Genomic DNA, 60,948 nt, shown 5'->3' on the forward strand with positions numbered 1-60,948 from the left:
TATTAGTGCTCATATTAATGCAGCTGTTATATTTGACTTATTATGAAGGTCTTTGTATCATTCTGAAAAGCGTCATGAAGCTGAAAGCAACAATATTAAAACTTCAAATATGAATCTTCATGTATAATTTACAGTCAGCTGTGTGCGTCTCCATCATGCCACGACTTGAATCTAACTGTAAATCCTAGAGCCGTGAAGCCCACCTGACCGCGTGTTCCCACTGCGCTCGGTTGCAGCACGGAGTCTCTGCAGGCTAATTGAAGTCAACCACGGGGCACCGCTAATGATCAGCCTACAGCGACCCTTGACGGTCTGTCATCTTTCTGTCTGCAGCCCTGCGTGGTATTTAGAGAGATCATGAAGGTGGAGAGAGAATGAGAGAAAGGCAAGAAGTAAAAAAAAAAAAAAAAAAAAAAAAGATGTGGAGGAGGCGAGAAGGCCATGTGGTAGAGGTGGTGGTGGTGGTTGGGGCTGTGGGTGTTAGACAAATGACCCAGGTGATGAAATGACCACCACGCTGTGCAGGAAGTAGCCACATCTGGCTCTGTGCACTTCCGCTCAGTGGCCATTATCCCTCCCCCGTCCTCCCCGCGGCTCCAAATTCACTAACACAGAATCAATACGAGCAGGTGGAGAGGGAGGTGGGGAGACGGGAACTGTGGATGAGGTGAGAGGAGGAAGAGGAGGGAGGGTTACAGAGGTGGGGAGAGAGGTGGTGGGGGGGTGTGAAGAAGGACAGGAAAAGGAGGAAAGATAGCAGAGGAGAGGAAAGAAAAAGGACAAGTAAAAAGGGGAGAGGAGAGAAAATAGAGAGAGAAAGGAAAAGAAAACAAAGACAAAAGTGAGGAAAAGGGAAGAGAAGGGGGGAGGAGAGGACAATAGAGGAAGGTAAGAAAAAGGAGAAGGGAGAAAAGGCACAAGGGGGACAAGAAAAAGCAGTAAAGGTATAAAGAAAGGAGAGAAGAGCAGTGGATGTTTGTAAGAAGGAAAGAGGAAAGGAAAAAAGGGGAAAAGGCAGGTAAAGGAAAGGAAAGAAGAGGAGGAGACAGGTGAAGTAAAAGAAAATAGGAAAAAGGAAGAAGAGTAAAAGAAAACAGAGAAAATGGATGGAAATAGCAAGGAAAAGAAGAAGGGAAATTAAAGGAAAAGAGGGAAATGGAAGAACAAAACAAAAGGATGAAAGGAGAGAAAATGAAGAAAAAGGAAAAGAAAGGCCAGAGGAAGAGAGGAAAGGAATGAAAAAAGAAGAGGGAGGAGGAGGAGAGAAGAGCAGAGGATGTTCTCTATTGATTCTTGTGGAAGTTCCTGTAATTAAATCTAGAAACCATCAAGGCTACAAAACATCCAAGACAGGTGGTTTCTAATGTTTTCTCCCAGTCAGTGTAGATTGTGCTGTTTTACTGCGGCGGCACACGGCTCCTTGTGTTCCCACAACTGTTCTCTCAGGCTTGTTTTCTGCCACGTCTGCCCTCGTGGCATTTGGGTTTTACGAGTCCCGGCCGCCAGCAGTCAACATCACCGGTTAGATACAACCTAAAAAAAAAAAACCAGCATCGAGGCTCAGCCAGTCGGACATGATGTCCTGTATTAACGCAAGAGTCCATCCTGAGCTTGACGAGGGCAGAGCCTTCGATTGGACTGGATTTTGTCCCTTTAATTTGTTTCATTCAGACAATGAAATGTGAAACCTCAAGTACAGTTGGATCTTTCTGCCATAGTCCCCACATGCTGCAATTTGGAAATGAACAAAAAAAAAAAAAAGACATAGACAAATCATTTTTTTCTGAAATAAGAAATCCTCACAGTCATCGGAGCTTTTGCAAATTATTTACTGGAAAAAAAAAAAAACTAAACGATAAAAGATTTTTTATCTGGTAACAAAATTAAATGTTTTACCCAACAAAAATAATTCTTTGTATCCTTGTTGCTATTTCGGGTTATTCAAATTCAATCTAAATTCAAATGTTCATCATTTCCTAAAAAAACAAAAAACAAAAAAACAAAAAAAAAAAAAAAACCCACATGGATTGAAAAGAGAGGGGGTGTGATTGATTACATGTTGAGACAGGAGAGTGAGCTGTGAAGCCGGCTGTATCAGCTTTGATATATAACACACAGGATGTACGCACAGTAACACCTGTGGAATATAATGGGGCAGAACCTCTATGAAGCTTATAAAGCTCAATTCTACTTCGTGTTGCTGAGAAGTTGATATACAATGACGCTGATTTCAACTGCAATATATTTCAAAGTGTACCTGTTATTGTGTCCACTTCCTGCTCACAGTGTTATTTCATTTCAAAGCCCAACGCAAAGCCTCCGCATCATCTCCACATTAAGAGCTTTGTCCACATGAAGTGGAAGCATGAATTAAAATAAACTCACATGGCACTAGGGAAACTCTTTGCATGCCATTAACATGAAATCTGATTTGAATTCATCATCATGAACGAGCAGTTAATGATTTGATTAGCGTACGATATATGTAGAGGGAAATTATTCATATTAGATATGATGGGATATGATATAAAAGGACCCCCCACCCCCCCATCTTCTGTATAAGAATTACATTTCACTAACTGGCCTTGACAACCTAATTGAACATCAGTCTAATATAGACCATTACCAGAAGAGATATGAAGTCTGCTGTCTTTGAACACTCATCAGCTTCATTGTGAACACTACTGCCTTCTCCCAGTTATTTCTCTCTTTGGCTCTGAATGAAAGGACCTTCATCCCCAAGTGAAGAGCATAACTTAGCTTGCTCTAATGACACAGAACTATTCAGCAGGCTGCCCATAATTGTTGGACCAGGGCTGGGAGAATAATAGTCCCAAACTCTCACCCTCCGAGCTTTTCTTCTGCACAACTCTGAGAACATGCAGTGACCTAAGACCTCCGGAAAGACAGAGAGACGGAGATAACTAGAGCCAGTAAGTTATGAGAGCTATGGGGAGCCCATTATTTCTTAATATGCTTTTTTAATGTGAAAATTAGAAGCAGACTGGACGTGGAGCTAATTCTCAATGTGTCATTCTGTGGTTTTGTGTGTGTGTGTGTGTGAGCGTGAGAGTGTGTGAGTGTGTGTGTGGGTTCATGGGTTTAACCAGGCAGCATGTCCTTGCGAGGCAATCTTCAATGTTCCTCGGCTAATACCTGTAACTCAGTGGCTGATACTGGACGTTAATGAGTACTGAGAAGGGCACACCTCGTCAGGCAGAGAGAGAGAGAGAGAGAGAGGGAGGGGTGGAGAGAGAGAAGATAAAGAGAAAGAAAGGAGAGCGGTGCTGGTCTAATGAACTCATAGCTCGCTGTACGCTGTCACTCTCCTGCTCAGCGCTGTGACGTGGACAATGCAGCCACATTGTTGGCCCGGCATTGTGCCTGCTAGCCCAGGCAGCCAGCACCCCATAGAGAATCAATGGCTCCTGTAACTTAAACTTGGTGGCGGTGCGGGCCAGCGAAGGCAGATGTCATTCTGAGCATTGTTGGCGTTGACAGCAGCCTTTGACGAGGGCATTGTAAAGAGAGAAACTCAGCAGAATGGCAGAAAACTACAGACACGACGTGGTGCAATGTGGAGGCTGTGAAAGTTCACCACAAGATGATAGAAACCTACATACCTATCAACAGCTACAGCAGCTAGAAGACCTGTTAAGTTAGGGACTATACAATTATTATGAGTTGAAGGGGGAATCGTGTTTTCTTCTTGCTCTTGACTGGATTTTATTTCAGGCTTCCCTTGATAAAGTGACATAAATAGCTACATCAGGGTTATGTGACTCAGATATCGTGCTGCTTATATAGACATATAACTCACTACATACATAAGTTAAAGTGTCATATGATCTATTTGATATTTAGGCTTGTAATTTGGGGTAAAGATATTACAGTCTCTTAGTATTTTTAGAACTACCGCCTGTGCTAGCTTGTTATTCAGAAATAGAGTGAAAATATTTTCAAAATGTTTAATGATTGTTTCTGATAAGATATTGTGGTTTTAATTGGGGTACAGGGTTAAATAAGTTAACAAGACTAAGAACAACTATTCTTAGACGTTCTTCCGGTCTGAAAACGGCTATTTTCATAAAAGTAAAAGGGAAAGTTGTGCTGCGCTGTGTTAGCATTGTGATATACAAAAAGTAGCTAAGTTTAAAAAGTATAAAGAAGTAGTTACGTTTTGTTTAATGCACATCTGGTAGAGAGGTGCCGAGTAAAGATAAAGCTGAACTGCTGCATGACGTTAGCACTGAGTTCATTATACAACAGTCATGGACCTTCTTCAGGCACCAACTTCACAGACAGAAAAAAATAAGCCTATAGGTCGTTTGTGCAGCAGGTTATTATAACCCATAGTTACGTTTTGTTGCTAAGCGACATCTAGCAGCCGTAGTAATAACGATAGGTCAACAAAACACAGGAATATGACACAAGAGAGCAGTTTATATTGTAACCATGACGACAAAGAGCGTCCAGTGTTGAAGAAGTACTTGTTTTAACCCAAATCACGATCTTTTCCTAAACCTAACCAAGTAGTTTTTGTGCCTCCACCTAAGCAAGCCATGACCGTTATGACAGTAACCATGGCAAAGAAGGTAGGTATGTGCGTGTTTATTTTTGTAACCATGACAACCAAGGTCCGGTCGCCATAGGCGTGCTATCTCAGGAGACAATGCTATGGGTCGTATCAGAGGGTTGAAAAAAAACAAAAAAACAACCACTATGGTTGTTCAGGTTGGAGGAGTTATTACTTCACAATATATAATTTTGTTGTTATTATATAATATACTATATAATAACACTTACTTCACAATATGAAACAACAGCAGATATGTAGATAGATTTATACCAGAACCACAGGCTGCGACAACCAATCAAATCTCAAACACCTGGGCAGATGTTCTTATTCCCAACAAACCCCATGAAAAGATCAACAGTGTGTTATTCTTTCCCACTGTATTTTTCAACTTCCCCACCGTGTCCGTAGTGCTAACTCCCTAGCACGTTTTTCCTAGTGAAAACGAACGGTTGAGTTTTAATGTTAATGTTATGCTTAAATAAAGCATAGTAATTCCATAAAAAACAGCTGGGATTTTAGCAAATGCTGCTCAAACTGGAGTAAATACTGAGTGTTTTTGGGGAATATTTTCAGCTGCAGAGTGATACACATTTGATGTTGCAGTGAGCATTTACAGCAAGATGACTCAGAGTAAACTCCTGTGGCCATGTTCATCGTAATGAAGGAGGAACACGTCACCCAGAGCAACAGTGTGTCTCATTATGTTTTAACCATTTTTGGGACAACAATAGAAGAAAAGTATATCAGGCTTTGGTTATATACACAAAATACTGTATAACCAACTACCAGCTACTTGTCAGTTTTGGTCTTTTCATACGATTTGTTGACTGTAAAAAAAAAAAAAAAAAAAAAATGCCACTTGCTGAAACCCCATAATGCAAAGACGTGCTATGCACACTCTTTGGCTGACAAATGATCTCTGGAAGTGCCAAAGCCGTAGCTGGTTTGCACCTAGGATGTGAAAATCAATTAAAGAAGCAACTCAAGGATTTACCACTTTTTTTGGGGTGTTGAGGAAACAGTATTGTTCTTGCAGAAAGCTGTAATTTTACAGTAATCACATGCTTTTAAGCTTGTGAAACACCAGCTTGTGGTGATGTGTTTTTTATACTAAACCTCTCACAATCCTCTATAGTGTATTTTAATATGCAAGCCAAAGAAATCCATTTGTCCTGTTGTGTGATTTCAGACATCAATCATCCTTGTCATAGGTAAAACAGAAATGTGTTACTTAATTCCTGGGGGGTAAAAAAAAAAAAAAAATCGCGCTTCTCTGAGATATGGAGTTTTCCTCTAGCTGTAGCAATATACAGATTTTAAATTATACATTTAACAGCCCCAGGTCCTGCTCCTTAATGGGCTTTAGACTGAGATTTGATTGGGAGCTGTAGAGCCTCAACCCCAACAAGGACCTGAAAGGCTCCCAGAGAGCAGGGATATGAATAGAAAAGTATTGAAGCTGGTATTGAGGTCCTAAAGTGTGTGTGTGTGTGTGTGTGTGTGTGTGTGTGTGTGTGTGTGTGTGTGTGTGTGTGTGTGTGTGTGTGTGTGTGTGTGTGTTCTATTCAGGTCTTAAGAGCTCTTATCCCCGAGCAGTAAAACATGGAGCGCAACAATCCGCGACCCTGCCGGTCATTTCATCTACTTCCAAATGTCACAGTGTCACAGACCTTTGTTGAGATCAGCAAGCAGAGCACCGGTGTGTGTGTGTGTGTGTGTGTGTGTGTGTGTGTGTGTGTGTGTGTGTGTGTGTGTACTGTAGAATACACATGAATGACCTGACAGACAAGTTTAAAAAAAAGAGAGCAAAAAAAAGAAAAGGAAAAGAGCACAAAAACACTCAGAATTGATAACTTCATTGCTCTGCTGTGCCTCAGCTTTGCGGCTTCTCTGTCACATTAAAACCATCAGCCCGGGGAAGATGGCCACCATTAAACAAGAAGTCACACATCTTTACCATCTTGGCCGTAATTAAAGACCAGGAATTCACCGAGGCTTGAAACAGCTCAAAGCAGATGAAACAAATGATGGAGAAACATTATAAAGTCCACTTCCTCAATACATTTCGGAAAAATAAGTAATATTTTTTTGTTTCTTCTTCTCCTCCAGGACAGTAATGAGGTGGGAAAGCCATGTTGGTCAGTATGTGGCATGGGACCGTTTACGTGGCATTAAATATTAATAGAAATAGAAGAACGGCGGAGAGGTCAGCGAGGCTGGAGCCAGCGATATTAACAGGAAATAGGATGAAGCAGAGACGCTGTAGGCGGGCTACAGCTAAACAAGCCATTATCATTCATTTACAGGATATTTGTCATTCACAACACAACCTGCACCCACAAATAGTGTTGTGATGTTTGGCTTGAATAACAGACAGCTGCTGAAAACAGACATGAAAACAGTTATCTCACCACTTTATTCTCACTCATTTGCACTTTGTTTTCCCCTCTCCCTTTCTCTCTCCAATCCTCTCATTTCATCTTTTATTTCCTTTCCTCTTCTGCTCTCTTTCCCCCTTTTTTCGTCATCTTCGCTTGTTTCCTTTCCTTACTTTTTAATTTTCTCTTCATTTTACTCTTCTCCTCTTCTCTCCTTATCTTTCATTTTCATTTTCCATCCATTTGATCGTTTTTTCTTTTGTTTCCTTTCCTTCACTCATCTTTTCTTCTCTTTTTCTGCTCTATCATTTCCTTTCCTTTCCACTTCTCTTCTGTCCACTTTTCCTGTATTTTCCTCTCCTTTTCTAGATTATTCCATTCCCTTCTCCTTCTTTCCTTTCCTTTCCCTGCAAAGATCCAACTTTATTGGCAGAGCTTTACAGAACCAATTCCAGGAGATTAAACTTGTGTCCTTTTACTCTTCTGTTATTAAAACAGCAGCTCCGTCACAACTGCTCAGCTTTCTGTGTGTGTGTTTGATATCTCTCTCCACACTCTAGCTCACACATCGAACTGTGTGTGTGTGTGTGTGTGTGTGTGTGTGTGTGTGTGTGTGTGTGTGTGTGTGTGTGTGTGCCCCCAGCTCCCAGGCAGCAGGGTCGCTCTCCTAAATTAATTCATCAAGGTTGCTTCATCCTCTCCCTTAGCATGTTGTTTCCTTGCTCTCCTGCTCGCATCAACAATATCCCTCGATGTTTACATCATGTGTGATGAATGAATAACGCAGTTGTGATTCACGTTGCGCAGTGAAATAAAGTGCAAACACATGTCGGCTGGTCATTATACAGTGTTGAGTGAGTTGCAGCGTTGTTTGTATAATGTGTTTATCTGATTAGCCTGAAGGTATGAAATACCATCCCCTCTTTAGATATACGATCATTGTTGTTTACTGTGAATATCTTATTACATCTTGACTAATTAATTTCACACTATTATTAATAATCCACCCTTTCCACAGGTAGTTTCGCCTCCTGACTTAGTCCTGTTGATTCCTGCACTAAGGAGAAATAAAATAAAATCTTTTTTAATCAAGAAAACCCTCAGTTATGATGTTGCACCTCATCTGATTTACAGAGCTGCTGTGGATAATCAGGGTCCAGTATGTGACTCACCGTCCTGTCAGAACACAGACTTCACATCCATTGTTTCGTAAAATTAAAAATACTAAACCATGACAACAACCCTTACATTACTCTCTCCACTACAGTGTGACACATCGTGGAAGACTAGTGATTTTGTTGTTGTAAACTCACGTTCTTGACAACAAGTCACAGTCTACCTCAGTGAGTCACGCCCGCACTTCCTTCCTCTCCTCCACTTTTCAGCCGTTTCCTTTTTGTATTCTCCTGCTCCTTTGACTTCCAGCGTCCATACTGTGGCTGCAGCATACGTTTATCATCAGCTCCCCTCAACCTAAATATGGTCACAAACAAAACTCAAACTGCCCGTGTCTTTGTGCGTTGTCTCAGATCACGCTGTTTTAATATGTACATTCATGTATTTTGTTGAGGCCTGTATGAGAAACTGAAGGAAATATTACAGTTGTAATCTTTAAGATTTCAATTCTGGTTAATTTGGCAGCACCGCAGCTACACTTGTACCAGTGCATATTTCTTCCTCTAAATTTGAACACCATTTGACTCTGGGAATTTCAGATTGTGCCACTGACAATACAAACTACTAGAAGGATAACTAATCAGTGCAAACTAATTTAATGGCTGTAACAGTAAATTTCAGCCATAAATGCTAATAAAAAAACCTCCCTCCCATTATGTCAGTGCTTATGTAAAGGTAAGTTGTCTCATTTTCCTTCCTGCTTATTGATTTATGTCTTTGTTTCTGTATTTTATTGTGTAAAGAGAACCTATGTGGAAAACTGCACTACTTTGCTCATGTACGAACAGTTTCTTGTGCACATGTGGATATGGCAGAAGTGTGAGGCAACACTTGCAAAACATCTGCCAAAACCAATGGAAAAAAAAAGAAAAAGAAAAGGAATATCGTCTCTTTCTTTGCTGTCACTCTTGCACATGACTTGTACTGTATACATTTTCAACTGTACCTGAAATAAAATGAGAGCCTGAAGCCCGTTCGTGTGAGCTGATTAATGTTCTGCGCTCTGTATATTCCACCCCATTGTACAACTCAGCCAGACTCCAACTGTGGCAATCAATTCAATCAGCAGCGCTTATGAACCCATTACAATCTAGCTGAGAGCAGACGGGGGCTGCATCCTTCAACTGGCCTCAGAGTAATTACTATTTAGTCAAGCCAAAAAGGATGGAAGGATGGATGGATGGATGGATAGATAGATAGATGATAGATAGATGGGTGGGTGGGTAGACTAATAAAACATGTCCGTAATGACTCGCATGTGACTATGAATATGCATTAGAGCGATTGGGCAGAAAGAGTGGGTGTTGCGTTATTTACACCCCACCTCCCCCTCCCTGAGAACGCGGTATCGGGTTGCCATGCCGACTAACGTTTACCATAGCAACCGCACTGAACCTTCCATCCCAATTCTGAAGGCCAGAGGTCTCACAGCACTGTGTGGATGTCTACAGGCCTCGAAGGCATAATATATGATGTTAGAAATTCATTGGCCGCAACGCTGACGGAGTCGGCCCACCACTCTCACCTCGTGCATAATTACAGGCTCAGCTTTCCATCTGCACAAGGAAGGGGATTCAAAAACGCTCCAAGTGAAATTTACAAGCATGTGTTTGAACCACTAACCTCTAGACGACCCAGCGTGCATTTCTGTGTCACTCGACTGGGAGCTGTAGTGCTGCTGTTGTGAGAGTGCACGGTCATGATGGTCAGGGGCTTTATAATCAGTGATGACGCATTTGTCCTTCAAGGTTTGTTTTTAACTAACTCTACATCCAGCGTTCGCCTTTTCATTTGCCCTTAAGTGGCTTCGAGGTCCGAACAATCTCATTCACACGGTCATGATCATATATATTCTGTACCAGCTTGTTCCAACACAGTATGTAGATGTTTTGCACCATTTTGTACAAATTTCTACAAAAGTGTACTGAGACAAATTTTGCATTTCTATTCTTTTCCATTCTGTTTTATTTTGTTACAAGGACACAGCTCCCTTTACACCATCTAGTACATGCACCCACTCCTCTTTAACCCGCCTTGACCTTATATAGCCTTAAGTCTAGTGAAAAACACATGAAATTACTGTACTGAGTTCTTGCACATTTGGAAGCCTCTGTGGTCCCTGAATTTGTGTTTTTATATTCAAGATATGATCTTGCATCTCAGAAAAAAGCCCAAGACTTGATGTTGATAAATGAGACCTTGTATCCATTTTAATGTGAAGCTCGTTGAGCTTCCTCGACATGAAAGGTGTTATATAAATAACGTTGCCTTATAGCACATGTGGGAAATGCAGATATCTTTTGACATCAAATGCCACAAAATAGTAAAAAAAAATATATATGACAAAATAGTAATGTTTTCATTTATAACTATCAATGCCAGTGCAAAATGAAGCACACTTACTCAATCAAATATTTTAAGATCTATCCAATTGAGGGCATCGTGTTGGCCCTCTTGGTTCAGAAGAGACAGACTGGCTTGTGTTATAATAAACATGGAATAAGTTGTCAAAGATCAGTGGAGTAACACATCAGTTCTGTTTCAGGGTATAGCAAGCCCAGAATCAGATCTGTGATGTCAATAAGCAACAGTTTCCTTGGAGAGCAGCCACAGCGCTCCTATGAGTAATAGCCTTTTAATTCAAAGCTGAAATACTGTTTAACAGGGTTGCCATTTCTTAAAAAGAGCCATTTTTATGGTGCAATTAAAAAACAGCTATATGGTTTAAGCTGTATGGATATATATTTCGGACCTATTATATATTTTAGATCTATGCAGTTCCCAACAGCTTGCTTAATCTGCCCTCATTATGATGAACATGTGGTTGGAATAGAATAGAAAACGGAGTAAAGATTTTGATATGGCTTAACAGCTCTGAGCTCTGAGCCAATTACATCACATACTTGACAGACAACGTACTGTAGCTGTAAATAAACTGACACCAGATTGGCATCATGTCTCCAACAAGTCCTCCAAATTAACACAGGAACTTGAACACTGGAAACAAATAGCTTTTCTGTCTTCTCTGTTAAAGTCTTGGCAAGGTAAGTTTATTTATATAACACCATTCAGACACAAGGCAATTCAAAGTGTTATACATGAAATATTAAACCTTAGGATGACATTAAAATTGCAATTAAAAACAAAATTGAATAAATAATAAACCTTTAAATAAGACATATTAAGATTGAATAAAATCAGATAAGAAACTTTCTTTTTAAGACAAAAACGTTTCGTCTGAGTGTGCACTACGAAATCTCGTTTCCCGATGTACACAAATGCACCACAGGTTTTGATTACACTAGGGTCAGACTCTCTCTGCTACCCCAGAACGTTTTCTCTACAGGTGCAATCACACTGTGGGTTTTTATCTGCGCTGGGCACAAACCGAAGATGCCCCAGAAATAACCACCCTCTTTGGTGGTGCTGTGGGGGGTAACACACACACCACAGTCTTTTCTTCCAAATTAATCAACCAACCACTGACATCAATACTTATAACAGCATTTTAAAGGAAGTGCTGCAGTGACAAAAGACATTAAAACAAGTACTTAAAGATTAAAATGATGTGAGCTGAGGCAGTTTTTAAGATTAAAAATGTTATAAATGTAATTAATTTCAAATAGTAATGTTTTAAGCCCTGATTTGAATGAGGTGCTAGTTTCAGCAGATCTCAGGTATTCAGGGAGTAATCCTGTCCCAGATGACCTGATGTTTTGTTGACCCATCCATCAACCCCAACCTCCTCCCTACGTGGACATTGCTGCTCTATATTAACATCACCCGACTTCCTCCTTTGCTCCTATCTTAACTAGGTCTACTCCAGCTGCAAGAGGGCTTTGCCACTTGAACGTGAACATACAGTATTGTTTTGGGGAACTTCCTGAAAACAACTGAAGTCGTCATTATTCTTGGCAGGACAGGCTCATTCGACAGCATGTGTTTTCCCACTCCTGTTTTTACTGTTCTATTGGCCTGACTTCTGCATTCTTATTGATACATGCCACCCTTTTTAAAAATCTTTTTCTAAAGATGCTTCGTTACAGCTCTGGCCAGACCACCAAATACTATAATTAATCAGGTATGCAGATACAGAATTTCCAGAGATAAACTCAAGTGAGTCATGACTGATGAAAAAATAAATTCACTGTGTTTGCAGTGATTCTCTAGTTATATCAGAAGTGTGATTAACTCTTATTGCTTGATTTTCTCTAACCTCACCCACTGCAAATTTTCTACACAAGACTTCTTAATTTGCCTTCAATCTCTGCAAGATCCCTGCTGACTAGACTAAATGACAGATTAGTCTTTATAAGAAGCAAAACTCAACTTTTGCCAAAGATGGTAATTATAGTCTTCAACCAAAGATTGATATCAAAACTGTGTTATCCCATGTGGATATATTTTTTCTTTTTTCTTTATCATTTTGGCATTTGTAGTTTTGGTAATTCATAAAAAAAAAGAAAATCGATTCAATACAGAGTCATTTTGCATATGAACGTTAGTTCATGTTTGAGAAGAGATAAAATTAAGAATGTTTATTAGCACATTTTGTGTGTGTATCGTTTTATCTGCGGGATATAATTACAACTTGGGAAAATGTGTAGATGAAAGTCTCTAAATGATCGTCACTATCACTAGATTTCGCACTAGACCTCTCAGACCAAAACAAATGCTTCGTCGGCCGCACTTCCGGCCTCCCTCCGACCGCAACCACCCCTTCCCTCCCTTCTTGTTGTCAGTCAGCAAGGTGTCACGAAGTTCAGTAAACGCGGCCAAAAAACACACAACAAGAAGCACAACTGAATAAAGTTACCCTGTGTACAGGAGAGCCAACAAAAACAATCTAGCCACAACCGTTAGCCCACGCTAGCTTTGCCGTGAAATGCTCCACAGCAATACCGGCAGCCGTTAGCTAGCCATAGCAACATTTGCCGAACACATTCATAATATTGCTAACATCAAGCTAGCAAATAGTTGTGATGCCAACTGTAGCTAGTCACTAATGAGACAGACATGTAACATCATGTAGCCATCAAGTTACTTACCTATGGAGAAGAAAAGTCAGTTCCGAGTCAAGCCGGACCCTTCAGCAGCTCGTTGGGTTCTTCATCTCGGTAAAGCCAGAGCAGAATTGACCCCACAGGCTGACCGGGAAATTCGGCCTTGGACTTAAACGCAAGGATGGGCCGCATAGTGACACTGAATGAGCCGGTAAAAAACTTTAAACTTTATGGGTGTTCTGACGATCCACCAGCGTCATAACCAGCGCCGGTGCTCTGGTCTTATCTCTTTCTTTGTCAGTGGCCTATTTAGATGAAAACATGGTTTCTTCAATGGCTTCTTCCTACACATGAAGGCTGCATGCCACTGTGCCATCTCACCTGTGGGCGGTCCCTGCATGTTTATAAATGTGGGGACACCCGACTGTTTAATGGAGAGGGACTCACGTGCACTAACATGCACACGCACATATACCAGAACAAAGAACAGAAAAACTCACATTGCAACACATATAGAGAGGTTGTGACTTCATTCTCTGCTCAGGACACCATTACTCCACTATATCTACCTAGAAAATAGTTTACTGTTATGTTATTGTTTAAAATCTTGTTTACAAAACCTTATATGATAGAGGGAGGCTATAATAAAGAGGATCCTTCATATAATATATGCCTCTCAGTGCTGTGAGGGTAATGTATCCAACCTCCTCATGCCCCCTGCTGTACAACTACTGTAACACAGATGGGTACAATACAATCAAAAATAACTTAATTAATAATTAATGTGTACAGTAGCCTATGTTAAAGTGCTTCACCCTTTGCGGAAATATAAAACATGTCTGCTGTTTGTCATTGCAGTATGACTGGCAGACTGTATGTACCAGCAGTTATCATGAACTTGACTTATTGTTCCATACAGCAATGTCTTACACACACACAAATGGCTCTCTAACAACAGACCTGCAACAAGCACAGACTGCTTTATATTCAGGTGTAATGTATTGAGATGTAAATAAATGATTTATTCTTTGAGCTACTTTGAAAATTGCTTTTATTTCTCATTAAAAAAATAATGTAGGTTGATATAGACATAATTTGTTTACTTTATGGTGAATTGACAAACATTAAATAATACAATATTAACCTCTGACCATTTTGTTTCACTTTATTTGACTCCAAAAAAATCTGAGATGTGGGCAAGGATGCAGAGATCTGGAAGTATAGGCTACTTGACAGTATTTTGTCTGTCCAAGATGCAGAGGATGATATAATGATATGATGATATAAGGTCATAAATACAGAGTTTACAGAATTATTGTTGCCCACTCAAAAAAGTTTCTTTTCCGCTAAACTCGCCATAACACATTCTTACTTTTCCTCATTTAGCACATATGATGTAAACTACAGAGGCCTGTGTGTCACATAAGCATTAGTTGAAACAGCACATAGTTGTGCATCAGATGAGGGGGATCCATACAATTATGACATGCTCTTCACGTCTGACAGGCAATATACACCAATCAGACACAAGGTTAAAACCACTGGCAGATGTAGTGAATAACAATGATTATCTCGTTACAATGACACCTGTCAAGGGGTGGGATATATTAACCAGCAGGTAAACAGGCTGTAAGTGTAAGGTTCTGAGCGACTTTGACAAGGGCCAAATTGTGATGGCTAGACGTCTGGGTCCAAGCATCTCCAAAACGGCAGGTCTTGTGGGCTGTTCCTGGTGTGAATTGGTTAGTACCTAGCAAAAGTGTTCTAAGGAGGGATGAACCGTGAAGCGGTGACTGGGTCATACGTGCCCAAGGCTTGCTGATACAGGTGAGGAATGAAGGCTAGCCTGTCTGGTCCAGTCCCACAGATGAGCTACCAGCACAAATTGCTGAAAACTTTAATGCTGGCTGTGACATAAAGCTACCAGAACACACTATGAGGCTGCATAGCTGCAGAGAGGTCAGATTGCCCATGCTGACCCCTGTCCACCACGAAAGTGCATACAATGGGCATGTGAGCATCAGAACCGGACCGTGGAGCAATAGAGGAAGGTGGCCTGGTCTGATGAATAGTGTGGCCTCTAGTATGGCCTTTGTTCCTGGTTTTTAAGAGAACAGGAAACGTGTTAGGACAGATCTCCCAGTGGCTGGAGATCCGGTAACTGTTTCCACACTTTCGTGACATTTTGTGAGGAGGACTTCTCACGGGTAATACCACAATTATCACTATAGCGGTATGCCATAGTATACAAGCAGGCAACACTGCTTAATGTGTGTTAGTTAACAAGAGCAACACTTATCTTACTCTCAGTGTCTTTAAGGGGAAATGTTAGTTGTTTGTGTTTCAATTCATCAGCCTAAAGACTCAGGTGCCAACTGAGCCTAAGGTTCCAATAGGTTTTCTCCAAACTTTATTCAAACCTGCATGTGGCTGGGATGAGTCTATGCACTCAAATTAATTGACTTCCATTGCTTATGTGCTCACAATTTGCCCACATTTTTGTGACCTGCTGCATTAATAGGTCATTTATCTGTCCGTTTAGCAGTTTGCAGTCTCTAATCCGCCTTGCCTGTGGGAGGAAAATGATTAAATAACAAACACACAAAATAAAAGCAGATCAAACACTGATATGCTTATGGATGTATTTTAATAAAAATAAGTCTGTCAAAATTAAACAGAATACAATATTTCTTCTTTAACATGTTTCCAGTACATAGGTTTTTTTTTTTTTCAATTATCATTTTTCCTTTTTTATATATCATTTTAAAGGTTTTAAAAGTCATGCTAAGTAGAGGGTAACTCATCTCACAATTGTTTTTTTTCTTTCTTTTTTTTAAATTTTTTTTGCTAAAACTCAAAAGTCAAAATATGAAATTAAAATCATGATAGAAGTCAACTGTGCACAGCTTGTCTGTGATGCCTAAATCCATTTCCCCGGCCTCTCCAGAAGAAGTCCATGTGGCTTCAGAGGCCTCGGGGCCCATTTCCCAACAATTCACATCCCTCCTTTCCTTAAAACAATCACTGATCACATCAGTGGCTATGTCTATGCAGGGAGTAGAGGAAGGGTGCGTGGTAACAGCGCTGAGATACAGCCCAGGCTCAAACACAAAGGACAGCTGGGAGACTTGTTCCCTACAGGTATGCAACAGAGGTTGTTCTTTCACGTACAGGTGTGTGCGTGTGTGTATGTGTAACAGAAGTCCTTTACAACTGTAGAAGCAGATGTCAAGTGTGTACTGTATGTGTAGTTATTAGAATAGTTCCTATTATAGCAGAATGTGCGTTTATAAAAAAACAGCTTGGTATAAAGTTTGACCACATACCCTGTAGTAAACCCCACACTGCATACACACATCTCCGGTATTATATTTATCCATATTTCTCTACCTTAGATGGGAATTCTCTCATAAATGGCAATATACACTTCAGGGTGGATCCATGAGCCATTTCCCAGGTGACAACAACGCAGCCAGAGTGACAGTTTGCCACTAGTCAGACAACATTCAGTCATTGCTATTTGGTAGAAAATAGGTCCTGTGTAAAAACAAAAGTAAAATGTTTTAGATAAAGCTGAGGGATGGAACAATTTTAATCAAAACCCAATTAGACTAATGATTCACATAAAAATGGGGGGCAGTCGAGTCAGAGTTGTAATTTTGCCATGAACCATTATCAGTTTAGATATACAGAGACAGAAAGCAGGTGATGATGATGACTTTGACCTCCCAAATTAACAACTGCTCATCACTGAGATGAAGAATACACAGTTATGGATAAAATGAAAAAAATAGATTCCAACTTCTAAAAGAGAAACCAACATATCCAATATTAAATTAATAATCTAGAGATACAATAATTTAATATTTAAAAGAAAATAATTATTATCAAAAGTGAACTCAGGCCCACTAACTTCCAGCTAGCTAGCTAGCTAACTCCTGTTGGCTACAACATCTTCAACATAAACAAGTGTGTTTATGCTTGTTTATGCATTTATGCTGTTCAATCATTGCTTATGAGCAGCAGCAACTCATTGGGTGACTCTGCTAAGTAGCTAGTAAGTTAGCTACTAGCAAACAGGAGCTAGCTGACTAAATTTCAGTTAGCGGTTTCTGAGCCTGGGTGAGTGACACTAATATAATTGAATTTTCCTTCTAAAACTGTATTACATTAGTTAACAACTTAAAGGTTCAATTATATATTTCAATTGATTTATATGGATGTATTTGATGTTTAAGTTATTCAATATTGAACACTAGCATCTGACAATGAGGAGTAATTTATGTTGTTTGGAGCTTTATGTGGTATTTGGTAGTTTTGTTACTACTGATGTGACTCTAAAATACAAGCTCCTGTACAAAAGCAATGTGATGATGACTTCTTTGTAAATCTCATAGTGGCCAGCAGCGAACCTGATTAATAAAAAGATCCTTCTTTTCCATCTCATTATCATGTTAATATTCAGGGTGAAAAACATTCTGGGACAATCTTGTGAGTTTGGGCTACACACTAAATAAATTTGACTTGACTATGTCCCTCTATCCAATAGCGGGAAGAACACAGTCAAGTTCATGGTTGTTAGAGAAATGAAGGGGTCTGTGTGGGGGGAAAAAAGCCTTTTCCCTACAAACAGGACTGGCTTTAAGTGGATTGAAATCAAAAAGAAAGAAAGACTGTGATGCAATTATCACAAAGTGCACCCTAAAATTAAAAAACCTTCCTGTGTGGCAAATGACTTCACCTCTTTATTTGAAATTCTAATTACGACAGCACATGCACACAGCAGGTCAGACTGTGGACGATATTAAAAAAAAATAAAGACACCTGAAGTGGATTGACTTCTGGCCATACACACACTATGCTTGTTAGTCTGCCTTTGATACTGATTTTCCCAATGCTGGACTCAAGGTGACCATGGTAATAGTGTTAGGCTCAGACCTGAGAGCAGGTGGTGTAGCTGTAGCTAGGGTTGAGCTCTGCCACCCGCAACCACATCACTGATTGCTCAATGCTGTGGTATTCACAGCAAAATTAAGGCTTCGACACGTCCAATATTCCAATTTAATCCCTTGTCATCACCCTTTTCCCCTGGTTACTGGCAGTGTTCACCACTACAAAGACCCTTCATTTATGTTTTATACAAAGGTGATATTTTTGTCAGGATGGGTCCTGTTTTTTGGCTACTAATCTGTTAGCTCACAGTATAACTATAATATAGGAAGGTTCTGGCAACAAAACACAGCCACCAAATTTTTGTTTCCAACTTTCTGGAATAATTGGTGACTCACTTTTGTCTTACATCAGTCCGATTTCTATCAGTGTTAGTGTTTACTACTGTATTGCATCAGCCTTGACCAGAGCTAATGATCCGCTCCACACGGTCAGAGGTGTTTTCATGCTGGCGACTTGTTTGCTCACCCCATTTCAAGACATGAATGCACTTCCAAGCAGAAGTGGAATAAAGGGCTCAGAGTTTGTATAGTCTGTCCTCTACATCTTATTAAAAATGATGTCATATACCTCAGGTTTTGCTAAGCCTGACCTACAGTTGTGGGGGTCACCGTGGCAACCAGCTGTGGGTATTGTGGTCTGTGATATGGTGAACAACAACAACAATGTGAGTAAAATACTGATTGTAGGGAATCAAAATCCACCCATTAAAACAGAAGAAAAAATAAAAAGGGGAATTACAATTTGTTTTGTCCAGGATGAGCACAACAAACTGACAAAAAATAACTAAAAAAAAGGCTAGATAAACAGAATAATAATTAATTATCTTTAAATAGTGTCACACGTTTCTTTATTTGATAATACTAAATTAAAAGGAAGCTTTCTTCTCTCTTGCTCTCCTCCGCTCCTCTGTCTGTGCCGCTGACTTGGTCTGACGGACAGCCAAACACACCAATCACACGCATGCTCTTTCCTCCGTCGCCATGACAACTACCTGCTGGACATGCCTTCTCTCAGTGCTACTTAACATTAACCTGTGGAGAGATGGGTAATCATCTAAGCAAGGTAATGATTAAATGTAGCAGGTTTAAAACAGTTTGCATTTATATTTTTGTACAGCATAGATCTCATGTTTTGGTAATCTGTTTTTGTTTGGGAGTAATTGTTCTTTCTTTTAGGTGTGTATCTCATCCAGACGTTTTTTTCATTTTATGCATGTATGCACAATGTAAGCAATAATTTACAATGAGGTGTCCCACTGAAGGAAAATAACAAACAGAGTGTTGTGTTACACCCCCTGCTTTACAGTAATTCCATTCTTACTCCATTAACTTCTATACAGGACAACCAACATGCCAAATGTCACATGTCATTTACAAAAGAAAATAAAACATAAAAGCTAAAAATTAAATGATTTAATGATAGGAGTTAACCCACCAACCACCAACATTGTGTAAAGCATCAATATCATTGCTATGGTTACTTGTAAATAGGCTAAGCTGATTTGGAGCTGTGATCACTGTTAACTAACACAACACTGGGCCTCATGCAAGAAAATTTTTGTTTTCTTATCTTAAACCTCTCTATGTTTTTCCATCTTAGATTCACCGTAAAAACTGCTTGTTTCAACTTAATGAACGCTGTGTGCATAAGATTTGATCATTAGCATAATAACCTCCCTTAAATTGATACATAAGGTCACCTATTCTGCAAATTTGTGGTTTCATTCACAAGAACTTTCACACCGCAGAGTCCTGCTGTCAGAAATCAGATGAAAACATACAACACAAATTTAGCAGTAGTTAAATTAGAGGACCTGCAACAAACAATAAAGGTACAGCTCACACGATGTCATCAAAGAGAGCTGACTTGTGCCAGAATTAGAAAGGGGCTTGTTTGACATGAAATTAGATGCTAAAAGTGTCCATGACTTAGATGGGTGGTGGTTAAAGGAGTGTCACACCCATGAGGATGGATGAGAGAATAAACACGAGGAGATGTTACACTGTCAGGCGTAACAGGGGATAATGCTGGACAGCAAATTGCATAAAGTCACTGTCGGAGTGCAACTAATGAACTGTCTTGTACCTAAATACATCAATTAATGAATAAAATATCCTTTTATAAAGTTAGTTGAAACAAAGTTGCTGAACCTATCAGGAAAAATTACACTTTAGTTGATTTTGGTAACATTATTAAACTCTCAGACTCTCTGTACATGACTCATACAACAGGTCTGGATCACTTCTAACTAGGAAAACATGAAAGCCACAAATTACTCGTAATCATACATGCTACATATGAAAAATCTGCACAAGTGGTTATTGCATGAGGCCCGTTATGTGCGATATACTACATTAATACATTTCTAACAAACAACTGACAGTTAATCAGAAGCAAATATTGTCCATGTCCATGCTATAAGTAGTTTAGAGACCATAATTCACTCACCTGGACCGGGGCTAGTGCAAAAAGTTGTCTACTCTGGCGAAAGAGCAGGAACCAGACCGGACTCGGGCCATGAGCTGAACACACTCTGTGGCCTGACCCAGTGCTAACATCAGTGGAGGCTGCTTAGGCAGATTTTGGGACTCTAGAGCAGAAGAACACAACCAGGCAGGGGCACGACACATGAGTCACAAGGCATTAGAAATGTACTTAATATGAGTTGTTATTTGTCATTACTTGTTTGTCATTTTTCTGTGTGTGGGTTTGTTTTCTGTCCTTTTGGGGGTGTATTTAAAAAAAAAAAAAAAAAAAATCAGAAAGATAAAGGAGAGGAACAATGCATCAATGTTGTGCGTTTTATTTTATTATCAAATGAGACAATTTGTGGTATTTCTGCCTTTTGCTGCTATTCTTAAGGGACTATGGCAATGCTTAAGTTCACACTAATCATATCTGTTTCTTCACTGTTTGGCTTCGTGTCTGCTCACTGCACTGTTGGAAATATCAGAGCCTTTTTTCTAACTTCAAAACATGTTGTTTGTACAGACCAAAATAAATTCAACAGAGACAGAGCAGATCATTGGAATTATTCTGTTCGACGCTGTACAGTTTTCATACTGTCATGTTATGTTCTGTTTGTGCAGTGTGACAGAAAACAGTCTGTGTAACATAGAAACATCATGCAAACTGTACTGTCACATCCATGTCTAAGACAGCAGATGATTTCAAATGTGGGATGTTGGCTATCACTACAGGCAGGCACAACATCTCATTACTTTCTGTGGGGGTTAGGGTTACTTTGGAGTTTCCAGTATAAAGTGATAATGTAGTTTGAAGAATTACATGTCAGTGTAACACACAGTAGGTGTCTCTGTGTGCTTCTTTACCCAGTATGGCGCTGTTGAGAGCGGAGCACAGTGATTCTCTCTGCGTGGGATCTAACTGCTGGCCAACGGGACAGTTCCACGGGTCTGAGTACGCTAACAGGCTGAATGCATCCTACACAGACGGACAGACAGACAGACAGACAGAAACCAACATGAATACAACACTGCAGGGCATACGTTCAAAGCTCGCTTGGCTTGAACTTACTGTACATGCATCATCTGGCCCTAAAACTACCTTGTTCAAAATCTGTATATTCTTTAAACTTTCTGGGCACAGTGTGTTTGTGAATCAACTGAGCAGACAGCATAAATTAACATAGGTCAGCTGTAGAAATAAGCAAATGTACAAAAAGACCACATGTAACTTGTCTGTTGCACTCACTGAGAATTAACATCCAATGTAGCAGTTTTGTGCAGATTTAAGCCTCTTTCAGCTCATTGTTTTGGTTCTGCAGCTTTGAACAGTCCCATAGGTGTCATAGGCCATTTAAAGCCCTAGGTGAAAGTAACCACACATCTGACAGGCAAAAGACACAGATACTCTTACTTTAACTAGGTGGCCAGATGTCTGACTTCAAGTGTGTTAGTGGGTAACAACTTATTGAGCTGAAACTACAGCACTGTCCGCTCTGTCACTTGGTTTGGAGTCTTTCTGCCCCCTGGTGGTTACTAAACTGAATTATGTTATTTTTGGAAATGTGGTCATTTCTAGTCTAGTTTGTTGTGATTGAGGTTTTGCAATTATGTAATTAGAGGAAACCTCTTGTGATATTAGACAACTAGAGACATGCCCCTTGGTGCTAGCTGTATCATTATAATGCAGTTTGTATTGTTTTGCCAGGGACTTTATTGTTCTCAGAGTGGCTGCTTATAAATCACAGAGTTTTCTCCTGTGCACTGGAGAACTGGAACAACTGCCCCACTTGTTGTTAGATCGTTGGGACTCTATCTGATTTATGGCTGCTTCATTACTCGAAATAAAACATCTCTCCAGTTCCTGCAGTGTGTACAGAATACTGTCATCAGGATTTTAACTGGTGCCAACAGAAGAAATCTCTCCAGCCCAGTTCTGGCATCAGTTTTATGTTCTGTTGTAACACAGCTGTTTGTTGAGCTCAAGCCTGTGTGACCGTGCCGTTATTTGTGTGTACCTGTAACATCTTCTTGTGTGTGGCGTTCTTGCCGTACTCGCGGCACAGCTGTTCGTTGAGCGCCTGCAGCTCCCGTCCAAACTGGATCATCCTCTCTGTGGCTGCCTGGTTCCCTCCACAAAGCTGTTTGCTATTACTACAACCCTCATCTGCTGGCAACAGACAAACACACACATACATACACTGTTACAATACACATGCTGTAAAAACCTCCTGTGGAAAGGTGGATGTAATAAATAGGGAAAAGGGAAAGCAAAAGGTGAGGGATACAACAAAGCACATGAAGATGAAGCAAGTGAAGGGAAGAATAAATAAAACAGAGCAAGATAAAGGCAAGAAAAAGTTGCAGGAGTATGTAAAGTTGTTGACTCTGTGTGTGTGTGTGTTTGTGTGTGTGTGTGTGTGTGTGTGTGTGTGTGTGTGCATACCTGTGACCCCATTGCCAATGCTGTTGTCATCTGGCTGAAGGATCTCTTCATGTTTGTATGTCCCATTCATAATCCGCGCTGAGGAGCCCTCAACAACCCCGTTGGTATAGTGCTCTGCCTCTATCTCCATCTCACTGTCACTATACACACACACACACACACACACACACACAAACACACACACACACACATATTGCTCGAGGTAACTTGGCCATTTTGACTTGACACGTGGTGCAAAAACTAACATAATATGATACAGAACTAAGCTCATTATCTATAAAGATTTTTTACCCTTTGACCTTTTTGACCATGATTCCTACAGGTTATTACACTTACATTACAGAAGGACAAGTCTCTCAAGTCCCTACAGAAAGTACAGCAAGTCAAAACTGCAAGGACAATTTTTTCCACTGCAGGAACTCAACAAAATGTGACATAACTTGCATCCATTGTCACGGGTTCTGCTTTTGTATCCAGTGTCCTGTCCCTGCTTTGGGGACAAGCTCCTGCAAGTAAATGTTGGCGCTCCTCAGTAGCAAGTTTTTTTAAATGATGTCAGTGGCTGGTTCCTCTTTTTGTTATTTTATTGTATTCGCCTTTGTATGTTTACTACTCTATTCATACAGCATTAAAGGGGAAACTTTTGTTGCTCTGATTGTAACCTGTGTAAATTGGGGGGGGGGGTCATCACAAGGGAATAATCAAGAGACTATTTATTATCACTGTGAACATGAACCCTATCAATCATAATGTCATTGTTCAAGTTCCTTAGTTGAAATATTCTGGGCACTGGCTCACCAACAACACGCAAAATGCTAGAATGAACGACTGTGGTAATGATTTATTAATGATAATCCATCCCCATGTGGCCCATTTAATGATCAACTGTCATTAGAAAACATCACCTCTATTTACTTATCACCGTGTTGTCTAATATCATCTACTACCAGTACTAGCACCCAGATCCACACCTAATGCCCCTAGAGTCACCAAGTCTGTGTGTTTCTGCTACGGTACAGACTGACAGGCCTCCTCACCTGGTTTCCTGGGTGCTGTTGGCGCTGTGTGGCTGGCTCTTGGTGGAATCGGAGGAGTTGGACTCAGAGTAGTTGACTGAGGAAGGGGAGGAAGAGGTGGAGGAGGAGGCAGAAGAGGACGCGCTGGGATATTTGATACTGCTGCTGCCAGTACCGCCGTGGCTCTTTGACTTGTTGGGGGGGGTCACCCCATTACTGCAGGTAGGGCTGTCTGCTCCTGGGTGGAGGATGATGGTGACAAGTGGAGGGACAACAAAACATGAATATCTCATTACTTAAAGTGAATGGGAAAATCATTCACTGATTTGGTGACTGTTTTCTTTGTCAATGTATTAGTGCATTATGTTGCATGTGTACCTCCAGTGTGCAGGTGTGTGTTGCTGGCTCCGTGGCGGGGGCTAAGGCTGGGTGAGCCGGGGTAACTGTCCTGGGACTTAGGGGAGCGAATAGTCAAGCAGCGAACCTCGCTGTCTGTACCATTCACCATCTCCACAAACTGACGGCACCTAAAGGACAGAGCATACTGGTGTTACTGGTAATTACTGGGAGATTACGCATTCAAGCAAGAAATATGACATGATTATCACTAAGCAATTTTCACATGGTGACGGTAGAGAATCAATCCCTGGCTTTCCGGATGATTTACTGTTATAGCATCTGATCTAAATCTGCCACGCTGACTTACTTCAACATGAATAGTAGGTTGGGGTTGTGTTCTAACAGGCCGGGATAAAGCTGCTGAGTCGCTTCTATGGCTTCGCCCACCCGTCCTGCCAGCACCAGCTTCTGTATTCCTATTACACAAAAGAAACAAGATGCTATTTACAGTATATTGATCCAAAGGAACCATGCTTTCACAGCACACATTTGATAGAGGCCAGTGCGTCATTCATAGAGACCACAGGTCATCAGGGACAAACAGCAGGCACAGGATCTAAGTCTGGATATGGTTTGTTTGTTTCTTTGGTGCTGTTAAATGACTTAATACAGTGTGGAATATTTGTCAAGTCAAGTGAAAATGTGGACCAGAGTGTGTGGCTGGTTTGTTCACTCACTCTGTCTGTTCTTTATAGATGTCTGGTCCTCTTGGATCATGGTCTCTGTGGCTCTGGCGAAGGCTGTTGCGGTGGCACAGTACCCATGGTGCACCAGGTAGCTGGACACCATACTATATACAAAACATGAAAAAAAAAGGGTTTAAATGTTGAATTTCTTAAACTGATTTCTGATAAACAACTTCCCCGGTTTGATTTCAGTCCAGGAGCCTTAATCCTGGTCACTTACTAATTTTCCGTCACTTGTCTATTTATCACTTTAAAGGCATAATATGCAAAAAAAAGTACATCAAGTCATTTAAAAATGAATTATTAAGCAGAAATCAACTGGTATATCCAGATTTATTTTGAAAGTATTAAATGTGAGTTGTTGTGTTTTCATCTGCTGTGGTTTTTGATCTGAAAACTGTCACTTCACCATCATTTCCCACGGGAACCTGCAGTCTGTACATGCTCATTCAGAACAGTGTAATGTTTTTTGTAATGATTTTATGTAAAAATCTTTTTAGTAATTGTGGGGACTGGTTATGAGTCTTACTTCTGCAGGACGGCCTGCCATTCCCCCAGTCTTTCTCCTATGGGGAAGCGAGCGATCATGCCGTGGATCTTGGCCCGCCATTCACTCATGTAGTCTTCGATGTCGAAGACAAACGGCTGCTGGCCAAAGTTAGCGTCTACGATCTCGCCTGGGGTCTGAAGCCCCACAGTGGGGTACAGATTGGGCTGGAAGATATTAAATACAGAAAATAATTCAGGTTAAAACAGTCATTTACATACATTTTTGAGGATTGTTATTACGGATTTGTAAAATACTGAACAACATATTATGTCCTGAGGAAAATTCACATTTTTTATGGAAACCTCAAGGTATGTGTGGTAAAGTTCCTGTAATGGGAAACTGTTGAATGAATGAATGAATGAATAGATAAATACACGGGCTAACAGCACAAACTGTAAACAAGCTATTTACTAGTGTGTCTTCAGATTATAGTACTCAGTTTTACACATTGGATCTTGTCTGTTGGCATGTGCAAAAGCCACCAACAGGACATGAAATTAACCAACACCGGGCTGAATGCTGTTTAGCTTTGACAGAGGTTTGTAACTCCATCTGCTCCTGCAGCCACGGTGGCCAGAAGCCAACTGAGGTTTTGACTCCCTGTTCTATTCTTACAACCAATTTGGTTGTTAAAACCGTTAAAGTGGCTGTTTTGTTTTCAGGGGAATGTTCTGTGGCCACTGGACAAAAAAAAAATTAGTTTCCAAGCCAACTGCCAAGAAAAGCTGCAATCAGATATGGACCTGCATGGCTGATATCCAGTTATTCAGTTTGTCAGTCTCTACAGTTACAGGAATGGTATAAAAAGGATGATATGGATTAGGTATCGTAATATTGTCTTAATGTGTAGGACAGTGATACATGTGTAAATTGTTATAATTAATTATTATAGGTATATACTGTATATTTTCCCCAAGTGTTTTCTCTAAAAACAAACATGGAAGGAGGGATTCAAAATGTTCAATTAAAAGGAATTCTCCAATCAGAGAGTATTTCTCTGGCCGTCAAACAGCTGAAGAATAAAAACAGAAATCAGATGAGTCAATAATTGATACTTGTTTAGTCATGGATACTTACAGGGAGGTCTGTGAAGGCTACACCTAAAGGAAGACAGGACAGGACAAGTATTAATGTACTGTTATACATTAAGGAAAACTTTTTTTTTTTTTTTAAGTATCCATTAATATATCATATCATTTAAAATGTAATAAATCCACATACATATCTATAAATACACATCATATCCACCAACCTAAACTGATGCCATTTTTGGTGTAAAAGCAAGTGTTGTTGATGAGGTTAACGCAGCAGCCAATCACATCCCCCGTGGTGAATGTTGGGCCGTATGGTTGGCCAGTCCCAGAGGAGCAGAAGGAGTGGCCGTCGTCTCCATGGTAACCGTATGAGTGCTTGTCCCATCCTAAAAATAGGACAAGGATTAGGATTAATGTTTTACTTTATACTTGACCTCTTATGAAAAATGTGTTGTTAGTCAAACCCCTGGGACCAACATTGCTGCTGAAGGCTGATAAATACTGTGCACATCAAGTGGGAGCAGCTCAGTATAAACAGTTTGTGATTCCACTAGAGCATTTGAGGTGAAGTGACTTACTCTAGGTCACTCTTAACAGTGGCTTCTGCCAAAAAGAAGGGAGACAGTTACTCATTGACTTCTGATGCTCAGAATTTCCCATCTGACTACAACTGCCTGCAAGGTTACTCATGAAAATTCACACACACACACACACACACACACACACACACACACACACACACTTTCTCTTTGGCATGTGGTGCAGTGCCCTGAATGACCAGCAGGAGGACCTGGTCTATGTAAAGAAACTGGTGAGTCACTGCCATCAGGAACAGCAGCACAGGAGGCTGAACCAGGGGAGTACAGAGGGAGAGGAGAGGATGTCATGATTTGCTCATTAAACTCCCTTCCGTCTTGTTCCTGCTGGTACTGATGAACGTATAAGCAACTTGTACACACGAGAGTAGTATGGATCCGACATGTTCACACTGACCCATGAGTACTCAGTAGTTGTTACTACATTATAAATGACAGTCTACACCCATCTTTGAACTCGGCCTTCATTTAGACCTGTAAAGTTTCATGACTGTATCTTCCACGGTTGTGACACTACCATGGTGACAAAATCTGTCCACAGACAGACAGACATATAAACACTTGCCAGAGTACTGAAACCACCCCTGTGCTAGCTCCTGCTACAGTCTGTCTCCAGGAACACACTTTGCCATGATGACACACACACAGACTAACAAGGTAAAAACAATAACAGCCAGGCTGTCAGTGGTGGAAAGTAAGTATGTACTGTACAAATGTACAAATATGGTAGCGAAGAAGAATTCTGAGTAGAGATTCCATTCTTTGTTACTTGATACTTATACTTTAAAATTTTTGTTTTACATTTATTTGATGACTTTAGTTACTCGTAAAAATTCTGATAAAAACACAACAAATACATCAATCAAGTGCTTTACACAATAAAAACAACCCCCCTTCCCAATCCATGCACAAAGCAATAAACAACTATGTTATAAATAAAAGACTAAAAATAGGGACTGAAGAAACACTCATAAATTTGCAGTTAGGAAAACACCAGAGGTAGGATAAAAAAAATGTAAAATCACAATAGCAAAATAAAACAATAACAGAACAGTGAAGTGTGTAAAAAGATAAAATACTGAAAGAGAGAAGATGTATTGAAGTGAATAAAACCAGAAATAAAAAGTAGATAAAAGGGATATATCAAGTAGTAAAGCAGTCTAAAATGTAGTAATATAGATAAATAAATACAGAAAATTCAAAACTAGACTAAAAATGTAAGTCTTGAGTTATATATTTATATATATAAAGAACAAATAAATGTGTAAATTATGCAGTACCTTACTACCATGGTTACAGCAAGTACAGTTTAAAATAAGTGGAGGGTAAGGGTTGGGGTCTGGACAGCTGCTCATCCAACAGTCGGCAGAGCACTTCCTCGAGTCCTCAGCAATGCACCAAGTTAGAAGTCCATCAGGTGAGCAGTTGTCGTGAAAATCGAAGGAAATCGAGATTTTTCCATTTATTAGCAAGATGTAACATCTTTCTAACAGAGAAAACAAGACAGACTTTAATAACTTCAGTCCAGTGAATCCAAACTGGCCGATTCATGTCTAGTAAAACGAATGAATGGATGGATCTTTAAAGAAATCAAATCACTGAGCGGACAACAAGGCAACAGCTTCTGAGGTCTGCAACGGGATTCCTTTTACAGCAAGAGGAAACAACTACATCAGAGATTCACAATCAGTTATTTGGAGGGCCAGCCTGTGTCTTAAGTTCTACACTCAACGAGTTTTTGCGGGAAATTCCTCCTCCTGTGGCGAAGAGGATCTGAACCCGACAGTGCCGAGCTTCAGCTCGCTGCCGATCTGTCAGTGTCTCTCCTCAATCACAGCTTGTCTGTCGTTGCCAAAAAGCAAAGCGGGGTTAGTGAAAGTAGGTCGTGGGTGAGCTGAGATATTAGATGCGTACTTGTATATGTGTGTATGTGTTGTCTGTGAGCATTTAAAAAAAAGTGTTAACCTTAGCCAAATGTATGGGTTTGTAGCTGTTTGTGTTTATTTCAAGTGAATTGGTGCGTTTCTTTTAACTTGAGCACTTACTGTTCTCGCGCTCTCCACACGTTCTTATACTTATACTGTGTGTGTGTGTGTGTGTGTGTGTGTGTGTGTTGAGGTATTAGATTAATCTGCTGACAGGGATATTGCCTCTAAAGCCAGGCTCACTGCTCCAACATGCTAATGAAATGGGCAGGCCTCCACGGCAGGATCAGACACAGAGGTCAGCAGTGGAGAACAATGTACTATTAAGGGACGCACATACATATATACACACACAAGTTCACTGGCACATATGGCACGTGTGCAAATGGTCATAAAAGTGTGCCGCGCAAACACCACACGTCGACACACAGGAGAGTGGGCACAAACACAAACAAGTACACTCAGAGACGCAATCAGTCAGTCCAGGACACACACAGATAAATCCACAGAGTTCGGAACAAACACACACTGGCACACAAACACACTGAGTCAGTCAGAGTTAAGGCAATCAACAGTAATCTGTCTACCAGGGCTACAGACCATCTGTGGTGGAATCCTAGCAACTGAAAATATTTTCATAACTAATGTGTGAGCAGGTTTGGAAAACATGTCTGTCCACACACAACACAACAGTGTTCCACACTGTTCTACCGTTTTTGTGTGACATTTGACACATGTGAATCAAGAAGAGAGGGGAATGAATGATCTTTGTGTGTGTGTGTGTGTGTGTGTGTGTGTGTGTGTGTGTGTGTGTGTGTGTGTGTGGATCTAGAGTCTGCTGAACTGGCTGCCCCAGTGTCCACAGCATTCCACAAACCTCGGTCACTGGACAGATCTTGACTGGTCAATAAGCAGGCCGAACGGCCCCAGACAGGCCTGGAAAGCCCACAATGTGATTGGTCAGAGCAGTGCCGTGGTCTGATTGGCTGGAGAGAAGCAGAGGGCTTTACTCGGGCTCTCGGCTGCTATATGGCTACTACGCTTCCTCCTATGTCACCAGAGATTGCTGAACCATTCACAGATGTCATTGTGTGTGTGTGTGTGTGTGTGTGTGTGTGTGTGGGTGTGTGTGTGTGTGTGTGTGTGTGTGTGTGTGGGTGTGTGTGTGTGTGTGTGTGTGTGTGTGTGTGGGTGTGTGTGTGTGTGTGTGTGTGTGTGTGTGTGGGTGTGTGTGTGTGTGTGTGTGTGTGTGTGTGTGGGTGTGTGTGTGTGTGTGTGTGTGTGTGTGTGTGGGTGTGTGTGTGTGTGTGTGTGTGTGTGTGTGTGGGTGTGTGTGTGTGTGTGTGTGTGTGTGTGTGTGGGTGTGTGTGTGTGTGTGTGTGTGTGTGTGTGTGGGTGTGTGTGTGTGTGTGTGTGTGTGTGTGTGTGGGTGTGTGTGTGTGTGTGTGTGTGTGTGTGTGTGGGTGTGTGTGTGTGTGTGTGTGTGTGTGTGTGTGGGTGTGTGTGTGTGTGTGTGTGTGTGTGTGTGTGGGTGTGTGTGTGTGTGTGTGTGTGTGTGTGTGTGGGTGTGTGTGTGTGTGTGTGTGTGTGTGTGTGTGGGTGTGTGTGTGTGTGTGTGTGTGTGTGTGTGTGGGTGTGTGTGTGTGTGTGTGTGTGTGTGTGTGTGGGTGTGTGTGTGTGTGTGTGTGTGTGTGTGTGTGGGTGTGTGTGTGTGTGTGTGTGTGTGTGTGTGTGGGTGTGTGTGTGTGTGTGTGTGTGTGTGTGTGTGGGTGTGTGTGTGTGTGTGTGTGTGTGTGTGTGTGGGTGTGTGTGTGTGTGTGTGTGTGTGTGTGTGTGGGTGTGTGTGTGTGTGTGTGTGTGTGTGTGTGTGGGTGTGTGTGTGTGTGTGTGTGTGTGTGTGTGTGGGTGTGTGTGTGTGTGTGTGTGTGTGTGTGTGTGGGTGTGTGTGTGTGTGTGTGTGTGTGTGTGTGTGGGTGTGTGTGTGTGTGTGTGTGTGTGTGTGTGTGGGTGTGTGTGTGTGTGTGTGTGTGTGTGTGTGTGGGTGTGTGTGTGTGTGTGTGTGTGTGTGTGTGTGAGAGAATGGACATGGTGGGCCAGGGCTTGAGGGCACATGAAGAAATATAGAAAGAAAGAACATTCACAGGGGAAAAGGGGAAGAAACTCTTCAAATGACACAAGCATGTGACTGTGTGCCTGTCTTGCCGTTTGTGCCATCAAAGTGTATGTCAAGTACACAATACACAATAAATGCTTAAGTGTCAGTAGACAAAGCCTTGTATGATTGTTGTCAAACTGACTTGTTTTCTACTTCTTAAATCTTTAGAACAGCGCCTTTGCTCTATGAATATTAACAGTGAACTCTGTGACTTTATAGTCTGGATTCAACTTTATTCTTACATGTAAATAAATCCCAATCATGGGAAAGGGACATGATGTATAAAATCACTGTGATATTATGAAAAGAAAGTAATGATGAAAGCTGCCCTGTGATTCACCATTCAACATGACTTTATTTATTTATCTTTATCCTGGGAATTAAGACTTTGGTTTAGTCTTTGGTTATTTCATACTTGGTGGTAATGTTTTAAGCTGAATTCTAGAAAAAGCCTTCAAAATGTTCCATTAATTTTACACATCAAAGTCAGTTTACTCATTGAGATGAGTACTATTCAGCATGTGAAAACAGTTTTATAATGTCATCTGTGGCTCAGGAGGAGATTTGTCATAGGAAAAAAAAACAGCACTGATGATGTCACAGTGATGTCATCCAGGTTATGTCAGTTTGAGTGTGGAGGCTACAAATTTATACGAGAAAGACTAAGTTACACACTGGGTTATGAAGTCTGATATAAGTAGGAGTTTACCACACAGGGAGGGTCCAATTAAAGACCCTATTGAATTGCATTATGGGAACTGTAGGATGATAGAATCAGCATCTTGGGGGCTCAAACGTATGTTGAGTTTGGAGTAATGATTTTATATGTGGGTTTTATTCATAATATGCACAAGCACTGATGCTAGTTACATACTATTCTGCTGACGGACAACAACAAATACAGAGAAGAAGAAGACTGTTGGCTACACTCAAACACAAGTGTAAAAAAATATACCGTCTTTAAAATGTTACATAAATCTTCTTTGCAAATTAAAGAGACAGTAAATGCATTCACATTTATCAGATCTCAGGCATACACACAATGTATTTTGGTAAGAAAACTCCATGGGGCACCTTTAACCCCAACTAGGGACTAAAATATATATAAATATATTGACTTTGACCATATTTTATATAAGTTAAAGACTAAATTGCTGGTGTCTGTTTTTAAACCAAGCTGTTTTGCATTGTTTTGTGCTTACTGGAATATTTACAGCTGAATGAAATGATGTTGCATTTCATTCAGCTGTAAATATTCCAGTAGGTTTTACATATACTGAGTAAAAAAAACTGAGTACAAGTTACACTAACAGGTTATTTTTGACATAGTTTATGTGGTGAAATTATAACAACACCCTTAGATATGTGGGAAATACATTCACAAAAATACATTTGAATGTGTAAAATACTGAGCAATCCATCACTACGAAGTGAGAAACAATATTTGTCTTAAGTTGGATCAGTCGGAGGTCAGACACAAGCTCAAGCTCAAGTCAACTTCGTCTGTCACTGCTCAGTGACATGTCCTGACATGTTCTCTCTGCAGCTGTCAGACTGTTCAGACCAAATCCAGATAACCACATACAATTACTATAGCAATGCCACACGTCGTCATCTCCTCCAACTTTCATCTCTAAATCTTAATCATAAATGTTGGCTCATTGCCAGCTACTTTCACTTATCCACAAAAACCCATTTCCTGTCACTTTCTTCATTCCTTTCATCTACCTTTATATCTTTCCTCCAGAATCTCCACACGCATCCAAACTTATCATCCATTCAGAAAAATTCTCCCAATCAAGCTCCCAAAATATCTACAGCCTGAATGAAAACAATGACTTAGTGCTTATAATCAACCCTTTTCCAGTGTTCACATTGTTGATAAGAAATCTCCCTATTCTGTGATGTCAAGTCTAAAGTAAACCAACCACATTCACAGTATTATTAATGCTTGATTGTAATCTGAGCCAATGGGGTTGAAGGGCTGGAACCATGGGCCAATAAGTAATTAGAAATGTTAAGGGTCATGGTTTTGGCCAGCCCCTCTAGGGTTGCTTAATTGTACTGGGCAGACTGTCCTGTGTGTAACCAAAATTGAACAAAAGAGGAAAGCGCTGCAGGATGTTGTTCTTCTCAGCTTGCCAAAGCTGCTGGTCCGATCTGCTAAGTGGCTGAAATTCTGGCTCCAGACCAGGGATCCAATGCTATTGCTGGATGTTGGCGTGATGAAGTACTCGCCATACACACTGTTAATGTTGAGTAACCTTGGGAATCCTCATTTCACCCCATCTCACAGATTGTTCCAGCCACAGACTCATGTTTTTCTTCTGCCATCTTTGCATCAATAAATTCTGACATCCACCCGCCCATTGTAACATCCTTAAATTAATTTCACCATCGATCTATCAAACAAATGTCTATCTGTCCATCCCCCCCAACATATCATTCACATGTTACTCACCAGGCAGCCTGTTCATGTTGACTCCCTGGGCAGACAGGCCGATGCCCATGTACCTACACACACGAGAAGAAAGATTCAAACTTCAGTAGATTTTATACATTACATAGCATGCACCCACATTTAAACATATCTGTAATCATTAAAGAGTATCAGCTCCCTCTGATCCTCAGTAATTTCGGTGTTTTGGTCTTGTCTCAGGTTAACTTTGAAGAATATTCAGATAAAGCTCTGGATCAAAGTTTGATGTGTGTCAGGCAGAGGTAACTTTGAACACATCGTCTTTGATCTCCTTTCATATCCCAAATGTGAAAACTAGTTATTGCAGAGTGAACTGCCTCCGAGGTCGAAACTAAAAGTGGCAGGGAGAGTTGAAGCTGAGGGGTCAACACTGACATCATAAGTCTGTCACACCAGGGTTAGCGGTGGGCCTGCATCCTTTTCATGTAAGCAAGCTTATGAAAGCTATAGCAAAACAAAGCTCTTTGCTCAATTGAACAAGTCATCAATACTGTCAGTTGAAAACATCTGGCGTCGTCTCAGCTCATTTTGACACATGCTGATGTCATCAGCCAAATCCCAGCAGTAAATTTGTGGTCTGAGATGAATGGGTTGCCTTATTCACAAGTTCCCTGCTTTCTACTCAATGGCATCTGGGATGTAAGAGGAGGAAGAGACACTGGTATCACAGCAACCAAGGCTGTGGACTGGAAGATGTTTAGAGTTCTATTTCTGTACCAAAGTAGTGAACCAACCAGGACACCAATACTACCACGCCTAGAGCCATACCACCAGCATGGCTTAAAATGTCTAAATTATGAAATTGATTCAACCAACGCTTAAGTATAACAACAACAACAACAACGGAAATCTCTATTCTTTGTATCCTATTACAATAATTGTTCCTTTGACCAGTTTTCGAAATGAAACATATGCTGAAAGAGCCTGTCTTAAATCCTCCTGTCTTTGCTTCCCCAGATTAAAAGGTACATTGGGATGTTCATCGGACAGGTCTGAGTCATGAACCTGGCTTTCACTCAAAGGCAGCTACCAGCGTGGCTGATATAAACGTCATAACAACAGCAATGGCAATTTTTTTTCCTCACCCACTTGCTGGAAGAAAGTTTTTCCATAGACAGTTTATCAATGACTGTTCCACTAATATAATTAACATGCTGACCTGTCCCTGTGACATGGGCCAAGTAAATCAAATTAAAATACATCTCAAAGCAATAAGGTTTTAACATAAAATGGCAATTTACATATGGAGTCAAACACTACACTGAAGCGAAACAGGGTTCATTATGTTTTGTTGGTCTGGAACAGAAGAGGTGGCAATAAACCTAAACTTCAAAACTCAAGAGAATGTTTTAGATTGACCAACAAAATACAAATCAACAGTGAGTATTAAATGGTGATTTTTCAGTTAAATCTTTTTCATTGTTACTACAGTCAAACTCAAATTAAATTTGATTTTGAGAAGGAATTAGTTTAGTGTACTTATTTGGCCAAATCTAATTGGCAAAATGAGGAATTTAAAGTTTTATCTATTGATAGCGCTCTCTTCATTGTGTGCACTTAGCACTCCCTATGTTACTGCGTTACTTTGTATGTTACCATCACTACATTCAGGCCTTATAAGGAGAGAAAGCTAATGCTAAATAGGCCAATCCTTTCTACTATGTGTAGCAAACACAGCGAGTGTGCAGAAGCTTGACAGTGACTCTTCAACAGTGACCAAAAAACATGGAGTAAAGGAAGTAAATGCTAAAAGTAAGGGACGTAAATGCTAATGTTGACAAGCTAGGCTAACTAGCTTCCATTTTCCGAGTAGATGCTTGTTAGCCTAGTTACCTAACGAACTAAACTTGACAGCATGATGGATCCTACCAAATGCTGCATCTTTTAGATCGATTCAAATCTCTATGGCTGATATAATCTGACATAATCAGCACTATGTGGCCAAAAGGAGAACCAGTCAATCACTGCCAGGCAAAGATTTACCTGAAGCTTAGACACTGTTTCCCCAAAAATATCCAAAAACAGTTTTATCTTCTTTAAACTATATTTAAACTATGAAACACTAAGCAACTATGCAGGCCATAGTATTGAGACTTTTTTTTTGTTTTTGGAAGTCAGTGTTGTATTTGGATTTACTTTGAGTGTCAGTTTATTGCCCAGTTTCAGCGTTACACCTTAGAAATACACACACATTATTATAGTGGAATGTCAGCAGTATTTCCTGACATACCGCTTCTATCTGCACTGTAACAATGAAAGGAATGGTAATTGTGTGATGTTTCTGTATGTCGTTACCTGATGCTGCAACTTAAATATGAATTCAACATGTTGTGACGTTCTGCAGCTGGTCCAATGAACCACACATTTCCTCCATGTGATCACACTGCTGTTGGGGTTTCAACTCAAGCGGCCAAGTTGTGTTTGGAGGACTTTTTTATTTACAGTTAAGATAGTAGTTGCACACAGACACACCCACATAGCAGTTGTCTTTTACACCACCATTTAGTTCTGTCTCACAATGAGCTGCTCAACTGGAACTTGGGAGTGTTAACAGTTGATTGTGTAACCTGAGACTTTTACTGGGGAGGATGGAGGAGAGTTTTGGTTCCAATGCAAAGTACAGGTCAAACTGTGGGGTTGGAAAGTCAGGAATCTAAACACCTGTCAAAGTAATAATAGTGTCACTGGTTCTGATCAACAACCCCAACAATCCCAGCAGATGCTTCAGCTAAGGACCAGTAATGTGCCTTACTTACTACTGTATGTCTTGCTGTATTGCACTATTTGAAAGTGACAAGCTATCCTTCTTCATTTTCTACACCATTAATATTTGAAATATTTTTAAACCAAAGGTTGATGACTGGTCAGCAAAGCAGCAGTCTGGGAAAGTCACATATAGATCCTTCAAGACAAAAATGTCAATATAAGTAAATCAGGACTGCAGTGAAGGAATCACCTCACTGTTGAATTCTGTTTGAAGCTAATTTTGCTACTTTTGGCAACAACTTCAGGAACAGAGCCTGATGACACTACTCTGGGTGCCATCTTGGAGCAAACAATGCCTGGATTGGTTTAATCCTGGAGAAATAGTTGGTACTCAGTGTATTCTGGTCAATATATCAGCACAAGTATTATTATTATTATATAATAAAATCGTGAAAGTAAATGTGGGCAAGAACTTCTTTTTTTTTGCACAAGTGCTTGCAAAATAAAGGTATTTTAATTTGACAACAAATAAAATTTTCTGATAGGCTATTAGTATAAAAACCACTAACGCATGGTCAAAGAGGTTATTCTGCATGGCATCTCTGTTAGATGTTAGATATTCTTTCTGATGAAGATGTGTGATGTCATTTTCATGTTCTGGGTCAAATGTGACATTCAGATAAATATGGTTCAGCTAAGATGAAGCTTTTGATTTTACAGCTGCATAGAAGCTTGACAGTCAGGTTTTGCCCCTCAGATTGGACGAGTCATGGCTTGTTGGTAAAGCTGCCAGTTTTAGGTTGTAACGTCCCTATTTTCACTCACACAGCAGATAAACAAAAGTTTAAATCACTACCAGCGTTGGTGCCACTCTCTCTGTCACTGAAACATTTGTAGAGCACCACAGCTGATGCCGATATTGGCAACAAGATGCTAATGGAGGTCATGAGTGACATCTTTGGAGGCACTGTTGTATTTGGCGCGTGATATAAAGATTGCTGTTTTTATGCAGACTCAAGGTGAGGGAAATGCTGCTTAAGCACATTTACAAATTTGCAACCCACCAAAGTGACCTAGAAATGTCTGACCCTAAAAGACCAATCCCAAGAAACAAAGATGAGTAAAGCTATTCTCATACCATCAAATGTTTGACACATTATGGAGGAAAATACAATAATAACAGAACTACAGGCATGGTCACCAACCTAAGGCCTAAGATTGAAAACATTAGACTACACATGAAATAATCATTTGTATTTGTGCTGACACTTTCTTGATAAACTGCTATGATGCTGTAATACATGGAAACATGAATTGTCATGGTTACGGCTGTGCCTCCAATTTATAGCTTGTGTTTCTAGTATTTCCCTTTCCCCTGTGCCTCCTGAGCTCCCCTGTCTGTCTGTCTGTCTCTCTCTCACTCTGTATGTGTGTGCTGTGGGCGTGGTGCTCCTCTACCTCTCTTGGCTCCCTGCTTGCTGATCAGCCTGCACACCTGCACACCATTTACTCATCAGCTCAGGAGTATACAATCAACCGCAGTTCTCCATCCACTCATCCCCAGATCGCTGTTTCAGGCAGTGTGGTAGATCACGTTCTTAAGGCCACTTAGAACTGTGCATCCTAAGCTTTGACTCTTGTGTTGTTTTGATCACTGAACTAATCCTTGTCTCCGGGTGCCACAGGATCATAACAAGCCTGCCTGCCCATCAGTCATCCATCCATGCTCACACAACCCTGCCTTCATCCCCACTCTGCCCTGCTTCACCAGCCACCAGCTTCCTTAAGCCCTCTGCCTTTTCCTACCATAATCCTCACCTCCATCCACCTTCAGTCTCTGGGAGCAGACAATAAACCTTTTCTTATTCACGCTAATTCTGAGTCCATGTCCTGCATTTGATTGGTTATATACCTATCAATAATCATAATGCCTACTGTAGGTATGAGGAAATCTGTGCTGCCACAAACATGCTTGCTAGAAACTGTTGGATTTTGCACAGTAACCTCACACTAATGTTAGCATGTTAACATATTAGTCCAATGTGTTAACATGATAATATCGAGCATGTAATGTTGAGCATATCAGCACATTAACATGCATACCATGAGCATTATAAATGTCAACATGCTAATGTTTAGCATGTTGACATTTTTCATTTTAACTGACATTTAGCATATTAGCATTCGTCAACCCTCATGGCAATCCTCCCAGTAATTGTCAAGGCCAAACAAACAACCTACAATGCATCCCTAAAGCCTGTGTTTAGTTTTAAACAGAGATAAATTAACTTAAGGGAAATTTCTGCTAACTGACAATGACTTATTAGTAGTTACTAGTATTTTTTTTCTTGGATATCCAATAATAAGAATGTTTTCTTGTCTTCAGATTGGACAGATTCAAGTCACAGCTGTACTTTATCATCTCTTGTCAGAGCTGCTACTATGCACATTTAGCTTATAACTCCCCTAGAAATCAGTGTGTGAACACGTAAAACCTTATTGACAAGAACTTTGTTCTCATGGGATTGTCCCTTTTGATAATGTTCTCAGAAAACTGCTGATGCAGTCCAGTCATCCAAGGACCTGAACATGAAGCTGACACATAATACAGACAAAGCAAAGCTAATAGCAGGAACACTGCAAGTTGATGCAGTTTTAATTTTCTTTTTGGGCACAGTGACAATGTTATGAGAGAAATACTGACTGATCCAAAGCTAGAAAGGGTTTCCCTTAAATCATAGCACACATGCAGGGAAGCTTGTCCACAGTTGTATCGGCTTACCCATCTCGACCTTTGCTGACAATCTTGACTTCAAAGTAGTAGATCCCACAGGCAGCGGGGATTGGGTGTGTGGCTCGCACTGATGCTGCGTCCTTGTGGTTCTTGCCGTGACCTGCAAGAGGGGAGATACAAGGTGATGAAAACTGTATACAATATCCAATTTAATGTAAGGATAAAGCCTTCTCTGTAGGTACTTAGCATCAACAAAGCATTTTTCACACAGCTCAAAAATGCACCGTAAAGCTCTGAGATGCCTTTCAGTTCCATTTAAAAGAGCTAGGCCCACATATCAGTAACATTAGCCTACCACTTCCATTATTATTTAACCAGTAAATGGAGCTTTAGAATAACATTGGGCCTGTATTTGACTACTGATACTCTACAATAACAAAGCTGGTAGAGCACACAGACAGGTTCACCGAAAAGTGTTTGGTTTGTGACTAAACTTCATTCCCAAACTAGCGGAGGCCAAGCCAACTGTACAGTTTTATTTGTTTATAATAGAAACCAACAAGGTGGTAAGCAGGGCTGGGTAATTAACAGAAAAAGTATCAAAGCCAACATTTAGAACATCTCACTGATCTAATCTTGTTTATGTCGGTAAATTCAGTTAATACTTTTCCCTTAAAAATATTACCTCATGTTCAGTCACATGACTCAACTCCATCCAACTAACGTTAATCTGCGTTCACTCAAAGCAAAGCTGGTGATATGGACGACACAAACGCAAACACTGAGCCTCAACCCGAGCATCTTAAAAGGATGTCATGCCCATTGTTTGGGCACATTTGGGCTTCAGTGGGGATGGCAATAGACAAAAAGAAGTCAAATGAAAACACCACAGAAAAACAATTTCAGTGACCAAAAGTAGCACCACCAACTTGTTTAATCACGAACACAATCACATTGCCGAATATAAATGGCTCAAAAAAAGAGAGACACCGATAAGCGGCAAAGTAATCGTTCATTAACTATAATCGAGGTAAAAGTTTGAAATAATCGTGATATTGATTTGAAGTAATATCGACCAGCCTTAGTGTAATGTGTCTTCAAAATGGTAGAGTGATTGGCTCTAATGGCAGCGCAACAAGTCTAACTGCAGATTTAAACTGCAGGCAAAAAAAACATTCATCCTCAGATGTGGCAGTGTAAGATTTAAAAAAATGAAGCTCCCTGCACCTCGGTAAATTATCCACAATGTATTTGGAGTAAAGTGCTGCCACAACTGTAAGAGCGTAAAGCTGCATTAACTAAAATTAAGTTTCATAATGTCTATGAGGGTTTGTGCAAAATGCCAGTGTACATCCCAAAATGTTTGACTGCAGAGCAAAAAGAAACATTCATCCTCAGATGTGGCAGTTTAAGATTTCAGAAATGAAAGCTCCCTCAATCAATACCTTTCCTAAAAACCTATATATTGCATTTTATGTATTTTCTACATTTTCAGAACTCTTAAGTGCCAAAATTTAACCTATGAACAAATTCTGAGACATAAATATGGTGCCCAGTTTGGCTTTCCACAGACTCCTACTACACACAGACTACCTATTGATCGACTCCAAACTCAACAGAACTGAAGCTGTCAAGCTTTTAACCAGAACCAAGAGACGTGATCACATGACTCCTGTTTTAGCCTCTTTACACAGGCTCCCAGTATGTTTTAGAATTGATTTTAGGATCTCACTGATTACTTTTAAGGTTCTTCGTGGCCTCTCTCCTTGCTATATCTCTGACCTCTACACCTTATGCATACCCGGGTACATACAGTACTTTGAGATCCTCAGGCAGAGGTCTTTTATCTGTTCCAGAAGCCGGCAGAAGGGGCCAGCGTTTGCAGTCAGAGCCCTGAGGCACTAGAATGATCTGCCCCAGGAAATCAGGTCAGCTGACTCAGTAGTTGAAGAAGTCTCTTCTTAAAACATAATCGTAGATCCTTTCCTGATTTTACTTAATTTTCTCTTAACTGTATTTTCACTTCTTGTCTTTTCCCTTCTTTCACTTCCACTTCTCGTATGCACTGAATTTGTTTTTTATTGTTATCTCTTTTCTTTTTAAACCTGAAGGTTTTATGACTTGTCTGCTATATTTCACTGCCTTGTGAAGCACCCTGTAATTTGAATTTTAAAAAGTGATCTATAAATAAAGATTGTATTATACTCCTTCATCTGAGTATGCCAAAAATGGCAAATCTGGTGTATGGGTAGGGATATAAAACCAGCTGCCCTCTGTACAAGCCATAGCATTGCATTGATGAGGGGCCACTTGTCAGTCGTGTGATATTATCATGTTAGGGCTGGGACTTTACTGATCTACTGTACTATCAGCTTTTATTTTTTTAATCATAGATTTCCCCTCAAGGCTGTGTTTGATGAGCAAGTTCCTCTCTTGTCACACTTAATTTTCTAGGACGTCTTGTCAATCCACATATCCGATCAATCATATCTAACTCTGTCACTTAATGTACTGGAACCTACGATGAAATTTAGTGATCACTCAGGCAGATGAAGCTCAAATTCCTTCAAACAATCAATACTTTGATTAAAAATACATAGATTTTTGTGTTTATGTGTGTGTAAAGATAACACACTCTATATACAGTGTGTATTGTAAAGATGTAAACAACAGGGTCACAGGGCTCACGTATTGTGTCTGGACCAATTCGATTCAAGCACAACACTCATTACTGTCTGTCATTCTATATTCAGATGGCTGCTTATGCAATCCCTCGGGTCCTGAGAGAGAATCTGTGTTCAGTAGTGTGTTGTATAACTGCAATTTAGCCTCTACAGTTAGCATGTGTATCTGTTACATGCCATCACACCACTGAGTTCACTTGTCGTGATACATGACAAGTCATTGTGAGCTCTGTTGGTATGTGTGTGTATCCTGATGTATGAAATGTAGAAAGGCTATAACATTAAACGCAGCAGCTGGCAGTCAGCGGACACATCAAGGCTCATGTTGTTTTTGTGTGTGACAGAGTATGGAAGCTCTGGTCACTAACATACTACTGTGATCAGGATATACTGTATAATAATCATCAAAAAGGCTAGTTGACTGAAACCTAGCTTTGTGATCTGGTCTATTATTGACTGCATTTTTTAATTGTATGTAACATTTATGCTTGCAGTGATTTTCAAGTTCATGAACTCATCATCACACCATGTACACACAACGGTTTTTTTCATGCAAATATTCCCTGATGTTATTATGACTTTGATATTGAATTAAAGAACTTTGGAGTTTGCAAGGCATTGTTAACACACAAAACATACACATAAACATGTGCATCAATGTCATCTCTCAAATATATGAGGTGTGTTATTACATGTTATTTTCCTATGACCAGCATGCCTGTGCATTTGTGTGTTGCATATGTGTGTTGCGATTGTCTGGTCCAATGGTTGCAACAGCATCCATGTCATCTATTTTTAGCTTCTCCTCGTGAAAACAAGTTGTCAGTAGGCCAACAGGTCTCTTTACAACTGCATAGATGGGTAGGAGAAATGGCTACTACTTTTAACAACCACCCCCCACCAATCCCTAAATGACACTCCTAAATTAGATAGAATTTGCATTCGTACAATGTTCTTGTAAGCAAGGACACAATGGATTTTGCACATTGCTAGATGATTATGAGAGACTGTGTAATGGTGTAACAGTCATTCACCCCTAACTACAGAAACAGCTATTGCTTCACTTGGACTACAAATTGTAACTTGCACCTAAAAACATCAGCAAGTTATTTAACTAAAATACTGAGACAAAACTGTAGTCTGAGAAACAGCACTGGTGCTGCGGTGTCACACACTTCAGCTGTTATGTGACTTCAAACTAGAGGTCAGGGATCAAAGGTCAATGTCCTGTTCCTCTTACCACACAGCACAGTCTTTAATGTGCTTGCTGGGTAACCAGCAGTCCCACTTCAGGTTCTATCATTGGCTGCAAGCAGGAGAAAGTACAAAATCTATCAGTTTGATGACAGAAAGTACAACAAAGGCCACAGCACCACAATGCCCTCTGCCTTGTCCCGTCAACAGCAGCAGCAGCAAAACAGTGGATAGTGCTATGTTGTGCATGAAGAAAGGGTGAAGATCCATTGAGATCCTGGAAGAATTAGAGGATACAACTATGGTGGCTATGAGCTATGTATGGCACAGAAAATCATTTAAATGGCTTGAAGAGGAGATATTGAATATTGGACACCGTAGAGGTCACTGGTGCTGAGATCTATGATGCCACTGTTCCATCAGAATCACCACCATTCAAATGGTTTTACTTGAATTTTTTAACATGACATCTTCCTCACACTCATGTCTCAGTCCTTGCATTGATCAAGGTGTCAAACTTTAGCTAAAGCGAACAAAAGATGACAAGACCTTGTTCTGATTGCCACTGGCCTGCAGTGTGAGGCTCTGTATTGCCTGTAAGTCTGGTCTAGGAAAGGCCCTTTTTTCTCAGCAGTGTGTCATGTCACAGCATAAGAAGTACAGGTGTAAATAATAAAATTCATAACAGCTGAATTCCATTTAGTTGCTTCAGTTTCAGTGTCCTGGTACTGGCTCACGGTGACAGTCATGTCTTACTTGAACACTTGAATAGAACAGAGCCATTGTAATGTTAATGATAATCTGTGCTTTTCCTACTATGATAAATCCAAATGACTGCTGTGAAAAAAGGCCAATTGTTTGGTCATTAAATGCCGTAAGCCCCTCAAACAAAAATGAAAAGTACTGAGTTACTACAACCAACAAATAATCCACATTAAGAAAATAATTCTGCCCAATACTGGCTTCACAGACAGATTATACTCTACTCCAACACCTAAACACTGTACAGATGTAATGACCTCACCCTAGTAGAGCAAACACTGAAGTAGTGCAAACACTGAATCCCTTTACATACCACAAGGACCTTTAAATGTTTATTGGCCCTTCTTAAAAAAAAACTTTCTACTGACTCAAGAGAGAGCAAGGGGATTTGATCTCAGAGACATTTCACATCTATTACATAAATAAATTATTATGTTTGGAATTAAACATACTCAGACAGGACCAGGTGCCAATTCAGCAGCTGGTGTCAAACAAAGACATTAGCCTCTGAATATCATCACACTCAACATGTTTGATGGACTTGGACTGGTCCAAGGTGTCCTGATGGGGCAGCTCTGGGATTATGAACCATTGGGGCAGTTATTATGAGCAATTACGTCCTTCTATAACTGGACCAAAAACTTTGTCTTCATCCTTGGCACTTTGTCAGACTTTCTCAATAGATGGACTCCACTGAGGTTGTGCCTTGTCATTGATTCAGTTTGTGATTTTCAAGGACAGAATTTTACGGCACAGCAAAGGATTGGAGGATTCCAGTCTTCTTTGGTGACCTTAAGATTGCATGTCATATTTTTGCAGATGATGTATTTCTATTAGCTTTGTCAGGCTGTGACCTACATCATTTTTGGGATAAGGGACAGGACCTCGTGGTTCCTGTCAGAAGAAGGTAAATTATCCACAACGGAATTTGAGTAAACTGCTGCCACGACTGCAAAAGCTTAAAGCTGAATTAACTGAAATTAAGTTCCATCATGTCTATGAGGGTTTGTGCAAACTGCCTGTGTACATCCCAAAATATATAACTGCAGAGACTCCACATCATCACAATCCACATCTATTGTTCTGCCCAATACTGGCTTCACTAAGACAGGTCCTGCTGTCTAAGTGGAGTTGTTGACAACTTTATCTTAGTTGTTAAAGAAGCATCTTTTGTTTTTAAAATACTTTTAATAAGAAGCCTTTTCCATCTTTTGACTCAAAAATGTTTTATAAATAAATCTGTACTAACTTAATCAATAGATATATAGTATATGGATAGATGGATGATCATTATTAAAAGTGACAGACCTGGCAGATTTAACAACAGATTTAAAGTATGTTTCTCCAACATAAATGCTCAGGAAACTTATTTGGATTTTCATTCATGCTCTTTCATGAGTTATTTGTTTTGATGCTCACAAAGTCCTCAATAATCTTAGTCATCCTGGAGGACAATCAAAAGATGCAACGGATGCTAGACAATCTATAACAGCACAAACAACACTACAGGGTATGCTGCATAAAGAATGTTTTCCTCCCTATATATAGCCCTACCTGTCAAGCAGCTGTATCTGTCTTCCCATTTATCGATCCTTAAGGCCTATTAAAAGACCAATGAAATCATCTCTGCATCAGAATAAAGCAGAAGATTCCTTAAATGACCTGAATTCTGAGGTTTTAGTAAAAAAAATGACATCACTCAACTGGTGTATTCATAGACACTATGTCAAAATGTTTGATTATGTATTGCAGTGTTTATTTATATATCTACCTGTTTAGACTGGGTAGATTAATATGTGGCTGTGTACAACAGGACTAGGTAGACACTGTGTGGCCTTGAACAGAGAAAATTGGCACACTGGTCAAAATAGCATCCAAACCCCAAGGGTGAAGGAACAGAGCGGGAGCTAGAACAACCAGGAGCAGAAAATTGTCCTACACACTACAGAATAGACCTACTTATATTGTCATCCCTGAACAATTGTGCAGTGTCACTTAATCTGTGCCATTTTTGTAGACATAAAGACTCAATGCTCTACATAAACTCAACATGAGATGGCATGTCTTATCTTAAGACATACATGGGGCCATTAATCAATTTGTGCCAATCTCACAGCTGTGACAAGTGCATAAGTATTTCTAGACAGAATGCAAGGATCTCAATAACACTGATTAAAATGTTAGGTAAGATGGAACAACCTTTGCCATGACTATTTTGTCACACAGAAAGAAAATCAACATGGAGCACAATATCCACAAAAATATGCATTATGTACATGTACATCACTAAAAGCAGAGTGTGTGGGCTATCAAATTAAACCATTGTTCATTATCAACACCATTATCCTAATCAGTTATGCATTAAATAATCTGTGTGTTATATCAGGCTATCTGCCAGTGTGTCTCGATTTAAACAAATAATAGAGCTTCCCAGTTATTCACAAACAGCAGGACCATTACTACGTATGTGCCAAATAAGCCTTTCAAAATGGGTTACACAGCCTGCCTGTATCCTCTCATCCTCTGCATGTTTCACTGATGTAAACAGCCAACAGGGCCCAAAGTGGCCTTGTAATGCCTCTGTGGAGATTTTTCATAGCCTGAGATGCTGGACTAGCTTGCCTGCGGGGCTGTCCTGACGTGTCGCCTGACGAAAAATAACTGAACAGGACTTCACACAGATGTCACTTTGTTTTGATTTAGGGAGCTGGATGCTAAAATAATCCATCTGACAGGACTTGTATACCATAGTGACAGTTTCTAGCCAACTGAATAAGTAACTGACTGCGCAGTCTGATGAGCAAAGTTGCTGTTATTGTGAAATTGCCAGAGTCTTCCGATACTAGAGATTTATTAAGATCGCTACATCTGGCCTAATGCAATGCGCAGAGGCCTCCTCACTCACAGCAGCTGTTGAAAACAAGCTGGCTGCCTGCTGGAGGTTGGACATGAGACTGTTGTTGTGCTCAGGGCACATACAGATCTGAATGGAGCTGGACCGGTTGCTTCCAGACTGGAAAAAATGATTTACGAATTCTGGAAAAGACTTCTAGAACACTGCCACTGAAATCACGCGAGAAAACACAACAATGCCATTTTTATTCTATTTTGGTGCTTGCTGTGGTCAAAAACTAAACAACTGCAGCGTTACACTCAGCACTACATTGTAAATGGTTAACAAGTTTGGCTTGTGTTCGTCTTCACGCCAGCTTATCACAGTTTTCAATACAATATCAGTCACAAGGAACAGCTAGGTTAGCTAACGTTAGCTTGTTAGCCACACGGCTAACTACTGTACTTGCTTAAGAGATAGCTTGCTGTTAGCTTGCTCTTGTTTGTTAAATACCATTAGTTAGCTTATTGGCAAACCCATGTCTGCGTCGTTATTGCTGCCAATGTCCTATTCCAGTACAAACTAGGTAGAACGTCAGATGCACAGTCAGTTTACTCAAAACAAATAAACGGTAACGGTCATAAACGGTAAATAAACAAAAGGGAGCCGTGCTGTTGAAGGTGAATTTCTGTGTGGTGGTAATAAGACCAACTGTCAGGGTTAGCGAGTTCACTGTCACTCATTTAGGCATTCCTCTGCTCATTTGTGCAACAAAGCAAGGTTATAGGAGAGGAGAAGCAGCTCAGACTAGATTTACCAGGACTGCACACACACATACACAGTCAACATAATCGCATACCGTGTGTGTGTGCGAGTGTGTGTTGTGTGTGCGTGTGTGCGACTGAAAAAGAGACCCCCCCTCCCCGTAACAACAGTGACAGATATGAGCTGAGACCCTCTGATGCTGTGACTGCTTGTTCATACCCATAAGGTCTGACCCAGCTTTCTAACCTTTATAATGGACCCGCAGGTTGTTCTGTGACAGCCCGATATAGCTGTATTTATCCTTGGGGCTCCAGGATCGGGGTAAAGGGGTCTCGTCCTCGTTCACAGCCGGGTAGAGTCGTTTCAGCCTCTCGTTCAGCTCGTGTTCCTGGTAATTAAAAGCAGGATCCCCTAACGGCAGGCTTCCCGCTCCAAGCTCTGCCATTTTGGCCTCTGTTTTGTATCTTATTCTTCGTTTCTTTCTATCCAAAGCCCAGTGTCAGTCCGCTGGAGCTGTAGGCTGAGAGTGAGAGGGACTGAGGGGAGAAAATAGCAGCGGTGTGACATCCCCGGATAAGCAGCAGAATGTACTGTAGGCTGGAACAGTGCCGTGTGGGTACTGTAGTTCAGCTGCACGCTCGCTTTTATGCTAATGCCTCTAGAAATGACTACACAGCTCCACTGCGATGACCCTGGTTTAGGGCATCCACTGGGAAAGATGGCTAGGAAATGTAGTTTTTCCAGCTGTTAAATTTATAGACAGTGTTATTTATTTTATTTTATTATTTTTTTCTAACATTATATAATTTAATCCCCATCTCTTGTTTTATCCATACGTGTCACATGCACGAGAGAAAGTGAAACATACATATCTGATGAAAATGAATTGACAGGCTTGTTATCCCCATTATTTCCAGAACGAAATGTGTGATATTTGCAAAAGGTGCCTATTTCTAGAGACACAGTCTCTATTCAAACAATTGTTTAGCATTTGGTGTTTTTCTCATCTTCTGTTCTACTAGTTTCATATTACATTGTAATTCCTGTAAGTTGCAGTTTTTGTGTGATATTTATAAAGGATAGCCGTTTGATTGTGTATTATCATATATTTGTTATTGTTCCTACTCAGAGTTAAGGGTTTATACATAGTTAAAAATAGATTACTAACTCACCATAACTAAATAAAAAAAAGAACTATACTTTCCCGTGGTTAGAGAGTGTCTATTTTCTATTTAAGAAGAAAGTTTTCATCTTACACATTTTGAAAACAAGTTAGGCGCGCCGCGGTCCACTCTGTGGGTCTTGTTGCGTCGTCATCGTTACCATGGAAACCCTGCTACAATGCTGAGACCTGTGATGCCAAACCCAACTTAAAAAAGAGCAACAGCTTGTTATGTTATTATTTATCTTTCATATAATCGAGATGTCACCACACAAAGATATTAAATTTCCACCTTTAACGCCGTCACAAAGACAAAGGCAAGTGATAAAGCGAATGCTATCTAAAATATTGTAACCATTGTATTATTATAAGTATCCTACATATAGTGGTTAGCATAACGAGCTAGTTAAATTACAATGATCAACCTAACTAGTTCTGTTCTTGTTTATTTTAGGCTTACATATGACCAGAGTGTTCAAAACGACACTATCCAGACGTCAGAGGAAGGACAAGAAGAAGAAAGTGCAGTCCAGCCATCTGCAGCGAGACAAGCAAACCAGCAACAGGTTCATCAAGCCTGTGATGGTTTCCTGGTAAGCTTACTTTATGTTACTGTATGTCCCCCCTTAGTGGTTGGCTTTTCCACTGTCAAAACAAAGTTGAGCACTGGTTTTGCCTTTTGTGTGTGTGTGTGTGTGTGTGTGTGTGTGTGTGTGTGTGTGTGTGTGTGTGTGTCTGTCGTTGTGTTTGTGTGTGTGTGTTAAACTGTGCCCTGTTAGTTGCGCTCAACAGGAAGTAGTTACATTTATGCAGGCCTGGGGAGAAAACCCCAACTGCTGGTGCACCTGGAGAGATATGTGAACAAGGAGCTGCATAATATCAGTCCCCATGAGCCAAAATTCCAAGAACTGAAGCTACAGGTGTTGTTGTTTAATTTCACAATAAAACCAGAAAAAAGCACCATACCTATATCCATGTTTGGACATTTTGTTTGTTTGTTTTTAATACACACCTTCATCTGCTTTGGCCACAGGTCTACCGTGATGTCTTTGGTCATTTCATCAAAGAGTTCAAAACCTACCAACCCCTTCTCTCTGCCATCAAAAAGGAATATGAAAACACTTTAGGTCAGACCCTCAAAGAAATGCCCCTGTTTTTGTTGGTTTTTTGTTTTTTTAAATAAAGTTGTAAACAAGAGAATGTAGTTTGCTACAATCTAAATTGCACAGATAAAAACCTAAAACATTGTAAAACTGGAGCTGTTAAACTAATAATACGAGGACGTAGTCAGAAACAGGTTAAATAATTGTCTAATTTGTTATTTTAATAATTAAAAAATATTGAACATTTTTTAATCTGCTTCAAAATACAAAGTGACAGACGATCATGGGAAACATTTTTCATTTAAAATGCAGTAGTTCTTGAGAAAATTGCAAAAAAACATTTTAAAAAAACAGCAGTCTGGCCATTTTAAGATTCAAGTTTGACTAAATTCCATTGAAATTTATAAACAAGTTTTTGATATATCTTGCATATAATAAACAAACAAACAACTAGGAAAAACATAGTCTTGCAAGATTAAACTAGAATTTAACTTAGCAAGTATAGTGATTACATACAACATACAACCAAAATTTCTAATAGTGTTTTTATTAGTGATCAATCTATAATGTTTTTATTCAGTTATTCAATAGTGCTTATTTTGACCCTCAAGGATTCGATTTACAATTATACTGAATGAGAAAAATAAAACAGATCTTTGAGTAGGAGAAGCCTAAAGGACTTAGTAAATCACCTGTCAGAAATGTAATAGATAATCATTTCAGCCCTATAGTTTAATAATAGATGTTTTATTATGCATTATACATATGTTCAGCATATCAGCAGGATCAAATCCGAGAACTGGAACCACTGCGATCCCATCTGAGGCTGGTGACAGAGGAATGTGACAGGAAGATTCAAGCTCTCTGGGGAGTGGAGCAAGCTGAGATTGGAGCCTTGAAAAGGGAGAAGCAGCAACTGCAGAAGGCCATTGAGGCCATGAGGGAAAAAGAAAAGGCCATGCAGGCAGTGGTACATGCCATACTTATAAAGTGGTGTTCTAACCACTATTTATAATTTACTTAACTATTAACTTAGTGTGATTAATTCCCATATGGATTCCAGTTTTTCCAATATTTATTTTATGTGCTGTCCTGATCTCATACATGTGTATGAAAAATGTTGTTCAGTGTTAGAAATCCCTTTATTCGAGCATGTTTTGTTTGAAGTTCAGTTCAGATCAACCATAAGGTTGGTGGTAGATTATCATTGTCTTGTGTCAGTCACCCCACTTTCCTCCATTCATCTCCAGGTAGAACGCCTGCAGTATGAACTGTCCAACCAGTATCTGCAGTACCGAGAGGAGCGTGACGCTCGCAAGTTGTTGATCTGGCAGCTCAGTGACCTAACAAGAGCTTCTGTGAAGGAGGAGCACCCTGCAGATGAAAACACAGGTGAACCCAAGCAGGAAATCACATCACAGGTCATTTGTGTTTTCTTCTGTACACCCCCTTTAGAACCTTGCTCACTGCATCAAAATTGAATGATAGCTTTTACATTAGTAATTTATCAATAAGAGAGCAAATATCTGAATATAAATATCCAAAAACAAGTGTATTTTGTTTTGAGATTTGTTTCCATTTTGAAAGAAGAGGCCAAGGACCCAGTGGAGCTGCAGCTTGCTCTGAAGGTGTGTCGGAGAGACCTGACTAAAGCCCAGGAGGAGCTTAACAGGATGAAGGCAGAGTACTGGGATGTTGTGCCACAACGCAACTGGGATACCCTGGAACAAACGCATAAGCAGACATTCCTGCAGGTGGCTCATACAGACAGATATACTGTACATACTGTGCACTCACACATTGACAGAATTTAGTATTTAAAACCTAAAACTTCAAATGTAAAATCTTCACCATAGTCCTATCTTTGCATTTATTTCGGTTGTCCAGTTGAAGACACTGCAGGGTGATTTTGATCAGATGAAGATTGAGTATGACACCCTGCTTGATCTCCATAAAAGAGGCAGCATGCAGTCTGAGACACATGACTCCACCACTGTGCAGGTACAGTCCGTTACACCCATGGCTTCATAAGTGAGCACAATATGTTGTGGTGATTTTGTATGGTAGAGGTGATCAGGTGTGAATAACCACAGAGACCCAAAAGACCCTTAATATTTGACCCTAAATAGATTAGTGTATGTTCACAGATTTGTTTCAGTAAGTTAACCCTGTATAAAGGAATAGTTGCTTATTTGCTGTCTTGCCTTGTGTTATATGAAAAGATCAATACCGCTCACATATCTGTCCGTTCAGTATGAAGATGGATCCAGCAGCAGGTTAGCTAAGCTTAGCTTAGTGTTAATTAGCTTGTAGGCAGATTTATTTTAACCCTCAGACTGATCCATGCTAGCTGTTTCCCCCTAAGCTAACCATCCCCTGGCTCTAGCTTCACATAGAACGGACAGACATGAGAGTGGCGTTGATCTTGTCATCTAACTCTATAAATGCTAAACATATGTTATGAAATGTTAAGCTATCTGCTTAACATGCTGTTCGTTGTTTTTCAGATGGATGCAAATGTGTCTCAAGGGCAAAACCAAATTCAGTCCAGCCAGCTAAAAGAGCCGATCCACTCTGGTACCCTTGAGGGCGGCACACCCACTATCCAGGAATTTAGGTGACATATAAAAATGCACAAAAAAAGGACACACACAATTGTAGTCAAGTCCAAAATCATAAATTTGCCTTAAAGAGCTTCACAATCTGTACAACATACAATGTTCACTACGGTTAGAGCCTCAATTCAAATAAGTAAAAACTTGACAAATAAAAAGAAAATAGAATAGTTGTTCTCTATTGCTCTATCTGTTTATATGTCAAATGACAGTTGTTTGTGTACATGTGGGTATGTTTAGGGCAGAGTTCCCTCTGAAGTCAGATGAGGAAGTAGATGTACTTGTGACCTCGGCTCAAAGTGAACCAGACAGAAGCGATGACATCATCTCCTCCCAGAGACTTAACAGCCTGGTACGTACCGTTTCACAATTTCAGTCTGATGTTACATGATCCAATTCACAAAATGTGACTCCTAGCCCACAAGGTACATGAAGATGTGAACTCATTTTATTAAGCTTAGTTGTTCAGTAATTGTGACCACCTAAACTAATGTGGCCATTTTAGTGAAGAAATGTTAAATATTTTTTATGTCTTTACAGATGTGAAAATTTAGTTTGTTTGTTCTCCTTTTCTAAAATTTTGCTCTTTTGACTTTAATGCTCCAACAGCCTGCAGAATCTGGTGTGGCAGCCTTACCTCCAGCTCTTGACCAATCAGAGGAAAACGCTGGATCAAATTATTTTCCGGCCAGCAGCTGATATAACACCGTAGTATTAATTTCATTGTTAATTAAGAAGGTAGGCTAGCTTGCTAGCTTAGGACTTGGACGAAAAAAATGAATGGAACATTAATTCTTGAATTACAAACTGTTTAGTGTCCTCACAACACATTTGCAACAGTTCCTGATATTTGAATAACTGCAAATGTATGTACAGTAATTTGAGTACAAATGTCTTTTATCAGTGACTTAAAATAAAACAAATGCCATTCACTTCCATTGTAATGGAACCAGAACTCCAAATCTTGCCAAACAAAATCGAAAAGAATCTATTATGTGAGCCCCGTAGAATGGTTTAATTTCACCCTGCCAAATGCAGCTTATCAAAATATAATTAACTATAAATAAATTATTTTTGGTAGTAAAAATCTTGTATTGTAATAAAATCTTGCATTGTTTACATCCATGTTTACTAGCTTGCAGCCATCTTCTCCCTTGCCTTTACTTACTGCATTTCTGAGTGTGTTAGAGACACCTGTAGATCACTGGAATAGTGTGAAACCGTTGGGAGAACTGTGTATTGCATTACCTGTGTGCAAGTGCGCAAGCATGTGTATCCTTGTGTGCATGCATGGGAAAAATTAAACTGGACCTAGACATAACTACGCCATAGCGCTACTATGGATAAAAAAATCTCCACAGGGAACCTTTAATTTTCACGTATTTGTCACTTTTCATGAAATTTTATTTTACCTGATACCCACAGCTATACATTCAATCACAGCCTGTATATTGTATATGTGTCTGTGAAAGGCAAACCACATTTTTACTGGAGTTAGTATTTATGTTTAGTGTAATTACAGCACTTATAGCAGAGCAGATGGTGTACTGTTTATGGCTGTATCTGCATGAGGAAAGTAAGGGATCCTACCAGGCTCAGTGCCCTTGAAGTACACATGCTGGTCTGGAGACAGAGATTAATGAATGTACTGTTACTGATAAAGTGACCCCCCCAAATAAACTCCTTCCAGACATTTACAGTAATCTGTAAATGCCAATTTTACTGTTGACGTCATGTTTGAAAATGCTCTCCTTTTTCTTTTTAAAGTTGCTCAAGAAATCAGCTTACTCAGCACCTACTAACATTTATGAAACATTTTCTTCACAGTAGCTCAAACTCTCCACAGTAAAAGTCACCATAGCTGTATTTTCTGAAGTACTTTGTTGCTGCACAGTGGACAGATTGAGTCAAAGAAATACAGAGTAGTCATCTGGGACTCCTCCAACACATCCAATGACATGAACCACATGTGCCCGTACACAGACAAATGATGTCTGTATGACACATTGACATTGTATGAGCAATGTGAAGAAGTTGATATAGAACTCCAGGGCCAATCAAGGACCTGTTTGGGGAGTTTGCCGAGATGCAACTCACTTATACCAGAATGCTTTAGGCATGCTCTCACCAGCCTCTTTAAGCAGAAGCCAAAGGTTTAGGTAGAAAGCCCTCTGTGGAATACACACACTGTATGTCCAGCAGCCCTGAAGTGACATCAAAAAATGGAAGAACACATACGGCACAAGGTAACTGTTACTGGCTCGAGGAAAACTCTGTCTACTGAAATAAAGAAATTAAAATCTGAATTCCTGCTCTTGTATTAAAGTAGCCAAAAATCAATTCAACACATATTTATGCATGACACAACATGAGCAAAAGCTTCTCACGGGAGTGACAGCACAACAGGACCTGTGTAGTCAATGCTGAGGAGGACCACAGGGCAGAACAGTGCTGCCTCAGTCTGGAGCCTCCAATTTCTTAAATGGAAGAAGCTTGGAACAACTGGGACTCTCCCTAGAGTTGGTTGCCTGGCCAAACTGAGCAATCAGGAGAGACAGGCGTTGGTAAGAGGGGTGACCAAGAACCCGGTGGTCAGTCTGGCTGAGCTCCAGATCTGGGCTTTATGGCAGAGTGACAGAAACCTCTCCTCAGTAAAAGTTTGCAAAAAAGCACTTAAGGGTCTCTCTGACTGTGAAAAACAAGATTCTATGGTCTGATGAAACCAAATGAACTGTTTGGCCTCAATTCTGGAGGAAACTATATATGATTCTTCGAATTGTTTGTCCTTCTGCAAGAAAATAAATGTACAGGAGTTACAACATTTCCCTCTGAAATGTGGTGAAGTAGATATATAAAGAAGCATAACATGGACATAATAAATAATGATAATAAATGAATATAATAAATTACAAGTGTTGCCTGAAGTGCAGAAACTGAATAAATGTACTTAGTTAATTTCTGCCACGGTTTCAATTGCAAACTGGCACTTACCTGCACGTTTCCTTTGGTTAGTTTTGTCTTCAGTATGTAGTAGTTTTAGCAGTCTTTGAGTACAACAAACAAACTACGAACATATCACAAAACTATTGAAATTTTTTTGTACTGTATATAAAGACTACAATCCCCACAATCCACCAAGCCAATTACGGCGCCATCGTACGTGCCCTCGTAGCGGAGCAGACACTGCACTTTGCGATCGTGCAGCCGGCCTCGGCGTTGGTTAGAGGTAAGTTTTTATTACTTATTTTTAAGAAATCCTTTTAGGGAATAGTGAATGGAAACATGTGCGAAAACAAAAAGCGCTAGTTTAGCCTGACATTTGAACAAGCACAAGGGAGTATAAGTAGTTAAATTGGCTGCTCCTGTCAGGTTTAGGGCTAACGTTGGGCACGCCTATGTAGGGTAGCTGCCCCGGGGTTCCAGAGCTGTGTGCGCGGGCCCGGAGGAGGCATCAACACTTGGAAAAGACGGGGTATTTTTAGCAACCAGTGACAAGGCCAGCGCCAGCCAGCCAGTCAGTTAGCTAACGTTTGGAAATATAATTTATCTGACGTCTATCATTAGCTGTCGGGGAGGCATGCTAGGTATATGAACTGTCTTTGCCAACGCAGGCTGAGTTAACGTTAGCAAACAAGACAGCTCACAAGCTAGTAGTAGCTAGTTAGCTAGCGTTAACTAGCCATAAATGAGCTTTTCCATTTATTAACGTAACTCAGTACGCATATGTCGCTACCTCTCTAGCCCTAACTATATTCACTCGGACCTAGAAGTGCTTATGTCCAGCGGTATTTGTGGTATGCTGCTTCGACTTCACTGCTAATTTTCCGAGCTCCCAGATTGTTCCAGTAACAACAGTGTATCGTAATGTGGAAGCACATGACTTGTGCTGTCACTGTCACCCAAGCGGAGAGAATGTTACGGCGTGCTCAGCAAAAGTCGCCTGGGCCATTTTAGTTAAAGTTGTCTTAATGTTTTTCTTTTCCAGTGTAGTGGTATTCATAAGCTTTTTAATGTACAGTAACTCTGTCCGTGTTTTGTGTTGTTTTTTTTTTTTTAAGTGTGGTCAGCCAGTTAAGTTCTACCTAAAATAAGTGAACAGTGTGAATGCAAAGAACATATGTGATGTGAAATCTTTGTGATGTAGGTGGTGTATATGTTTTTCTTTTGGTCTGTTTTTCTCATAGGCCTTTCAGATGGGTTGAGATCTGGTGACTGGGAAGGCTGTAGCATATGATCATTTTCATACATGTATTCCCTTTTTTTTTTTTCTGGCTCCCCTCCCATCTCTCCATCTTCTCAGTGTGTGTTGCAGGGTGATTCAGGATGGTGGACCAGCCTCTGTGGGAGCAGATAGGATCCAGCTTCGTGCAGCACTACTACCAGATGTTTGATTCGGACAGAACACAACTTGGATCCATATATGTGAGTGTGCTTTTGTTTATTTACAAGATGTTTAACCTCAGCAGTGGATGCCATTTTTAAGCAGTTTCATTCATTTGGACTTGGCCATGTCAGTGGTCAGTTGTTATTAACATTGTATAACATAAAAAACTTTTTTTTTTTGCATTTGTTGCATTGTTTTCACAGCACAACCCAAGTAAATTAGGTATTTGAATCAACACTTGACTATTATCAAGTACAAACACACTGGTCCAGGGACCTGAATCACAAAGTGAGTTCAACTTAATCTGGCTCTCTTGGGGTTATCTACCTTCACTGAACCTTACATTGGCTGTCCTAACTTGTATCACAAAGTAGGTTAACAAGTGGTTCATTTAACTCAAACACAAACACTATCGTCAGACCCATGAATAAAGTCCTTAATTTGATATGAGCTGAAACACAATTTGGTTTGACAGCAGAAACTGATATATACAATGTAAAGAATATCTTACTTGTCTTGTTTATTGTAAACTTGTCCCTGTTGGGATTCTGTAGAATGATGACTTAGTTTTTCCAGTTATCTGATTAGACAGTGACTGTGGGCAGGTTTTGATCTGATGATCTGGAGTTAACTTGCTCCAGAGCAGTTGTTAGTGGGTTTGGGTTTTCCAGTCCAAGTGTGAGCCTGTGCAAATTAGAGGATGGCTAGCTAACCTAGAACAATGACAGCAAACAACTTGGTGGATGTTTCCAATGTTTGTTTGTTTTTTTTTTTTTGTTTTTTGTTTTTTTTACTTTTTTTGTGCACCTCTCATCAATCACTACATTTTCTGGCTGTAGTAAACTGAATCTTTGTGTTTCAGACTGTTGGTCAGACAAAACAAGCAATCTTGGGCTCTGAGAAATTGTAATGATTTTCGACATTTTCTAGACAAAACAATCAGCAGATTAATGGCAATAAGCATTAGTGGCAGACTAGAAAGCTTTGCTGATTAAATAAGCCACCTGACTAAACATTAGGCCTTTTATCCACGGTGTAACTGGGGGAAAAAGTACAGAACATGGTCATGAATAAGTGTGGTAATAAGCCCTCTCTGTTTCTGCCCCACACAGATTGATGCATCATGCCTTACGTGGGAAGGACAACAGTTCCAGGGAAAAAGAGCAATTGTTGAGAAACTTTCTGTGAGTTTGTTTGGTAACTTATTACTATATACTGAGGTAACGTGTAACAGGTGGTGGGGTGGCCCCTAACCTATAACTGTTATATCTGTGTATACAGACAGCAGTCAGTTATCAGACTTCACAAGTGTGTGCATGTATGCCTGACAGTTATACTATACTGCTTCTCTGAAGTTTTAATGATTGAATGAATAGTTAAAGATTAAATGGGATGGATCTTGGATACATGTTTTGATTTCTTTTTGAACTTGTATTCTCTGTGTCTGATACACCTGTATTAACCTTTTATTTGTGTATTTTTTCTTGTTTGTGCCAGAGTCTCCCCTTCACAAAAATAGCGCATAGTATAACAGCGCAAGACCACCAGCCAACTCCAGACTGCTGCATCTTGAGTATGGTTGTAGGACAGCTAAAAGTAAGTAAACCAGCCTTGGGTACCTTGAAAGGCGCTATAAAATCTAAACTATTATTATCATTATTATTATTATTATTAAGTAGCACTACCATTCACGCCTTATTCAGAGTCAGCTGTTTTACTGCCATTCACTGCTACACATTGACTTCTAAAGTGAATGAGGTTATTCATATATGTACCTGGCTTTCAAACAATTTCAGGTCCTGTACCATCAAATTATCTTATGAGGATCTAATTACTCTTCTTTCATTTACAGTTCATTCAGAAAATGAACAACTTGAAGGGGTCTGAATACCTTCTGAATGCACTGTAAAAGTAGAATTTATGAGCAAGCAACATTTGGTATACTGTCATGAAATTTTCAGTCTATGTATATAACGAAAAAAATTATTCCAGATATATCTTCACACTCGGGTGGCTGACATGCCCAGAAAAGGACCTTTCAGTTTAGTGCTTCTGACTCTTCAACACATCTGAGATAATGTCCATCTACACACAGGTGGTGAATGCTTGGTACAACAGTGACTAGCAGAGTCACACCAACTCCTCATGTTCCCAGAATCTCAGTTACTGTTAAAAGTGATTTGATCATTTTCTTGGTTATAAAAACTACACAAATACCCAGTGATGTACCATTTTATTAGGTACATGCAGTTAAAACAACAGTCCTGCAAAAAATAAATACATAAATAAAAAATCCTACTTCAATGAGGGTTATAATGTCCCGTTTGTGTTGAAAGGGGTTTTTTGTTTTTTGTTTTTTAGAAGCTGTAATTTGTGGTGCTGATGAACTATATTGCATTATACTGACAGGTGTTTCTATTATTTTTTTCATCTCCGTTTAGATCATTGAGAAGGATAGGCCAAATAACAGAGACATCTCTCTATGTGATGCAAAATAGAACAACAGCACCACAAATTACATCCTCTAAAATGACCAACAATTTCACCACAAACTGAAGATTATAACCTCCATTTAGGGACGATGTATGTAGGGCTGTTGTTTTTTTAGGCTACATTAGTTTGAGGTAAGTGTACCTAATACAACTGAGTGTATTGGAAACTGTTATATGCAGCAACATGACTTGCAAGTGACATTCTTCTCCATAGTGTTTGCAGTTGGTATTATCTCCTATAACTGTTTCCTCCTCCTCTCTCTTTTACTGAGTCAGATAGAAAATGTGCAGAAAAACATTAGGAAACAGACACATTATTTAGGTTCCTTTAGTGTCCATGTGATGATCAGCCTGTATCTCCAGCATGTCCTTTGTCCTGAACCTCTTCTTTGTTTGTGTGCGTCTGTAGGCAGACGACGACCCCATCATGGGTTTCCATCAGAGTTTCATCCTCAAGAACATTAACGATGCATGGGTGTGCACCAATGACATGTTCAGGCTGGCCATTCACAACTTCGGCTAAGCCCTTACCTTATTCTGGTGGGCAGGGGCAGCCATAGTGAAGGGCACCGTGTAAAGTATGGAGGGAGGGGAGGGAGGAGTTGAGGATGGAGAGAAGAGAGAACACTCATCCCTCCCTCCTGCTGTCTCATTTACGCCTGTTTGACAAACAAGCAAACACCGGATTCTAGATGTCAATCACTGAACCTCATCCAGGTGGGTTTTCAAACCACCCCAGCCAGTAGAACTGCGATGTGTTTCTTTGCTGAGAGCCGGCCGACCAATCAGACGCCCCTGTCTGCCACTCCGCTGATCTGCATGACGCTGGGAGCCCCTCATTACAATATCTACACTCAAGCCACCAGGAAGACAAAACAGCTGACCGACGCCATTAACTCATACTCTGCTCTGCTCTCCACCCTTCTTTACTCTATTCTAACCCATTCTTCTCTAACGTTGACTCCACTGCTGTCAACTCAGTTCTGTTAGCACTATTGTTGACTGGCTTGTAGATCCATGTTCAGGTCCAGAGTCAGCTTCCTCAGTTCCGACTTGTGTTGTAATTTGTTTTTAGATGCCACTTGTGTTGTTGACTTTAGCTTGCCTAAGTGTGTTTAACTAAGTTTTATCTCCCTTTACACGATTGTTAACTTTACCATGATTCATTCTCATGTCGGGTTTTGCTCTTGCAAACCAAAGAACATGGAGGACATAGTTTCACCTTGCTGTGTGATTGGCTCTGATCTTTCATAAGTTTTTCTCTATCTCTCTCACTCTCTCTATCTCTCTATCTCTCTCTCTCTCTCTCACACACACATCTGGCAGTTAACATGGACTACAGCCACGATACACAATAAAACCTGGACTTTTTTCTTAATGGTGTGGCTTTGTCTCCATATCATTCTCTTTGGGTAATTCTTTTCCCAGTCTTTTATTTATCTCTTCACAGTGAGTCTTCATACAAGTGTTGACTTTTACATATTAAATATATATTATTTTTGTTTTTTTGAATATTTATTAGTTTGGGTGCCCGTACTACAGAAGATCAGCTGGATAACTGAAAAGACCTGCTTCATATTTATTGTAATGTAGTTGAATGAGTAAATTGTCAAATAAACTCATGTCAGCTGTAGGTCCATTGGATCAGTATTGGGCCGTTACTGACCTTATTGT

At 40.1% G+C, this 60,948-nt stretch overlaps 3 protein-coding genes across 9 annotated transcripts; 2 read left to right on the plus strand and 1 right to left on the minus strand.

Moving 5' to 3' along the window:
* Window positions 1-15,785: 15,785 nt before the first annotated feature.
* Window positions 15,786-48,083, minus strand: ranbp10 (RAN binding protein 10). Of its 4 annotated transcripts, none has more exons than XM_022749881.1 (15): window positions 47,765-48,083; window positions 39,329-39,440; window positions 33,823-33,875; window positions 26,904-27,071; window positions 26,729-26,751; window positions 25,631-25,815; window positions 25,093-25,205; window positions 24,723-24,831; window positions 24,395-24,543; window positions 24,038-24,254; window positions 23,001-23,140; window positions 22,573-22,721; window positions 21,422-21,533; window positions 20,538-20,679; window positions 15,786-19,120 (listed from the first exon to the last, which is right to left on the minus strand). In XM_022749881.1, exons 1-14 carry the CDS (start codon window positions 47,961-47,963, stop codon window positions 20,549-20,551), a joined length of 1,860 nt encoding a protein of 619 aa, XP_022605602.1. In that variant the 5' UTR covers window positions 47,964-48,083; the 3' UTR covers window positions 15,786-19,120; window positions 20,538-20,548. The 4 variants fall into 4 exon arrangements, with proteins under 4 accessions (XP_022605602.1, XP_022605600.1, XP_022605599.1 ...); XM_022749879.1 differs by having other exon boundaries at window positions 15,786-16,673; window positions 22,573-22,724; XM_022749878.1 differs by having other exon boundaries at window positions 22,573-22,724.
* An 858-nt stretch (window positions 48,084-48,941) lies between these two features.
* Window positions 48,942-53,885, plus strand: tsnaxip1 (translin associated factor X interacting protein 1). Its single transcript, XM_022749850.1, has 11 exons — window positions 48,942-48,997; window positions 49,135-49,273; window positions 49,460-49,600; window positions 49,714-49,807; window positions 50,557-50,753; window positions 51,034-51,175; window positions 51,371-51,537; window positions 51,671-51,784; window positions 52,291-52,400; window positions 52,639-52,750; window positions 53,008-53,885. Exons 1-11 carry the CDS (start codon window positions 48,942-48,944, stop codon window positions 53,095-53,097), a joined length of 1,362 nt encoding a protein of 453 aa, XP_022605571.1. The 3' UTR covers window positions 53,098-53,885.
* A 1,662-nt stretch (window positions 53,886-55,547) lies between these two features.
* On the plus strand, window positions 55,548-60,657 carry nutf2 (nuclear transport factor 2). 4 transcript variants are annotated; one of them, XM_022750020.1, is made up of 5 exons: window positions 55,548-55,624; window positions 56,699-56,820; window positions 57,895-57,966; window positions 58,280-58,378; window positions 59,684-60,657. In XM_022750020.1, exons 2-5 carry the CDS (start codon window positions 56,722-56,724, stop codon window positions 59,795-59,797), a joined length of 384 nt encoding a protein of 127 aa, XP_022605741.1. In that variant the 5' UTR covers window positions 55,548-55,624; window positions 56,699-56,721; the 3' UTR covers window positions 59,798-60,657. The 4 variants fall into 4 exon arrangements, with proteins under 4 accessions (XP_022605741.1, XP_022605742.1, XP_022605744.1 ...); XM_022750021.1 differs by lacking the exon at window positions 55,548-55,624 and adding an exon at window positions 55,789-55,870; XM_022750023.1 differs by lacking the exon at window positions 55,548-55,624 and adding an exon at window positions 55,855-55,912.
* Window positions 60,658-60,948: the final 291 nt, after the last annotated feature.

Source organism: Seriola dumerili, unplaced genomic scaffold (genome assembly GCF_002260705.1).
Source record: "Seriola dumerili isolate Sdu_G_001 unplaced genomic scaffold, Sdu_1.0 BDQW01000147.1, whole genome shotgun sequence".
Classification (NCBI taxonomy): domain Eukaryota; kingdom Metazoa; phylum Chordata; class Actinopteri; order Carangiformes; family Carangidae; genus Seriola; species Seriola dumerili.

Coding starts and splice junctions, on each gene's coding strand:
- ranbp10 (XM_022749879.1), bottom strand. CDS start 47,963: ATGGCAGAGCTTGGAGCGGGAAGCCTGCCGTTAGGGGATCCTGCTTTT. Junction 25,206..25,630: donor TGGCAGGCCGTCCTGCAGAA/GTAAGACTCATA, acceptor TTTTGTATATAG/TATGGTGTCCAGCTACCTGG. Junction 24,832..25,092: donor ATCTATAAAGAACAGACAGA/GTGAGTGAACAA, acceptor TTTGTGTAATAG/GAATACAGAAGCTGGTGCTG.
- tsnaxip1 (XM_022749850.1), top strand. CDS start 48,942: ATGTCACCACACAAAGATATTAAATTTCCACCTTTAACGCCGTCACAA. Junction 49,808..50,556: donor GGAATATGAAAACACTTTAG/GTCAGACCCTCA, acceptor ACATATGTTCAG/CATATCAGCAGGATCAAATC. Junction 51,176..51,370: donor CCCTGCAGATGAAAACACAG/GTGAACCCAAGC, acceptor CCATTTTGAAAG/AAGAGGCCAAGGACCCAGTG.
- nutf2 (XM_022750020.1), top strand. CDS start 56,722: ATGGTGGACCAGCCTCTGTGGGAGCAGATAGGATCCAGCTTCGTGCAG. Junction 56,821..57,894: donor CACAACTTGGATCCATATAT/GTGAGTGTGCTT, acceptor TGCCCCACACAG/ATTGATGCATCATGCCTTAC. Junction 57,967..58,279: donor CAATTGTTGAGAAACTTTCT/GTGAGTTTGTTT, acceptor TGTTTGTGCCAG/AGTCTCCCCTTCACAAAAAT.